At 42.1% G+C, this 65,958-nt stretch overlaps 3 long non-coding RNA genes across 3 annotated transcripts in view; 2 read left to right on the top strand and 1 right to left on the bottom strand.

Annotated features, from left to right (window-relative positions):
* Nucleotides 1–13,123: 13,123 nt before the first annotated feature.
* On the top strand, nt 13,124–20,042 carry LOC135411953 (uncharacterized). Its single transcript, XR_010429399.1, has 3 exons — nt 13,124–13,188; nt 13,417–13,576; nt 18,428–20,042. It is a non-coding gene; the product is annotated as an uncharacterized LOC135411953 (long non-coding RNA).
* A 28,988-nt stretch (nt 20,043–49,030) lies between these two features.
* On the top strand, nt 49,031–51,875 carry LOC135410611 (uncharacterized). Its single transcript, XR_010428781.1, has 2 exons — nt 49,031–50,469; nt 51,699–51,875. It is a non-coding gene; the product is annotated as an uncharacterized LOC135410611 (long non-coding RNA).
* Nucleotides 51,876–58,947: 7,072 nt separating this feature from the next.
* Nucleotides 58,948–65,958, bottom strand: part of LOC135410610 (uncharacterized) — a 12,491-nt gene continuing 5,480 nt past the window's right edge. Inside the window, exon 3 of the long non-coding RNA XR_010428780.1 lies at nt 58,948–59,609. This is a non-coding gene — a long non-coding RNA (uncharacterized LOC135410610). The remainder of the gene's footprint in view (nt 59,610–65,958) is intronic.

Raw genomic sequence — 65,958 nt, 5'->3', positions numbered from 1 at the left:
TTTTTTAATAAGGATGTGGCCAAGCTAAGCAATTTTCTCTAAGTCATTGTGTGCATTTTTTTCTCAAACCATGTCCATGGCAAATTATGTATAATTGGGCTGTAAGGCTCTCTGTGTCCTGCTTAATCTGCTGTTTACTGATGTGGTCTTTATCAACACTGACAATTTTTTTCGAGATGATTTTGTCACCTCCATCCTCTATACAGAATGTAAACAGTGATTATGTAAACAGCTTACACTGCTATTCATCACGTTCAAACACCTTGATTTCTTATCTTTTTAAGGGTGAGGATTGTATATAGAAATGTGGAAGCACTTACCACAGTTTTTTAGGGCTGGATGAAAGCACCATCCCGCATTAGGGATGGGCCACTCCTGCCGTGTTCTGCTGGGGCTTGCATCTAGGGCTGTGACTTCAGATGGTGCTTGGGGCTTATTGTCAGGCAGATCAGTCTCTCCTTCAGAGAACAGGTCTGTACCAGATGTTAGTATGCTAAGGGACTTCTCTGATAAGCACAAGAAGCAGGTTCTAAGTAAAAATATACCCTCATCCAACCTGATGTGCCAGTGTAATGATACCAAGGCTTTCACAGACCTGAAGTCCCAGAGCATGAAAATTAGGTATTTCCACACAATCTTCTTGCCCTGCAGCTTAAAATTCAGTACATATCAGTCAGATACCATATGTAGAAATTTTTTTTTCCTTCCCTGGCAAGACCTTTTTCTTCCTGATGGAACTTTAAGGATCTAGAATTGTCATATTGTTTTAAGGAATATTATTCTTTCAAAAATCCTTGAGCAGTTTTGGCATTTGAAAAGAAAAAAGCATTTCATCCTTTGTGTAAATACAAGGCAAAGTTGTATCTGTCACAACCTTCCTCTCAAATTACACTGTTTGTAATTCTCAAGTAATTCAGTTTAATATAGTTCAGCTATTTGCCCCCAGTTTTCATTTTCACTAAAGATGAGATACATTTTAATTCTCAAATGGCACAGTTTAACATATCACTAGTGTATACTGAAACTGTACTATTTTTTAATCTATTATTTGTTCTTCCATCTTTAGTCCTGCTGCTATTACAAAGAGGAGTGAAACTATTCCACTACTTCACAGAAATCTCTGCAGTGTTTTCAACCAGTGGTGGATAAGTTCATCACGATTCTGTAGCCAGTTATGGACCACTGAACTCCAGACTCATGGACCACCAGGTATCCCAGGACCTCAATATAGATATTTTGAGACCAGGAGCAGCTGCTTAGTCATCTCCTGTTGCAAATTTGGGAGTATACTGCTGCCACCCTCATATTTCATATAACCTGTAAATGGTTCCCTCATTTTCAAGGTAATCGTCAGACTTGAGGACAGAATGAACTCTGAGCAGACAAACTGCACTGGCAACAGCCTGCTCTCAACCACCACCCTCCCCAGACATCTCTGGTCCTTCTCTGATCAGGGAAGATAACATTCACCCACCATAGGAGAGATCTTTCTATGAAACCATGAGCTGGTCAGAGGCTGCCACCCCCAAACAGCTCAGCCAAGACTTGCTGACTTCTGGCTGGCAACAGAGTGGGCAAATTATCCAAGCAATCTATGGATGGCACCCTTGATTTAATCTATCTCCATCCTTGAGATAAAACTGAGCAGATTTACACCATCCTCAGCTGCTCTTAAAAACATTCAGTGTAGAGGATGCTGACAGCCTCTGCAGTAACTGATGCTCAATTGCCCTTTCAATTAAAAGGATAATGCCTAATCTAAATTACCTTTCCTCTCAGCAAATGAGATTACTTTTTTTCCTGCTGATTTTGAAGAAAGATATACTTTGTGCATGTGAAGATTCACTTCATCCTTGTCTTCTTCCTAGAAGACAGCTTCAATTCTTTCAGCCATTCTGAAGAAGTCAGGTGCCTTACCATCCGTGTTGCTCACCTCTGAGCTGTGTGATTCACAGAGCTACATTCTTCTAAAAATACCTATCCCAAAAATGGACACCGTTTTCCAGCTGAGGTCACTAATGCCAAGCTGAGTAAAAGAACTATTTTCTGTATTTTATACCTGTTAATGCATCCCAGAAGGTCATTTGAATGTCTTGCAGCAGCACTATATTTTGCACTTCCAATTACAATCCATTGTCATCTTCTGGACCCTTTTCTGCAGCAGAATAAAACTGATCAGGATAAACTTCTACAGGGCCCTACTTCTTGTTTCATCACATTTAAGGAATGCACTGAATGATAAATTCAAATAGTAATTGTCAATCAGTTGTACATCCACCTCATAATTTTATCTGGATCATTTTTATTCAGCTGGCTTCTGGTAACATCATGTGGGATTGTCAAAAGCTGTAGTACAGTCAATATAAATTCTATCTGTAGTCCCTCATGTCCTTGCTAGGTTTCTATCCATGGATTTTTTTTAGAATGATATCATGTGATATGCTCTGACCAAAACTGTATATTTTCTGTTTTATTGGTTATTAAGTGACCATTCAGTGAGAGCATTTCCAGGTAATGAAGTTAAACTAATCCATCACTGTGTATCCCATAGATTTCTTTCTAGCTTTGCTCTAAAGATAGATTTTGTTTTCCTTTTTGCAGTCCTCTGGGATTCCCTGTCCACCTGCAATTTTCAGAAGTGATCATTAACAGTTCAGAGGTCGCTCAGGATAAATCCTGAAATATTCTTGGAGAAATTTTCTTAGAACCAGGTCATATGAATAGAGCTAGTCTGTCTAGATAATCTATCCTTAGCTCTTCTTGAAATTAATTCCATTATCTATCTAGTCAAAATCAACTTTTTTTGGTCATTAATAATGTAAAAAAAGAACTTCCATGGAATGTGCATCATTCATATTTCTTTTAAAATACTATGTATATTTGGGTAGATTTTTCAGAAAACCCCACCTCAGTGATTTCAAATTCCATCCCATGCTTTCTATGATCAATAAGTTTACTTCAATACTATATCAATTGCTGGCTAGATTATGAGGTAGAGATGGAGTCACAGTCACAAAATCATTCCTTGAGAAGATTGGTCCTTTATAGATCACTCTTTCTTGTAAAGTTTGAATAACTTCTCTTTCTCATAATCCTTTCAAGGATTAAGTATTAAATTATATATATTATTTTAAGAGCTGGGTTTGCTAGTCCTCATAATTCATTGCCTTCACCTCTACCCGTATTTATAGCATACATGAATAAAGTTTGCCCAGGCAGAAAGTAAGATAAAATTACTTTCAAAAACCATTTAATATCTGTGCTTGTATGCATCACATAGCAACGATCATCCTTATTTTTTCGGATTCCTCATGTTCTTGCATTTTTTTGTGAATGATGTCAACTTTACTCTTCAACATATTTTGAATACAGGTTTGTGGAGATTTTTTTAGCACAGCTCCTCTTTCTTATACTGGAGTGTTTTTCTGGTATAGATGTGAAACATCACCTAAAATACTGGGTGTGCTCATCCAGGCTCTTCATACAGGTGCATATTCATCTGTTCACCATGTCAGGTCAGATGTTAAGAGTTGTTTGATTTTCTAAATGAAATTTTTGCTGTTTTGTAGCTTAGTGGCAGTTTTGACACTGACTTTAACAGGGTCAGAGCATCAGCCACTGTTTGTCCAATGATTTCTGTGTAACATTCCTATTGTGTAGTTCATATGACTACAGGGTAAATAAAGGCATTTGTCCTCATCTGTACACTATTTCTTTGCAGGGAACTATTAGTCACAGAGAATGGACCAGGATGAAGGTCTCACAGCAATGGTTGCACATAAAGAAGTTCCAGTCAGAGAGAATTCATAATCTAATTTCAGAGACTATAAGTGACTATAGCAGAGAGGTAGAAAACTAAAAGAAGCATGAGAAGTTTTTAAGCTCTTACAGTAAATGCTAAATAGACTTTTTTGTGTTAAACAGACCTTTTCTCCTCAATAGGGAGCTACATGCTTTTTATACCTTCCAGGTATTGCTGCTCTATTCAGAAATGCAATAAACCAGGCATTTTCATTATTAAAACCTCTTCTTCAACTGCTTATAGCTTCCTGGAAATAAAACTTGTGTAATTTCTTAACATTGCAACTAGGAGAAAAAAAGCAAACAAAAAAGAAGCAGGCACTGAAGTGATATAAGGAACATGTAAAATATTAAATAAGAAAAAACTCCACAAAGAAATGTTGTCTAGTCTCTTGGATTTCAAAAAATAAAGATTAAGTAAAGTAAGTATAGGAAGAGTGATGTTAGTTTTCTGACAGGATCTTTTTTGCAGAAGTTTGCACAATGCTAAATTACGTACATGGTACCCTCTGAATAATCTGAACAGCACTGGCTAAGGTACAGCCCAGAAACCCAGGAGACACAGCTACTTTACCTGCCTCCCCTGATAACCAGCTCTTCCCCAGTTACAAAAAAAAACCCCAAAAAATCAAAGAGCAAAACTCCAAACTTTCCAGGGCTTTGCCCGCTTCTTGCCTCTTGCCTCCTTCAGTGAGCCCTGGCCAAAGGTGTGCTCTTCAGGCACAAGTGAAGTGCTGGTTCCATCTGTGCTGCCTCTTGCTTTGTCACTGTTGGTGACCCAAGAGGTGATGCCTGGCTGCAGAGCATTCAGACACACAGCCCTGCCTAAGGGACACCTTTCCAAGGAGAAGCTTCGTCCTTTGCAATTCCTTGTTCTTGTTTTCCTGAGGTGTCATTATCAAATCTGCTCAAAACAGAGTTGTGTTCAGTGCTCTTGTTTAATGCAGAGCATAAAGAGACAATAGAATTTTATTAACCCCAAATTTTAAATGCCTCTGCACCTAAGCAGGAGCAGTCCTACCAGTCTTACAAAAAAAGAAGCAAATGGGTCCTGGACAAATCCATTTACTTCTTCTCCAGCTTCAGCAGAGGCTGGCAAAGAGCTCCCTCCTCTGTAATACTTCTGTCCCCTGCAGCTCCTCAGAGCTCTATTCTTTCCTTTATCAACTGAGGACTCTCTAAAGTAACTGACAGTCTCCCTGCATCAGCTTGCACAGGGGTTGATCTTACGTGGATTCACTAATCTGTCAATGCAGATACACTTCTACACCTGCACAAGGTTCACTGTGATGCTGGGGCCAAAATAATTCACAGCTCCACCATGTGCCATAGTCAGGCTCAGTCGCTCATCCCAGCCTCACACCAGAATAAGGTCTGGGGGAGAAACCAGGAGGAAGAAAATCAAAGTAAACATCCAGAATAATAGAATTTTCTTACATTATTTTCTCCATGTCTCTATCTTCCCCAAGCCGCTTTTGTCAAGTGCCCTGTCTTACTGGTGCTGCAGGATTGTTTGGCATGAGCGTGGTCTGAAAAACAAACTTCAGCCCCCAGAGAATTTTGCTGGGAAGAATAGATCTGCATGAAAGTCTAAATCAATAGAAGTCTTTCTGAATGCATTTCCAGGAAACCTAGATACATCACCAGTGACTTTGACTAAAATACAAGGTGCCACTGTTTGGAAAGCAATTTATAGTTAAGTAATTTAAATTTCATAGCGAAGAAGGCCATATAGTGAGAACCTCATCCACTGCAGGAGAGGAAAGCCGGAGGTGTTCAGGGACTGCAAATACTTGCATAATTTTGGGAGGAGTTTAGAGGATATATATTTTTTTTTCATGTACAGTTTCTGGATCCCATTCCAATCCCAAAGGAAAACGCTCCTCTTCGTCCCCTGAATCCCAGCATATATACAGCTTTTGCCTACTTTTTTCCCCATGGGTTTATTTTCTATCAGAGGATTATTTTCCCCTTTGTTAAAAGCTTCTTTTAGGCTACTGGGGTAGACATTTAAGGTCTGCATTCTGTCACTTCTTATTTACATGTTTTCAAGTGTTTCTCCTAAAGCTTGACCATAACTGATGGAGAAATAAATGTAGAGGCTATACTACTATACGGTCAGTTGAAATGCACAGTTGATTCTTCCCCTTTTACCATCCTCTATTAGGACTAGCACTTATGAAAGGTCTGATTCTCTTAACCTCAATTTTATGACCCAGTGCCACCCAGAAACCTTTCTTTTCAGCAGCAGCACCATTCCGCAGACACCTGAACGTGATGTGTCCCCATGTGCAAATTCCAGCATTCGACAAACTTCTTTTGCCCTGGCATCTTCTTGACTGAACAGCTCAGCAATTACCTTCAGTCCAAACCCAGGTGGGATGCCTTAAGCCCACATTTGTCACCTTCCAGAAGCATGTCCTCTCTGTGGAGATAAATGCCAGTGATGCCAGAAACGAGGGGAAGAAAGAAATTGTGATTTCTATAGACTGACTGAAGTGATGTCAGTGGATGGGCAGCACTGAGAGCAGGGACCACAGGGCCAGAGAGGGAAAAAAAAGGGTTTTCATATCACCTGGTGCTCTTATCTGGTATGGCAGGAGATATTGCTTGGAGCCCTCCCAGGATGTGGAAGTGCTAACTCTGCATTTCACTCTTTCTCAAAGTGAGGCGTTCACTGATCACAGGGGTGTTAAATAAAATATGGGGTCTGCTTTCTCCAGGCATTTTAGTTTTTTTCCCTCAGTTTATGAACCAATATTTCTAGTGCTTCTCTTGGGAGACAGCCCACGTGTCCATAGTGTGTCTAAAAGGAGGCACCATGACCCTTCACATCCCTGCCCATTCCTCTGTGACCAGCATTTCAAGGGGCTGGGCCGTCCAGGAGCATAGCAGAGGAGAGGGGGGAGCACACCACTAGCTGCAGGGCCCACTGCCGGTACCAGGACCCCCATGGTCAACAGAAGTGGATGGCATCCATGTACCCTGTGAGGGGGCTCAGTTACGTCAGCCCTACAGCAAAGCCCTGTGGTGATCTGAGCCCTAAAAGCTTGGCTTTACCACCACTCTCCTTTAGCAGGGTGTTGACGACTTCAAGTGTTAATTAGACTTCCTATTGTCCAGGTTTGGTTGATACAAACTCATTTGCTTCCAGAGATCTCTTACTGGGGGTCATTGCAGCCTTGAAAACCTTAGAAAGAAACTCAAAGTGTGAAAACCCATTGCAACAGCAGAGAAAACAATTTGCAGGAAAACAGAAGAGCAGCAATAAAGGCAGGCAGGGGAAAGGGATGCAGCTCTCCAAGGCTCCCTCAGGGCACAGTAAGCTAAAATCAAAAGATAAAACAGCATGCAGGACAAAATCCTGAAAGTGGCAAGTCCAACAAACAGCTGGAGCAAAAGGCAGCTCTTGGAATCGAAGCTGCCGCTCACTCTCATCCCCCCTTCATAACTATTCCCTATACAGGAAACAAGATACCATGAAACATTAGACAGTTCTACTCTCATAAATATTTCTCTCTCACTTTTCTCTTGGCTTTGCCTGTGTCCTTTACCCTTGGCAGCCCCCCCACCAGGCCTGCCATGCTGGGGATGGGGTACCAGCGGGGCGTGCAGGGCCATGCTCCCTCAGCAGCTTGGACAGGGATGGAGCTGCAAGCACTGAGGAGGTTACAGCTCCAGCTGGCTTCCCACATCCTTATACTCAGATTTTCTTTCCCTCTTTGGGATCGGAGAGGCAACTGGAAAGAAAGTATTACATATCTGGTGTTCATAGAATGGTTTGAGTTGGAAGGGATCTTCAAAGATCATATAGTCCAACCTCCCTGCCTTGGGAAGGGATACCTTCCACTGAACCAGGTTGCTCAAAGCCCCATCCAGCCTGGCCTTGAACACTTCCAATGATTAATCATTTCACAACTTCTCCAGGTAACCTGTTCTAGTGTCCCACCAGCCATTACATATAAAGTTTCTTCTGCATATCCAATCTAAATATAGCCTCTTTTAGTTTAAAACCATTGCCATTACAGCCCTTGGTAAAAAATCTCTCTCTGTCTTTCTTATAAGCCCCCTTTTTGTTTTGAAAGGCTGTGATACAGTTTCTCTGGAGCCTTCTCTTCTCCAGACTGAACAATTCAAATTCTCTCAGCCTTTCTTTATGGGAGAGGAATTCCAACTCTCTAACCATCTTTGTGGCCCTCCTCTGGACCCTCTTTAACAGATCTTCTTGTATTGCGGACCCCAGAGCTGGACACAGTGCTCCAGGTGTGGTCTCACGAGGGCACAGTAGAAGGGAAGAATGACCTTCCTCAACCTGCTGGAGCATTCCAGGCTGCAAGTGCCCATTGCCAGCTCACATAGAATTTTTCATCCACCAGTATCCCCAGGTCCTTCTCTGCAGGGCTCCTCTCAACCAATTCATCCCCCAGTCTGTACTGATACTGGGGATTGGTCTGACTCAGGTGCAGAACCTTGTACTCGGCCTTGTTGAACTTCATAAATTCAGTGGCATGGACCCACATCTCAAGCCTGTCAAGGCCCCTCAGGATGGCATCCCTTCCCTGCAGTGAGTTAACTGGACCACTCAATTTGGTGTCATCTTCAGACTTGATGAGGATGTACTCAACCCCACTGTCCACGTGTTGAAGTTACCTATTTTCATGTAGAATGCAGTGTTTCATTAATGTATATATATTTACATATATATATTTATAAAAATGGGACCCCTCTTCAAAAATCTTGTGCTAGTTTGGGCTGTGGTACAGTTTATGTTCTTCACAGTAGCCAGGATGGGGCTGTGTTTTGGATTTGTGCTGGAAACAGTGTTGATAACATAGGGATCTTTTCATTACTGCTAAGCAGTGTTTGCACAGAGTGAAGGCCCTTTCTGCTTCTCACCCTACCCCACCAGTGAAGAGGCTGGGGGTACACAGGGATTTGGGAGGGGACACAGCTGGGACAGCTGACCCCAACTACCCAAGGGACATTCATACCCTACATATGGTATATAAAGCAGTGGGAAGAAGAAGGAAGGAGTAGGACCTTTGGAGTGATGCCATTTGTCTTCCTGAGTCACCATCACATGCAACAGAGTTCGCTTTCCCGGGGATGTCTGAACACCTGCCCGCCCAAGGGAAGTGGTGAATGAATTCCTTGATTTGCTTTGCTTGCCTGTGCATCTTTTGCTTTACGTGTTAAACCGTCTTTATCTCAACCTATGAGTTTTCTCACTTTTACTCTTCCAATTGTCTATCCCACCCACTGGGGGAGTGGGGGAAGGGAGGGGGGCAGACTGAGCAGCTATGTGGAACTTAGTTGCTGGCTGGGGTTAAACCACAACAGTCCTTTTCTGGTGCCCAACATAGGGCTCGAAGTGTTCACAATAATGACAGATTTGATTAGAATGTGCTAGATTGAATTTTTAGCTGTTCTTGCCATTTAGCTATTAATGGGCACACTTCTGTGCTTGCCATGAGGCGTGCTTGCCTGACTGTGTATTAGAGCCTAGTGCTCGTTAGTGGCTGCTTTTTGCTTTTGCTGCTTGCTGTGCTGCTTATCATCTTACTCTGCTGTGCTTGGGAACATTTTGATAACAGCCATGGTGATGTGCCTAGGCTGTCAGATGGCCAGGCATCACTGCTGTTTCTGTGCTGCTGTACTGGACAGGCTGGAACTCCATTGTGAGCTTGAGTTGAAGGGACTATGACCTGGGGATGAGTCCATGTGGAAGCACAACACTCTGAAGCATCTGTGGCCTTGGTTTCGTCTGTGCTGCAGTAGCTGTCCCTCTGAAGGGGCTGTGGCCTGAGGATGAGTCCACACTGGAGAAGATACACCTCAGAGCAGCTGTGGCTGTAACCAAGTCCATGCTGCAGCAGGTACACCTCGAAATATCAGTGGCTGTGCATGAGGTCAGGCTAGAGCACCTCAAAGTATGTGGCCATGGAAAAGTCCATGACAGTATTTGCCAACTAAAAGTACAGAATGGTAGAGTAAATAAACATGGAGGCAGTAGGTTTCTACATCTAGAGAGTTCATAGAATGCTAGAATCTCCTTGTCAAAACAGATGCACTTTTCACAGCATGGAACAAAGTTTTAAAAGGGCTTTGAAGATCTCTGGGAATGGTGCACCCAGCCCCAACTCTGTCTTTTCAAGCCTCTCTGGCTTGAAAAAAAAAATAATTGTGAAATTTTGCACCAGTATCCTTATCTTGAGATTTTCTAGTTGGGGAATTACAGCTAAGGATTACAAGCTCCCCATATGAATGCACATTTGAGCGTGTGCTTCTAATATACCCACAGAGGAATACAAGGCAACAACATCTTTTTTGGCAAACCTTGCACTTTTCAAATCAGATGCAGAGGAGTTATTCTAATTATTTAAAGGTCTCTGAGTCTCAGCAAATTGTATTGACAGAGCTTTCGCTTTCAATAAAAAACAAACTCGAAATGCTTTTGTGAAATTTTTATTTCACTGTTATTGCCTTTTATACTGCACAAAAACTATGTGGACAACCACACTTACACACATTCCTAGTCCCCTTCTTCTTCACCACAAGGTTCCTGATTCCTCCAGTCTATTAACATCCCCAGCTCCTGACACACAGTGATCCAGCTGCACAAGGAGCCAAGTGCATTGGGTTGGCTTCTAAGAAAAAGCAGAAGTGGGGGGAGAAAAAGGGTAAGACAAATTAAAGGAGGGGATTTGGAAGTGCAAAGCGTGAAACTAGAAGGACAGGCAGTATGAACAGAGCTGTGAAGCAAGAATCTGATGAGCCAGGATGACTGAAGCAGAGAGGAGCAAAGATTTTGCTACAGATTGTCCTGTCATGAAATTGAAATATGGGGCTTTAAATTGCAAGGTAGGTGAGGCAGAATGAGATAAAAGGAAGCCAAGGGAGTAGTAGTGAGCAATAAGCTGTGCTTGTGATGCACATGCACAGTAAGTGCATAAACTAATTAATGAAAATATTGCATTAGCATCTGCAGCAGGATCATCCCTTCTCTGCACCCAGACAGAACTCTCCTGGACATGGCTGACCAGTTGGATGTTGCTCATGCCCACCCAAATTTTCCATTGAAAGGAGTGGTACTGCTCTAGTTTTAATGAGTTTCCTAATAAAGACATGATGACTGGCAGTGTAATTTCCCTTCTACATTTCATGCTTTCATGACTGGAGTTTATTATTAACCTTACTACTACATTTTCTGTTATTTTACTCTGGTGGTTTAATTGTATTTCCACCTCAGTCATGTGCATTTGCTTTCTAATAGTCTCCCTTCCCAGATTGCTTTCATGTGAGCAGCAGGGTTTTTCAGTTAAGTACTCTGCATTTCTTTCTGGTTTATTCCCTCTTTTTTTCCTCTCTGTCCATGTATTAGTCATCCTTAATGGGGTACAGCACCTTGTGCTCTCTGACATGGAAAACAGGGACAATGTAAGCAAACATCAAGGACAAAGCATAAAAATAACAGAGGCAGTATCCGTAAAAAGGGGAATTAATGACTCAGGCAAGTGGATGCCACATGTAAGTAATTTTAAGGAAAGAAAGCAACAGCCATGCTTAGAAATGCAGATGTATTTATCGCCTTTCAGCCCCCCTATTTAGCTGTTACTAATGGCATATCGAAAGGGAACAAAAGAAATTTCTGAATGCAGAAGCAGGAATGTCTAAGCAGGTGGTCAGGGTAATGGAAATTTAGGGCACAAGCAGCAGACCTGATTCTTATTTTATTAATGCTGACATAAATCAGGCATGTGTATCCACTGAAGGAATGAATGAAGTTATGCCAAGGTAGGGTTGGAGAGAAGTCAGTCAGGTCTCCCACCTCCATTCTAACACGGAGCAGCAGTCCCCTCAGGAACTGCACCTCTGCTCTCACTAAATAAAATAAGATAGAAATAAATCTTTGTACTCCACTATAAAATACTAGGATGAGTGCACAGATGACTCCGGGTATGGGAGTGCCAGTCTAACAATGCAAAGGAGTAGAAGCGCAGTAACCCTAGCAGCAGGAGCAGTGCTTTGGTGTTAAGTCAATAAAAATAATTGAGAGTCAACTCTTATCTACAGTCTGGACCCTTTCCAACACCAACATTTTAGGGATGCTGTACATTGGATCTAAATGTGAAGTAATTTGCTAGAGTTAAAGGTCTTCCATGTGAATGAGAATCAGGACCTTTGATTTTACATCCCAGTGTATGTTTCCATCTGCATGTCACACACAAACACCGTTTGTCTGTAAGAAGTAAGGGTAATAACATTCTGCTGATGGGGTTATGAGAAAGACTGAGAGCTGCTTTGGTTTTGGTTATTAATATCTTCATGAGAAGAAAAATCTTGATGCTGAATAGCTTTTTAAACTACTGGGGAAAGGTATGATAGGAACCCCAGGCAGGTGGATAGAATGTAACAAAATCAAATGGGAAATGAAGTATGTCTGAAATGGTGAAGCAGAATAGTCTGTTGATACAGTAGAAGCGGGTGGTGAACTCTCCATTTCTGGTTATCCATGCTGGATAGCCTGCAAGGAAACATACTTTAGCAAGGCACACATACAGGGTTCGGGAGAGGAGACCCTCAGTAAATTTAAGGCCTCATATCAGATAAGTATTTGATTAGATCATCTAACAGCTTTGCCTATAGCCCCTGTGAACCATCTGCTCTGGCTGGCCATCACATGAATGCCCTGGAGCAGAGCCGATAGGGGAAGGCCGTGAGAGGAGCAGTCCTGCCTGGAGCCTTCAGCCTCCATGTGCCTGGCTGTGTTAGCAGGGGCAGGCTCTCCCCACAGCGATTCTAATGAAATCCTGCCACCGAGATTTAGGCAAAGCGCCGGAGCTCCTCTGGCTTACCCGCCCAAGGAGCTCTCCAGCCTTTAAACACAGGAGCACCCGCCGTGTTCCTCAGAGCCACAGATGCCGGAGCACTTAGCCAGCCAGCATCCTTGCCCGACCGACGGCGCTCTTGCGATGAGAGGGAAGTACCAGCCCTCACTCTGCAGACAGCGCAGTGGGTCCAGAGCCCACATCGCCTCTCTGAGGTGTTCAGCGTTACCCGCCACACCATCTGCTGTCCGTGACCTCCCCGGGAAGCCTGGCTGGGACATGTCCTGCTGCTTCATGGAGTTACTGGGATTACTTTTCACACCCGTGCAGCGAGATGAGACAGATGGGAACACCGATCAAATGCTCCACAACAAACACCCCCCGCCACTGCAGCCCGCGGGCCCCCGGCACAGCTGGCACGGCCGGCACGGGGCTGCCCCGGCCCCGCCGCAGGGGCGCGGCGCCAAGGGCGGGCGGCAGCGCCACCTGGCGGCCGGCGCGGCGCCGGCGGGCCCGGGAAGTGCGCCGGGATGCGTCATTCCTGAGCTCTCTGCGGCTGGTGCGCGGGAAAGGGAGAGAGAAAAGCAGCGAGGGAGGGAGGGAGGAAGGAAGGAGGGAAGGAAGGAAGGAGGAATTTTTCAGTTTTGTCACACTAAGAGCAGAGCTGCAGCCATGTGTGTGGCCTGTGCCGCCTGCTGTAGTGGGGCCAATGTCGCAATTTGGTCAGTGGAAAAATCAGTTATTAATCAGCAAAGAACTATTGATTTTCCAAGTGCTCTTTCCATAGAATAGGATGTCAGCCGTTGCAGCCAGCGAGCGGTGGACTGTGAAGTGCCACTGGGAGCACCTCTGGCCCAAAGGAGCAAGTCGATCCATGGTGGGAGCTATGAGGTATTCTGGGGTCACTGCTCAAATAGAGCAGTTCCCAGTTCACAGGAGATATAGAGGTACCTTTTGTGTCTGTACTTAACAAATTAGGGCAAATTCCCTGTTGCATTGGGAAGCGGAATGGAAGATGTGGCATACTATTCAACTCCACATAAAACCACGTTTTTGGTGGATGTAGGCTGTTTTCCAGTCAATTCATAGTGGCCCTGAGAAATACATAATTTTCCTCCGATGGAATGTAGTCAGCAAAGCAAGCTTTTCTTCTTTTCTCTTCCCCTTTCTTTCTTTTTTCTTTCTTTTTTTTTTTTTAATGCAGTAGAAATATCCATAAGGTGTTCAGCAACATGCAGTCTTCTGATTGTTTTTCTTCTTGTATAGATCAATTGTAATGGTTCACCCAGGCAAACGTGCTGATCTGGACCATACAGATTTCCCTATTTATTTTAGTTAGGTCTATAATGGAGATTTTTATCACCAGCTACTGGAATTTGTTTTTTTTTTTTTTTTTTTTTGAAACCTGTCCAGAAATGGAACATTTTGAGACCTGAAATTCTTCTTTTGTAGTTTTTTTTCCTAAAATCCCTGAGTAATATACTCAAGAACATCATTGAAATGTATCTACAATGCAGAGCTTATGCTGACATTTACCCAGGACAGTATCAGCATCAGCAGTCTATAGTGCTGCATAATAGGAACAGGCCAGTGTTCTTTCATACTTTCTGGTATAAAAATTTTAATTTCATGATCTAAAAGATGCCCTGTTTTGGATCTGAATTTTAACTGTCTAGCCATCAGCAGAGAGTGTGGGTTGGCTTGCATCAATTTTAGGTAGCTTTTCAATATGCACATAGTCAATGTTATTCTGCATTTCACTGCATTTCTCTAACAGATCAAATTGTGGTTGTTTCTTCAGTCATGGTCCAGCAACACAATGACAGTAGCAAAGGCATGAGCTCTCACAGCTGTCATTAAGAATCACAAGTTCATTTACTCACTCCTGAAACTTTTATCTGGAATAATTCAATACTGCACAGCCATTCCAGGCAACTGGAAAGGGAAAAAATGTCTTTTTGAAACCAGAGCTACGAAAGAATTAGTCTGGAGCTTGACACAAAGAGCATAGTGCATAGCTCTATTATGGTGATCACCATCAGGAGAACATTGAAAGGTAGGTAAGATGCTAAAATTGATGCTTGTGGAAGATAGTGTTCCCAGTGTCACTGCTGCCACTATGGAGAACGCAGTCCTAGCTTCATACAGGATCACTGGCACATGCAGCCCTACTGCAAGGAGAAACTGGTCAGCTCATATAGTTTAAGCATATTGAAATTAAAGCAATTTATTGATTTATTAGCAATGCGTATTTAATCTGCTATCAGTGAACTCTATATTCAGGACCAAAATCATCAACACATCAGATAAACCACAGTCCTAGACACTTGCAAAATAAATGGCTGCAGATTTATAAGCATGCTTTTATAGCCCAACATTTAAGAGCAGCGTGCACTGCAGCACCCATGCTTTGTGTGTGGGTGCCGTGCCCATGTGCAGCCCCGCCTGCTGAGAAGTGGGTGCACCCACCGTGTGTGCACCGATGCTGCTGCCGGCACCCCGCTAAGGCACTGCTGAGAGCAGGTGCCTCTCATGGCCCCATGTGCACCCTGAGGAGCGGTGCACTCCCCCCCCTACACTCCCCATGCTGTGGGACACTGGCTGGGAGCTGCTGGGGCTGCTGCGGGGCGATGCCTGGCAGTGTCCCAGCAGGGCCACTGCTCCTCCTTCTGCTCCAAGGCATCTCCCCGGGGAAGGGTAGTCTCTGTCATTCCCTGGTTATTGATTAATCGGGGCGGTCATTTTCCTTGTTAGCGCTGCCAGCATTGGGTAATGCCCTCTCAGGCGGCTTTGGGTGTTCCATAAAGCTACTTAGCTGAGGGATGTGTGGCTGGGGATGTGCTTCTGGGCTTCCATTGCTGCCGCCGCTGTGCGAGCTGGACAAGCTCACAGCCGGCACTGCCCTTGTTTCTGGACGCTGGTCTGCCGGTTTGGTAGCAGACATTCCTCGCTTCCCCGGCGTGCTGCCTCGGCCGGGAAGGGCTCTCGCTGCTGACAGGGGGAGCTGAGCAGTAGCTCTCCCTGCCTGCTCCTGGTCCAGTCCGGGGTCCTCCTCCTGATCCAGTCCGGGGTCCTCCCGGGTGACTTTCTCAGGGCAAAACCTTTACAGACATGAACCTTTTGTTTTGCTCTGTTAAAAGAGTTTGCAATACAGCTGCAAAGGTCCGAGTTTACTGGTGTTTGGTTGTATAGCCCTGGGCCTGCAAGGCTATGTAAAATTCAGATCCTCTCTGAATGCAGCTTCTTAGAAAACCGGGGATTGTTGCAACAGTTTCTCTCTCTCTCCTGTACTGATACTCTTCCTGTCTAGATAGTAGTAATTCGTACTTCTAGATATGCTTATTTGTTTCCAGTCTAATATTTCTGCACCTTTTCTTATTTCTTTTTAGTTTTTCTTTATTTTTCCCTTAACCAAGTTTTTCAGACCATGTTCTTTTATGTGGCTCCTTCTTTTTCTGTGCAGTTTCCCTGAAATCCTTTCTTCCTCTGCGGCTTTCCAATCTGTGTCAGTCTCTCTCCAGATCGATAGTACTTAATTTTTGGGGTTTTTACTTCTTTCTTAGACATTTCAGCTCTTTGGTCCCAGTCACTGTCTAAAAGCAATGGAGAGTGTTCCCAGGGGTACTGGGGTGACATAGAGCTTTGTGCCTTCACCCTCCATATGCTGCCAAGTGAGCATCCTTGAGGCTACACCAGAGCTGATCTCAGCATCTCCTCTTAGTCTATAATAGTGCACAATAATGTTGTGACTCTCAGTTTGCAGCTGTTTGCATTTGACCAGGACATGGAAAAAGAAACAGTAATTTGGGAGCACATTTTTCTCCACTTTTTTTTTCCGTCTGAAAAACAGCAAGTGATCCAAATTTAGCCAGCTGTGGTGTTTCTCTTGATGCTCTGTGGCAGAGCTTGATCAACGGTAAAACAGCAGATTGTAGAGAAAAATAAGTATCAATAGCGATGTTTTCAGATGTGAGAAGGTCCCTATGGCTATAGGGGTTTAGTTTTCTCTAGCTCAAACAGCACTGAATTGTCCTTTAGAGAGAAAAAAAAAAAAACAAACAACTCAAAGAATGGAAAACAAACACTTTTGGGTCTCTTCTTATATTTCACGTGCACTCACATCTCCAGTTTCATAGACCAAACCAAGCAAAATTGAGACTCATGTCAACTTTTTCCACTCTTTGAGAGATGCAAAATGCAAAGGCCAAATAAATCACCAAAAGTTTAGATAAGAGTCATGTTTGCAAAGTTGTACTTACAATGCAACTTTTTTACCTCACTCCCTGCAGCCCTCCTGCTGTTATGTTTATGCACTATGTGGAGCTTTTTAAAGCTGACATTTGGGATTTGTCCCTGAAGGATTATCTTTGAAGCAACATATCCCTTCTTAGTACTTAAGATTTTTTTAACATCCTGCATTCATAATTCTAAGACACAAATAATACTATCAATATTAATGCACTGTAGACAGTTTCTTCTGTACCTGAAGATATGTTACTACCCACAGAGATAAGTAGAATTTCATAAATACATACAAAAATCTTAACTTTTGTTCTCATGACATGTCTTCAGAGCTGTAATTGTAATAACACTTCAGAGCATAGTATTGTTACTAGCTGCCAGAAGCTGCCTCTCAGGAAAAATTGACTCCATTGAATCAAGCATCTCTACTCATGCTGAGAAGATACTGAATACACACACACACATCTATGTATAAATATACATATAAAGATATATATCAGTGTCATTATTCATTCAAGTGAAAATAATTTCCTCTTTTAAAAAATATTTTACTTTCTGTGAATAAGTAATAATAATAATAACAACAATAATGTGATTTAAGAAGAAATAGTTAAATAGTTGTGCAAGGATGTGTTTAGGTTTCAATTGACGTAAAGATTCCCTCTATTTAAAAGGTGCCATTTTCTCCTGTACCTGCAAAAGAGTATTGTCTGTGTTTTGTGTCTAGTCCCCCATAAAAAAGATGGATTGCCACCCAGAATTCTTTGGGTTGAAACAGATCTACTAAAATAACAAGAAAATTTTGAGTGAAGGTAAACCAGTGACATTTAAATCCATTCATGGATAACTGTCATGAAGGAAATAGGTCTAATTTACTTCTTTTCTGTTGTAAATAGTGGTTATGATTCTGTTCTCATTCTTGGATATAAAACTGGAGTTTCTTCACCAACACTGCTGACATAATTCTAGGTTTATAACACATTCTATTAAATAAGAATTGCTAACAGAATTAGGTCACTCATGTTCACTACAGAAGAAAAATATTTTAGAGGGCTAGACACAGTCAGTGGTGATGAACAGTTCTTAGTTACCCCTGTACACCTCTTTCTGTCCAAGAAGGGTGATCTGAAGGAAGAGTTTACAGTTTCTGGGTAACTGCACAGTATTTATGTCTCAAAGCCACAAGCTTATTTTCCTCAAGTACAACAGGGATGTTGCACTATTATTCACATAGATAAAGTGTTGGGTAAGTTGTCCTAATTATTTCTTACCCTTAATGTTGAAGAAAACACTATTGTCCCTTATAGCAGAGTGCTATTTATGCTTCCTTTATATCTCCATAATTTTTGTGCAATGTTTGCTGTGAAGTCCTCAAGACTTTTCTTCAATATAATTGTTAAATAAAAAGTATATTTTTTATTAATTATCTAAGTCTCTTTTAGACATCACACACAAATTAATAAACAAGGGTACTTGCCAGAGATATTTTACATTTTGACTATAAAATAGATAGAAATAATTAATGTACTGATTATTTATTTATATCTTTCAAACAGGCATCAACAGGACTAAAAAGAGCACATTTTCAAGCTTTATTAAAGGCCCTAGGCAACAGATTTCTTTCTGTAATATATTTTAATCTACTAACTGATTTATGGATAATAAAGCTGCATGAGATGTTTTCAATGGAATTGGGGTCACTTAAGATTGGCCATGGTGTCATTACAGAATGAAGGACCCTTCACCCAAACATCACAAGCTATAACCACTAAATCATCTGCGATGGGCTGCTGAGCCTGTACATTCCTATGTGTAAAAGTCTAGAAAGGATTTTTACGTCTTCTAGTCTCCCAGCACACTGGGTCCCAAATCCAATCTGAGACTGCCTTGGCCTCACTTTGTGCCTTTTGCTAGCTCCAGTGGTCAGAAACCACCTCCTGATTTCCAAACTAATTTTTTTTCCTGGCTGGTTGGTGCCTTTTGTTGTTGTTGGGCCAATATTATGTTTTATCTGAAATAGCTGTTCCCTTCTGAGAGTTTACTCACCTGATATAGAAGAGCCTTGTCTTTCCTGAGGGTCTTGCTCAATGAAGCAAACCAAGTTGTCCTAGTCCTCTCTAGTAAATACAGTGAGTAACTCTGTTTATCCTAAAAGCTCTCTCCTGTGTCTAGTCCAGTTAAAATTCAGCTTTCTTGTATGTAAGTGACTAGAACTATATGAGAGCCTAAGGAGTTGTTAAAGTCACCACAACATTTCACTTGCCTTTGTTGTAGCTGCAAATTGTGGAGACATCTGTGAATACACGTGTGCTTTGCGTAATGTCCAAGTGTATATATGTATGTAAGTACACATGTGCACCCCCACACACCACACACATATCCACACATTGCTTTGCGTGTTTGTTGCCAGCTGAGGAACTCTCAGATTACAGTGCACATTTTTAGTACTGTTGCTGAAGTGCATGCCCTTGTGTGTTATGGTACTCTGTTGGGATTCCTCCTGTCCTCATGATCACCTCTCTCTGTGTGAAAGACAGTTTCCTCCATACTGAGGATAGTGTATTTGGCAAATTTAGTTACCACTTGTCCATTTTTTGCACTATCAATATTGCTAAAACTAAACCAGACCCAGTTCTTGAAAAACTTTGCTCATCATCCTCTTCCAGATCTGTACATCCCTTCCAGCCAATCCTGCTGACATTCTCTCTTCAAGCATCCTTATGCTACATGGCTTGCATTTGTTCTGCTGAAAATAAAATTATTTCCTGGGTGACTGTATAGTAGATGTTTTACAGATGTTTAGATAAATGAAATTTTGGTCTTAGTATTGCATAATAATAATAGTTTAAAAATATCAATTACAGTTTCTAAGAAAGATGCTAGATTCATCTGACACATACATTGCATTACTCTTCCTTCCATCTTCACAGGTTTAATTAGTTTTTCTTCAAAAATTATTCCAAGTCCTCTCCTCTTTTGCTTAAGTTTGTTTAAGATCTCTACTCTCAGAGTTGTGACTGTAAGAGCCCAGTCTAGTATGGACTAATTCTCTGGTTCTGACTATGCTTCTGATATTGAGATGACAGCTACTTCCCTCTCTGTGTGTGAGTTATTGTATGCAAGAGCATATCCCTAATGTGATTGTTGCCCATTAAAGAACAAAAAACTCTCTTGATGTGGTCAGAGACTTACATTTGCTTTGGGAGAAGCTGGAAAAAGCCCTGATGAAGGTAACTATTTCTGCGGGCAGGCAATAAAAGCTGGAGGTGATGGGAGGTGGGATGGACCAACCATATTTGTCCAGCTCTGTAACTTCTGTCATTAAGTTTGTCACATTAACACTGGAACAAAAACACCTCTTTCCCAGGGTTCCCATTTCAAAGAAGTTGCCAGGTATCTCTTTTATAATTATGCCTATGGTTGGGGCAGTTGGATGCAACCAGTGTTCTGGCTCTGTCCATCATCCCTGTGCTTCCCAGACATACAGCCTATGCATGCAGCCTGGGAGAAGGATGTAGGTTGGTGTGATGGTGCAGTCAACATGACTACCATTGATGAAGTAGCAAACATTGCTGCTGAAGCAGTGGAAGTTCTTTGACACAGAGCAGGACAAGAGCTGCTGAGACTCTTTGTGGAAGGTCGGGGGAATGCATCTTTCCCCTGTGTCCCTGTTGGACCTGGACTGAAAATCAAGGCCTTTGTTTCTAACAGGCATGGCAGCAGTGAGAAGTGGGATCTTGGTGCCCACCAGGCAGGAAGGGTAACTTCACCTATGGGAAGGTGCAGGGTGCCTCTTTAAGAAAACCTCCATGACAATATCCCAAAAAGGGAAATGAAAATGGATTGAAGAAATTAAAAAGCACACAGAGCTGCTTCAAAAAATTTTATGCCTTTTAGCACATCCCTGTGGAGTCAGTTGTGGCAATAGGTCTGTCTGAACTCTTTCATTTCCCTGTTGCAGTATAATGCTCCCCCACTTAGCTAATTTTTAATCCTTTTTTTGAGCTGGGCATGCCTTTTTAATTTTTTTTAATAATGCTTAATAATCATGTATGTTCAGTTCCCCGGGTGGTATGTTAATTCTTTTCTTTCATCTGCTTAATTAGAAGATTTTGTTCTGCATAAAATACATGAGGCAGCTGGGGCAGGGTCTTATGAACTGGTAAGCATCCAATAACTATATTAAGCAGTTTCTTAAGGCTTTGAAACTGTCTTCAGATGGTAGCTGTTGACAAACCCTGAAGTGAAGCACTACTTGAATATTCACATTAAAACCACCATTGCAGTTAAGTTAGCGATGCATGATTAATTGGCTTAAAAGCAATGGATTCATATGGAGTAAAATGCCTCTATGAAAATCGATAGCATGACAACCATTAGCAAGAGCATTACTTTGAAGATATTAAGGGACACAAATCAAATTTGTCAGCTGAAGAGTAACAGTGCCTACATATACAAACAAACAGCAGTTCTGTCTGCAACACAGCATGAGGGGTTAATGGGTCTTCTCTTAATAATCACAGCGATGGGATAGCACATAATTACTCCCAGCAAATAACAGAGCCAAAGGTGCTACTTTGCTTCCACCCACCAGGTTTGGCTGGAACCTCTTGGTTCCTGGCAGGTGCAGATGTTCAGTACTCGATGCTGTCACCCAAGACTGGCTCCCCTCTCTTTACCAGCTGCATTCACACCCATTTTAGCTGGTGCTGGCAGCCTGGGCCAGCCCCAAAACTGACAGATGGGCAACCCCAGAGTTTCAGAGGGGTCTTGCTCCTCTACCTCTAAAAATTCAAAGGCTTTTTTTGCACTGTAGAAGCATTATAAATACTGCTCCTCTCTTCTTGCATCCCCACAAACTCCCTTTTGTGCTGTTGCATAAAAGCCTCTCCAGGGCTGAGAGTCACTTCAATCCATAGACAGATGAAATACTGTATTGTGGTCATGTTTACAGCAGTACACAGGGAAATGGTACAGATTTCAGAGTTCTCCTAGGATATGTGCCCTGAATTAAAAAAAAAAACAAAACAAAACCAACAAACCAACACGCCACTTGGGTGCATTTTTATGTCTTTCACTCACACAAATATGCTGAGTGGCTGATTCTGTGCATCACTGCAAAAAGTAGAAAGCTGTCTGTCCGCTGGGGCACTAGTCCTCTTGGCTCAAAGCTGATATAAATGATGATAAGAATTTTAACTTGGAAAAGAAGGAAGATGGAAGGGGCTTCTTTAATCTCCATGCCTGGAGATCTAACGCAAAAAAAGAGAAAAATCAAATAAACAACAACATGACAATCTGTAATGGAAGTACAGAAGATGAGAGGCTGGACAGCACAGAGAATGAAAGAGATAATACTAAGGAGTACGGGGGGGCTAAGCAACTGTTGTACTGACCCAAATATAAATTAACCTCAGACATAAGGCAATTGTCACTCTTTAAGGAACAGAATAAAATATTGATGTTCTTCTTTAAAAAATCAGAAAGTATTTAATTAAGTAAATTATCAACTAACATGGCAAAACATATGTACTATAGGAATATTAAGTTGGGATAGAGGTTCATGAATGGTCCTTAAAACTATTAGTAAGAGGATCCTTCTGAAATTTGTGGGTGAGATGATGGTGGGAGGCATCATTGACATGGCAGAAGATGAGGATATTTGCAGAAAAAAAGACTGTCCCAAAGAGGCAAACAATGTGACAAACTTCAGTAGAATGAAAGGCAAGATCATTTAAAGACTAATGTGGAGATTTTGCACTAAAAAAAATGGGAATTTATCAGCTGGAAGTGGAAATGAGTAGCAAGCACTGGGTCACTGAGCCAGTCGGGATGAATACTGTCATCCATGTGATCCAACCATGAAGGGCAAATCCAGGCTGAGGATATCCCTGATGACTTGTTTCCAGTGGAGCGAAAGCAGCATTCAGGCGGTTTTGTAGAAGGCTGTGCAGAGACCTTATCTGGAGTATTGTGCACACCGGTGGCATCCCCACTCATGAAGGATGGATGAGCTACAGAGGACAGCCTGTGGGATGAATGTGTGAGGGAAAAGCAAGGGCTGCGCTCAGCCTTCCTGAAGCCGAAAAGAGATATAATTATTCCCTGCAAGCACATCATGATGCTAAATTATGGAGAAACAGGAGAAGAAAAGGTATTTAAGCCAAAGAATATAATTCACATAGAAACAACTGGAAATATATTTAGGCAGGATTTCATAAAATATTTTTCATTATCAGTGTACTGAGGATTTGGAAAAGGGTAGTTGTGGTGTAAAACCTGATCACCATTAAAACAAAGTTTTGTCAGCTCATGTGACCAGTGTATTTGGCAAATGACTGGCATTAAAAACTCAGGACCTCCTTTCAAGATTCACATTCCTCTGACTGGTACTGCTTAAAGCTAAGAATAGATACAGAGTCTCATATCCCAGAAGAGTCGATGCTGTGGTCTGTAACACTAAGTCCAGGCTCCTTGTTGCTCAAAACTCAGCCATCCTGGTCTTCTTCCTTAGAGCTGTGCTTGCTGTGGGAATTGAAGGAGAAGCAAAATTGGTTTAATCTCATTTATCCACAGCCCAGCTGCTGTTTATCACTGTGAGACAAGTGCCCAGCACCCCTCCTCCTGTGCTGCATTAATCTGGTACCTCTATCTTCTGCTGTGTCCCCATGCAGCAAGCAGAAAGCATGCTTTCTGTGGAGCACGTGCTGTGCAAAGAATCCCATCATTTCAGACATCCCAGAACAAGTCCAATAAAATTATCCTGATGCTAGGTGCAAGATTCAGATCTGGAATCTCCTCTCCCTCACTGCTGGACGTCCCCAACCCAGAGTCAGATCCTTTGGCAACCCTAGAGTTTGGTTTGCTCTAGAGTCAACTGCAGGAGGAAGGAGGAAGAGATCATAGACCTCTGTGTGCTGTATGTATGTGCCTGGCCTTTTCTCCGCAAGGCAGAATCACCTCAGACTGCCATAACTCGTGTTTGGCTTCTTGAAGCTTGGGAGTGCAGTGACAGAAAGGTTGCACTGTGCTCCAGACATCCTTTCTGCCTCCCCAAGCCAAACTGGGAGGCACTCCTCCCTTCAGCCCCAGCCCATGCCACTGTCAGTGGCTAACAAAACCTGCCCCACTATTTAGTTCTCCTGGTTTCCATGACATTAGAGAAACGGGAGACAGATTTCATATTAGGGAGGGGTGTTTTTTAGCCTCTTCTAAGTGAATAACTGCACCACAGGACACAGGAGGTGCAGTCATCAGGCTGGCAGAGATGCCATAGCATTGCGTTTATGAGCACCTTTTTTTAAAAAAATTCAGTCATTATTGAATTGTGGGGAGGTGGGGGAGACAGATTTAATATTTTTTTTATCTCCTAAAGAAGTGTGATTTGTTATCTGAAGGCAATAATTCTAACTGGTGTTATTGGTATGCGGCATGCAGGGATCTTAGCACTAGCACATCTTTATTAATGTTGTTATAAAAGCTTCTACTGGGATCCTAGTTATCAAATGACTCTGACATCAATTCATCCACAAAGCCCTGTGTTTTAATTTCTCACTATCTGAAAAGAAATGGGCTGGGTGGGTGGAAAGAATTTTATTTTCAGCTGCTTTGTCCTTTGCTTTAAAGCCTGGCACATTGCAAGTGTAAAGGAGGAACATGTAGGATTATAGCAGGAGGAATATATCTTTGAAAAATAAATATCCTGCCATAAAAAGCATGTTACAAAGTGACAGGTACCATCCATTGATATAATGGAGTCTTTGATTCCCATAGTACTGGCCATTATAAGAAGTACACAAGGATGTGAGCCAGAGTCTTGAAAACTCCTTTGAATAGCAGCAGAGCCACAAATAGCAACAAGGGATTTAATGGTAAAACACTTTACAAAGATTTTGCTGTATGCACTGTAAAACAATAGAGAGTGAATGAATTACTGGAGCTAGCAAATGTCTCCTTTGATATGAATCAGGGACTGAGCAGGGAAGCAGCTAATTTCTACGACTTTTCCCTCTTCAGCCCATTCTTTAGTCATGGTTATAAATGATTGCACAGGAGGCCCAGACCCAGCAGAATTTGCGAGCAAAAATGATCAGCTAATCCAAGTAAGCAAAAAAAAAAAAAGCAAACATTTTTTTAACAATTTATCATGGCCAGGCTCAAAACTTTTCCAGTTCCATGATATTACAGTACAGTATCATGTGAATGTAGTAAAGTGAGTACTGAGTGAATGATACACGAGCTGAAAGTAGAAATGGGGAACGGTGGTGGTGGTTCTCAAAAAACATAGGCACATGCATGTGTGAACTTCCCCTCCTCAGCTCATTACTTAGCATTTGTCCAGGCAAATCTGTCCTTGCATGTCTCTTATCAAACCCTGGAAGGACAATGGATTTTCTAGATTATAGCTTTGGGGGTCAAGTATCTCCCATATAGATCTTCTTTTATGGTTGGAAAATGTGATTTCAGCAACACTGTGGTGTGATGGCCCTTGTTTCTGAAGAAGATGAATTATTGCTTGCCTGGAGAACCTGCATCCTGGGAGAATAATTCCCTTTCACTAAAGACGCGGGACAGTGCAATCTTTCAAATGTCCATTCACCTATTTAGAAATGGAGGAAGGAGGTAGGAAGGTGTGAGCTGGCTCTTCTTGAATGACCAACACATAACAAAAACCTGCAAGGATGTCTTTTCCAGGCAGAATTTTTTTCCTCACACTGTCCTGTCCCCAGACTTCTTCCTTTGCAAAATGGTATCAAATCCTTCAAGCTTTTTCTGATGCAAATGCAAAGTCTTTTAAATTATATTCTAATGAATGATGGGGTTTTTTGTGCCTTTGGCTTGATAAGAACAAGGTATAAGTCTCAAGACTGAGACCAGGCTAGGGCTCTGTCACAGTGTTTGTTGCTAATGTACTTCTGTCTGTGCCAGCGTTTTGCCACTTAGATCAGGAGGTCTTCCACTAGCCATTGTGCTAGTGCTAGGAGGCAGATTTTTAATCCAGGAACTTTTACAGTTTAACCCTGTAAACAGGCTTGCCAAAGGTGCTTCAGGATTCTACACAAACAAACCAAGCCATTTTGGAGTCGCTGTTTGGTTGTCCCATGTGTTTTCTGCTTTTACTTAGCTCAGTGTGAAACCAAGGTTTCTGCTGTGGTTCAGCACTGAGGTTTCTGCCTGGTGTGGCAGGGAACTGGAGCATCCGCAGGGTCCTTGCCTAGGTACGGGGAGGTGCAGGATCCCCTCTGGCCCTCCTCTTCCTGCTGGCTACCCAAGCGATCTGCTCCTCTCCTAGATCATTTCACAGAATCACACAACGGGTAAGGTTGGAAGGGACCACAGAGGGTCATCTGGTCCAACCTCCCTGCTCAAGCAGAGTCATCCTAGAGCACATGGCACAGGATTGCATCCAGACAGTTCTTGAATATCTCCATTGAGGAGACTCCACAACCTCCTCCACAGCCAGCCCTCTCTGGGCAATCTGTTCCAGTGCACAGTCACCCACACAGTAAAGAAGTTCTTCCTCATATTCAGGTGGAACTTCCTGTGCATCAGTTTCTGCCCATTGCCTCTTGTCCTACTACTTGACACCACCGAGAAGAGCCTGACTCCATCTTCTTGACACTCTCCCTTCAGATACTCAGACATTGATGAGGTCCCCTCTCAGTTGTCTCTTCTCAAGGACAGACACAGCTTCCTTGGCCTATCCTCATGGAAATTATGGGCCAGTCCAATCTTCTTTGTTGTTCTCCACTGGATCTGCTCCAGGAGCTCCATGTCTCTCTGAGAAGCCCAGAACTGGGCACAGCGCTCCAGATTTGCCTCACTAGGGCTGAGTAGAGGGGCAGGATGGCCTCCCTCAATCTGCTGACAATGTTCTTCCTAATGCACCCTGGGATACCATTGGCCTTCTTGGCCACAAAGGCACACTGCTGGATCATGGACAGCTTGTTGTCCACCAGAACCCCCAAGTACAGCTCTGCAGAGGAAATAAAACTTCAATAGAACTTCATAATGAACAGGGCTTCCCTTCAGCCCAAGACAATCATAGGGGGATTGAGAAGCCACTGGGTGCAAGGGTTTGTGCTCAGGGTGAGACGAGCCCTGGTGACCATGGTGGTGCAGAGTCTGGAGAGTGGAGATCCTTGGAGGACGATTTTGTCTTGGAGGGCTATGGCTCAGGTGTCCTGCATAACACTAAGCATATTTCTGGTATTTAACAACCTAGGAAATAATTACTAGCTGTCTGCAAACCACCAACAACTCTAAATGGCTGAGGAAGTAAATAAGGACCAAGGGGCAGTAACACTGCGACAGTTTTGTTCAACAGCTCTCTGCAATTAAATCCCCCTGTACAAAGGGAAAGCAAGACAACTGGAAATGAGATAGCAAGTGTTTTAGAAATCACAGACAGTCAGTGACTGTGGAAACCTTATATTATCCTAACAGGAATAAATAATTAAGGAAAGACACATCTTAAAGACTGAATTTCTCCCCGGGCTCAGACAGATGGACTTCTTCCCTTAGGTAGATAATTTCTGTCTCATTTAACAACGTGCAACTCCATCCAGCATTTCAGCAAAAGGTAATGCAAGACCCATAGAGCTTTCTGACTTTTCAGCAGCCAATGCTTCATCTATACAAAATAAAGATAATATTGAATTAACCTCATCTGTAGTAGAGCACATGTGAGCAAGCATGCTTTAGCTGCCTAGCTAGACAAAAATGATGGCTTTTTTTTTTCAAGATAAAATGTATTTAGTAAAACAAGTGCACTGGCTTGTGCCTTGCTGTCGGCTACATAGTATCCCAGCTGAAGTCCTCCTGCCATCGCCGCTGCCTCCAGCTTAATTTGAGATGGATGAGGATGAGTGTGGAGGTGTTTCTGAGTGTCTATGTGCCTGCACAGCTCCCCTTGCTGGACCCAGGGGTGCTAAAGGGTAGTAGTAATAGGGAAGGGGAGGAAAGGCTGCTGTTCTCAGGGGGAATACGTTTCATCCCTTGTGGCACAGCTGATATCCAAGGACACAGGCCTACCTCATGCTGTCACTAAGGGATGACACAGCACACACCAGCAGTGTGTGGTTTCTTTCCCAAAGTTTGTATCTCTTTACACAATAGACTTACAAGCTCATTTTCTGCAGCTGAATTGTTTTTCCTGGATTACAAGCATTAGTAGCTGCAGCATGTGCTGCCAAATGAAGAGACTGGGGGAAAAAATCAGTGAATGCCAAGCAATCCATTTTGAAAAGCCACCTGCATGTAGGAAAGAAAGGATCCAGGAGTGCCTGAAAGTTAAATTTTACCAAAGGAGAAGGCAACATGTAGAGTTTCAGCAGGCTCTTCCCTCTGCCCTGGTTATCTTCTTTTACTCTTTACTTGAATTGCCTTTTATATCCCTTTCCACCTGCCCTTTCCTATAATTTTTGTTCTTCCCTTCACATTAGCATTCTTAAAATAACAACCATAGTAACAATAAAAGTGAGAACAAGAGGAAGAGAGAAGTAGTTCTGAAAGGAAAGTAGCATTTGCCTCCTCCTATGACTCACTGGCATATTCAGCACTGGTCTGGGCTTCTCCAGCTGGATGCTTGCTGGGACAGGACACTGGTAGCACTGGCCAGCTGCACAGCATGATCCCATTTTCTAGGTTTTTAGGCACTGCTGCAGTAAGAGCAGAGGTTGTTTTTTATGTATTATCTCCTTCCCAGTTCCAATATACCCATCCCAAAGTTCCTTCTTCCATTCCTCTGGGAAGTCAAATCCTGCATTGTCTCCTGTCATCCACAATGATCATCATCCGATGATGAGTAGAAGCCGCAGGGTTACTCAGTCTCCTGGGAAAGCAAGAAAGGGAGCACTGTGGGCTAAGTGAATAGCATGAATGCAATGGAAATGCATACAGAGGAAGGTTTTTTGGCCTTGGAGACTGGTTTCTGCAGACTATTTTGAGGTGCAGATCTCAGGCTGCTTGAATGGAAGCAGCTTTCAGATGTTTCCTCATCACAGAGGTTTGCCTGCAATGTTGGACTGAACTCCTTGATTAGAAAGTCCATTGCTGTGAAGGGACTATCCGTGGGAGCTTACATCGTGTTTTTATTAGTCGCAAATAGCTGTTAAAATATTTCCTCCTGCAATTCTAATTTATTCAAAATTTTCAGTATTCTCTCTTGAAGTAGATTAAACTGCATATAGCGTCCTTAAAAATCAAATGTTGGGTAGTTTCCAAAGAGCCATAAAGCTAAGGTTGCAGGATGATAGCAGTCATTTGTAAAAGTAAATATGATAAAATGACAGCTGCTTGCATGAAGTAGCACCACAGACTTTCTAATTACTAGATCAGTTCATTTGGGGTTTCAAAATAATTTGAGTTCTGTTTGTCTGAGTGCTGTTAATTGATCAGAAAGTAAAGCTGATCACTGCTTGTTTTTCCCATGACATATATGCTTTAATAAATTATTGCTTGCAACTCTTGCGGTGTTACTCATTATTGACTTCAGATACATCAGCTGAATAGATGGATAGGACTGTTTACCAGAACCATTAAGATCATACTGGGGTTTTCTGAGGTTCTCTGCAGGATCTCTGACCTCTGACAAACTCCCATCAACAACCCAGTGTTTTTCAGAAAACTGTCGAACTGTTTTTCTCAATAATATGTTCAAGTGAGCACTTCCTACTGGTAGAATTTTCATGTGCTAAACATATTTAGTTGGCCATAGGTAACTAATAAATGTATATCCTGGGATTTCAGCTGATGATAAAAGGTTCATTACATTCTTTAGAATAAGGCACATTTGTATGCAACATTGCTGAGTCTGAAATCATAAATTAGTGCTTTCTGGACTTTATTAGTAAGTCTTGCTCTTGTGGCAGTCTCCAGAGAAAAGGCACTTGTCTTGGGAAATGGTATCTCCTTTGAAAACAGTCTCACAGAAGTTTGGAAAACATGTTTGAAAACTTGCAGAAAACATATTTTTCTAAACTTGTATGACACTCAAGAAAATACTAGATGGGAGACTGGGGGAGGATGGAATGAAAAAGGGGCAAGGAGAAAGGAAAAAGAGAAAGAGGCACTTAAATAGAGAGGAAGGGGGAAAAACTGCTGAAAAGGAAATGAGATAAGAAAATATGAAAGGGAAGCAGAAGAAGATGAAAAAATAAGTAGCACATATGTTTATTTTATAGGAAGTTGGCTGACAGGCTAAATTTCTTCTCTGGTCAGGGAATCAAAATTATGGTGGGCTCTGGATGAAAAGGGAATAGCAAATATCTTAAATTAAGAACTCAAGAGACTGAAATCTGTTTGTAAAACTCTCTTGGAACAACAAAACACCATATTTTAAGACTGAAGTTTGCTGGTGAATAATTTGCAAGCAAAAAACAGGCTAATTGTCTTGCATAAGAAAGCACTAGAAAATACTTGCTCATAACCACTGAAGAAGTGAAAGATCATATTCTGCTATCAACTTTCCTTATTTTGAATTTCATTTGAAATAACGAGATAGATAACTTTTGCCATTAACAATAATATTAGATTTTCCTCTCCTGCAAGCAACTGTCCAGGTCTCTTTGTGGCTGATTTACATAATCCTTGTAAGCTTCTTGCATGACATTTCTCAGGGGTGAATTCAGCTCCACTTGTGATGGGAAAGTGAAGGTAGGGAAATAAGAGGAAGGACTGTGTGGAAATGAGAGCTGGTGTCTGGGGGTCTTGGCAGTACAGCTGGGAGGCTCACTGACCTTATTCTCACTGGAAACATGACATCTTAAAGACACCATACAACTACTGCAACATTTATTCAGGAGATATGGTCTTCCCAAAATACATCAGCAGAACTATTATGATTTTCCAGTAAGAGGAAATGCTTGAAAAGAGGATGAGCATTTTATTTATTTGATAGCAGTGCCGATCCCAAAACAAGTAATTGACTGATGTAATCATCCTGGCAAAGATTTCTCTGTGCATGAAAAGCAACAATCTTTCAGAATCTTGACAAACAAAAGAAATACTGGTTGTAAAATTGGCTATTTTTGTTATTTAAAATTCTTTTTTTTTTTTAATAGAGGTGGAGCTAAAGATGCTGAAAATGAGAGAATCTGTCAGGATGATGAATGCACTCACTGATGTGTTTGTGGTGGGGCGGCTGGTCCTGCAGGGAGTTGGGGCTGTGGAGCTGCTGATGTTTGGACCAAGCCACCAATGGGGACTGAGCCATGAGGCCAGACAGTCCTGTGCCCGGGTGCAGCCCAGTCATGGTGATGTGGGGCAGCTCAACCTATTAGTGCATTACAGTATTTGAGTTTACGAGGGATAAAAACTACCCCATTGATCTCATCCAAAAAGATACCACAACCCTTATACCTCAGAAACTCTTATCTGTTCTTTATGTACTGTTTATCTATTGTCTCTTATCTCTTACCTGATCCACTGCTGGAGATGTGTAATGGTAAGAAAGTGCTAGGTTTTCCTACTCTGGTTATAAGATTCAAATTTTCACCCTAAAATTAATCTGGGATAATTCCTATGCCTCTTTAATTGAAAATCTCTTTCACTGATTTTAGCCATTTTTAGTCTATCACTACAAAGGAGATGCACGGTCCTGATTGACATCACTGGCACTAGAGCAGAAACACACCCCTCATTTCTAACAGAATGGTCTCTATATTTCATCATAAAATCTTTTTCTAGGAAACTGATCACTTGCATGGTAGCACTCTGAATTATAAAATCTGTGAGAAGGGGTATCTGTCAGAATATATCTGTGCTTTTTTTTTCTAATCTATAAATCAAGCAAAGCAGTGAGGAGGTGAGGAAAAGCTTTAATTCAGTATTACATTTCCATGGACATAGAAAAATTCAACACTTAAAACACAAACTGATCTAGTATGTGCAGTTTGCCACAATGTGGCAATGTGCTTTGCACATGGTGGGTTAGATTTCCTATATGTCTCTGGATCAAGTTGGAGGCACATAACCACTTTGCCACATTTCAGAGAAGTTTAACATGTCAATGGAGAGAAGGTAGCTAAAATAACAGCAATCTCTGCTTTAGAGACAGGTCTGCGCTACCATCCAAATCAAAGGTGTATGCAAAGCAAATGGCAGTGGAGGTGTTTAACTGGGTACATTTTGTGAAGGTCACCACGTCTTTGAGAGAAGCTGTAGTAAGAGCAGAGGCACTCAGAGAGAAGGCAGCAGTATTGCCCCAGCAAGGGAAGCTCTGATACAAAAATCACAGGAAAATAAGAGACGAAGCATCAAGGGGTGATCATTAATTGCCAGGGCATTCCTTGCATTACTTAAGAACTCACAAAAACAGAACTTAGCTAGGTCTTCATGAGGAAAAAAAGTAGCATTAAAACCATCTGGCACTATCACAGTATTTTCTCTTTGATGAAGTTAAACTAGTCTAGAGTATGGTCAACAGTTTGGTTGAGAGAGTGGCAAGAACTCTAAAGACCAAAAGTATAAAGAGAGTGCAAAGTGAAGAAGTAATAAGAATCAGATATCTTGGATTCTCACCATAAGCAGAATATTGCAGTTCATGGATGGTTAAAAGCACTGTTGGATTCACAGAAACACAGAATGGTTGAAGTTGGAAGGGATCTCTGATGGTCATCTGGTCCAACCCTCTTCTCATGCAGGACTACCTTATCCCAGTTTACCAGGAGTGTGGCAGACAGCTTTTGAGTATCTCCAAGGATGGAGACTCTTCAGCCTCTCTGGGAAACCTGTGCCAGTGCTCGATCGCCCTCACAGTGAAAGTGTTCCCTGACATTCAGGTGGAATCTCCTGTGTTTCAGTTTGTGCCCTTTGCCTCACTGAACACCACCGAAGAGAACCTGCCTCTGACCTCTTTGCACCCTTCCTTCAGGTATTCATACACATTGATGAGAAACTCCCTGAGCTCTCTTCTCCAGGCTGAACAGACCCAGCTGTCTCAGCCCTGTCTCAGCTGTCTCTATTACAAGAACGTAATAGAGATGCTTCAGTCCCTTAATGATTTTAGTGACCCTTTGTTGGACTCTCTCCAGTTTGTCCATGTTTCTCATGTACTGGGCAGCCCAGAACTGGACACAGCACTCCAGGTGGGGCCTTACCAGTGCTGAGCAGAGGGGAAGGATCACCTCCCTTGACCTCCTAATGCAGCCCAGGATAGACTTCTTTGCAGGAAGGGAATGCTGCTGTTCAGCTGTCCACCACATGCTCCAGGTCCCTTTTTTTTCTTCAAAGCTGACTTTATCCTAAAACATGGCAAAGATAGCGCTGAGTGGCTAAGACTGTGATAGTGATGGCCACGAACTGCATGCAGAAACACAAGCGTTGCAGGATGGGCTGACATGGACAAGATGCCATCTGCTATATTGCAAGATAGGGACCTAAATTTAATGTGTCTGAAAAATTAATTATAGTTCAAGAGCTACAAGTCACAGTAGCGTAACAGTGTGCACCGGTAAAAATTTCCTTTGTGCCTCTTACAGTCATTAATTTCATATATGGAAATTGTGTGCCAGCCAGAACTGGAGAAGAGCTGGAACTATGATTCAGCCAAAGCTTGTGCTCTATTATTATCATATGCTCCATTATTACCTAAATACAGAGCCTGCTGTGGAATCAAAAGTGTTCTGTGCATCTGGATGGAGAGAAATAATCAGGGGAGAAAAAGTACCTATATAGCTATTTTTTAAGTTCTGTGAACGCTGATTTTTCAGAAAGAATTCTTAAACTAGTAACATCTTATATTCATGAAAAGATTATGATCAGCATGTAAATATATATATAAAGATATTATATATATTATGTATTTTATATATATAAAATATATATAAAGATTTAAGAGATATAAAATCTTAATCACTCTATCATTTATAAATACAATTTGAGATTTCAATGTAATTACATTACAAGAAATTCCATAAAATAAAGGTGAATAATTTATCACTTATGTGATGCATACAGAAATGAAGACTTCAAAGTGGATAGTAAAATCTAATTTTATTTGGACTTTTTAAACAACAAGAAATAAAATTTTAATATATGATCCTGATAAGTTCTTCCTAATATTCTAAAACATAGACAAACTCAGTATGAGTAATTGGTTAGAGACATACTAAAGGTGAGAGAGGAAAGGGGAAATACAAATACTGGCCTCAAAGCAGTGTTAGGGTGTTCAGAGTAGTGTTCAGAGAACTATGAAGGCTAGAGCTCCAGGGACACTGGGGGCTGGAAAAGGCATGTCAAGGAGAGCACAGCACTGAACAAACATTGATCTCCACATCTATCTAACCTGGGCCGCCCATGGTTCCTGGGGCTTCAGCCTCAATGTCAAGCTGCAAATTAGGGTTAGGGTTAGGGTTCAAAGAACCACAAAACCTGCATCTCCACGGACACTGGGCCTGGAAAGGGCATGCCATGGAGAGCATGGTACTGCACCAACATTTATCTCCAATCTCTCCACACCTTTCTAGGTCACCCATGGAACCTGGGATCTCAGCCTCTGTCCAAAGCTGTCATGAGCGTTAAGGTTCAGAGAATCCCACAGGCTACAGCTCCAGGAACAACAACAACAACAACAACACAACAACAAAAAAACCCAAACCAAACCAACAAACAAAACCCAAACAAATAAAACAAAACCAAAAAAACAAAAATGCCCAACAACCAACCAAAAAATCACCTGAAAACCAACCAAACAAAAAACACCAAAACCTCACAATCTCCATTCTTTTTTGTATGCAGAGGAGAACATTGCCACTGAGGATGAGGAAAAGGTTGAGTTATTTTATGCCTTTTTTCCTCAGTGTATAACAGGAAAACCCATTATATTCAGGGTACCCAGCCCTCTGAGCTGAAAGACAGGGACAGGGGAGCAGAATAAATCCCCCGTAACCAGGAAGATTAGTTAGTGATCTACTGTGCCACTTAGACACTCAAAAGTCTATAGGGTCCAATAGGATTCGCCCAAGGGTACTGAGAAAATTGGCAAAAGAGCTTGCAAATTACTCTCCATCATTTATCATTAGTCCTGGTTAACTGAGGAGATCCTAAACAGATAGCAAATGTGACACCTATGTACAAGAAGGGTTGGAAGGAGGACCCTGGGAACTACAGGCCTGTCAGCCTGACCTCAGTGCCAGAGAATGTTATGGAACAGATTGTCTTGAGTGCCATCATGCAGCATGTACAGGGCAACCAGGGTATCAGGCCCAGCCAGTAGGGCTTTAGGAAAGACAGATGCTGCTTAACCAACCTGATCTCCTTTAATGACCAGGTGAGCTGCCTAGTGGATGAGGGAAAGGCTGTGAATATTGTCTACCTACACTTCAGCAAAGCCTTTGACACTGTCTCCCACAGCATTCTCTTGGAGAAACTGCAAGACCATGGCTTAGACAGGTGTACTCTGGGTAAACATCTGGATGGCTGGCTGAGCCCAAAGAGTGGTGGTGAGCCGTGTTAAATTCAGTTGCTGGCTGGTCACTAGTGGGATTCCCTAGGGCTCAGTATTGAGGCCAGTCCAGTTTAAAATATTCATCAGTGATCTGGACAAGGGGATCAGGTACACCCTCAGTCAGTTTGCAGATGACACTAAGTTGAGTGGGAGTGTTGAAAGCTAGAGGGCAGGAAGGGCAGGAAGGCTCTGCACAGGGATCTGAACAGACTGGATTGATGGGCCAAGACCAACAGTTCAATAAGACCAGGTGCCAGACTCCGTACTTGGGTCACAATAGCCCCATGCAGCACTACAGGCTGGGGGCAGAGTGGCTGGAAAGCGGCCCGGCAGAAAAGGTCCTGGGGATGCTGGTCGACAGCCACTGAACATGAGCCAGCAGAGTGCCCAAGTGGCCAAGAAAGCCAACGGCATCCTGACCCATATCAAAAACAGTGTGGCCAGCAGGTTCAGGGCAGAGATTGTCCCCCTGTACTCAGCACTGGTGAGGCCGCACTTCGAGTACTGTGTCCAGTTCTGTGCCTCTCACCACAAGAACAATGTTGAGGTGCTGGAGCAGGTCCAGAGATGGGTAACAAAGCTGGGTAAGGGTCTGGAACATTAAGTCTTACAAGGAGTGGCTGAGGGTACAAGGGCTGGTAAGTCTGGAGAAAAGAGGAGACCTTATTGCCCTCTAAAAGGAAGTTGTGGCGAGGTGGAGGTTGGCCTCTTCTCCCAGACAATTAGTCACAACCTGAGGAGGTTCAGTTCAGATATTGGGAAAAATTTCTTCACTGAAAGGGTGGTCATGCACTGGAACAGGCTTACCAGGAAGCAGTGGAATCACCATCCCAGTCTTCAAAAAACTAATGGATGTGGCACTTTGTCATGTGGTTCAGTGGGCATGGTGATATTTGGTTGAAGGTTGGACCTGATGATCTTGGTGACCTTTTTCAACCTTAGGGATTCTATGATTCTGTATGCAACAACATATGGATAATAAAGAACATATGCTTATTATAATAAAGCTCATGGAGATGTAAGGATGAAGAGAGCAGCCCGTACATGGAATAACTGCAAGAGGGACCAATCCGTCTAGTAAAGGCTGTCTCTTAATTGTGTGAACTTCTATGACTGGACATTGGCAGCTTTGATTTGTCACTGGGAACAGACAGACCTTCTACCAACTTACAGCAGTGATCTGCAGAATATCAAACAGAAGAGACAACCAAATGGCTTTCCTTCACTTTATCAAAGTCTTTGGTCTGATCTGGTTAGGCTTACAGGAAATGGAATGTACATTAGATACTAATGAATTTTTTCTTGATAGCATGTGCAATACAAACAAGGAGCATATAACACAGCTGGCTTTTAAATCATTACTGGTCTGAGTAGAACTTGATTACCAAAAGAAAGCTTTGACCTAAAAGACAAGGAGGCAGCTTTGCCATGGCCCTCTGTTTTGTAAAAGTATGATTGTAGTTTGTTTGCCCAGATTTTTAATCTGATCAATATATTTCTTGTTAAAGTTGATCACCCATGAAGAAAGTTGCTCACAGACTGTAGTTCAATGGAGCAATGCCATGAGAGAGCACTTGCAGCATCATCAATAATTTCTATATGTCTATAAATGTTTTCTGCTTCTGACTTCCGAAATAAATCCATCCAACGGGCTTTATATAAACCTGCAGGAAGGCAATTTGAATCTTCTACAAAAGATATGCTGTTTATTTCAGTTGCCCACAGAGTCGTGTTGTCATTTGGTTGGGTCAGTGACTTCCTTCAGCTCTGCATTGACTCTCTTTTAAGTTCAATGGAAAAACTTCAGCATGGGTGACAGCATCTCTCTGAATATCTAGCAATATTAAAAGGATTGTTGATCTGAGGGAGATGTGTGAAAATGGCAGAGAGAGTACAGACACAAAATGAGCCAAGGGTTAACGTTAGATGGGCAACCAATATGCAGCCATAGATGTGCAGCCTATTTGCTCTCTGGGGCATTTGCTCTAGGAGACCCCAAGCAAATTCCTTCAAAGAAACAAGGGAAGAGGAGCGAGGGCAGCAGGTGCTGCTCCAGACCATGGTGGGACTCCTCACTAGCCCCTGCTGAAAGGGGAGGTGACTTTCTTATGAAGTCTTCATCTCCTGTCAAGGCAGGAAACAAAGCAGTGACTATTGGACCACTGAGAAGTTTTTAGGTGGAAGTTGACTCTGGTTGAAGACCAGTGAGGCTGAACCGCAGGAGTCATTGATAGTACCATGGATATTTATCTCCTATCTCATATGCATTATTCCCCTAGGTGCTATGCCTCCTTGAATTTTGCTTTCAATACTGTAGATCACATTTCTGTGTCTTTGGGAAAGTCTATGACCTGTGTCCTCTGGGACACAGGGACTGTTTGATTTGTGACCTGATCTTGCATGCTGCTTCTTATGAAGAGGAAGGATCTCAAAGTGGTGTGCTCTGAAAATAGTCCTTGAGTTTTCACATTTCATAGGGATTTGACAACTTAAAATACCTGGAAGGGTTTGGTTGGCCGCATTTGCTGCAGCCCCCAAGTCTGAGGTGGAGGTGAGACCTCTCATCTTAGTGAGTACCCAAGGTACTGCAGAGTGAGAAGGGGAATCCTTCTGAGAAGAGGCAAACCAAGTCTGTCTGTGTGAACAGTTTTTAATCTGCTTCTCTTAGGTCCTTACAGCATGAAAGTAAATGCTCATTTAGACATATAGTATGTGTAGGAAGATTGCAAAATCTAATAGTTTCTGTGCTATATTAGGGTGGAGTATACACAGGACCAAAGTAAGTGCAGTGTCAAGTTTTTTTCTGGTTTTTTTTTTTTTTTATATTTATCAAATTCTTGATTTGTCTGTTTATTTAGGTTTCTTGAATGTTCACTGAGTGTGTTAGTGAGCTGTATGAAATGTAACTGAAAACATCCATCTTGGACAAAATGGTATATTGTTTCATAGCTTCCACCTTTACTGGAGTTGAGTCATCTCTTGTTTTCTTTGCAAAGTAATTTCAGAATAAGTAACACTCCCAACTTGACAGTGTATGAGGTAGGACTGCTGCTGCCTTTTCAGCCTGTCTGCTGCCCAGCTCCTGTCTTCTCCTCTGTTCCACCTTCCCCCCAGGAACTTTTCCCAGTTATGGAGGCTCAGATGCTGCCAGGGGCCTCCTCTGCAGTGCTTGCCTCCCTGTATCCAGCAGTGTGTTGGACCAGGACTGCAGCAGTCCCACAGGCAGAGTGTGAAGCAGCATGTCAAACAAGGAGTAGGCATATGGGAGCAATCCCGCCCAGCGCGGTGTCCCAGCTGCCCACTGTTGGGATAGAAGGACACTGAGCTCCCACCTTACAAGGCAAGATATTGCCGATGAGTTACTTTTTTGTGATTTACTATTGCCTAAAGTGCCTCTCTGAAGCCATGAGAATGCCACATCAGGGCCATTCATGCATGGGGATGTCCTTGTTCATGTACTGTTTCTGAGGGGGTGAGGTCTTCTGTGATTACCCTTTGCAGCATCCAGCACTTCCTTACTTCTAGGGGAGAGGGGCCACTGCTTGCCATCCCACAAATATGTTTCTGAAATCACAGCTGTTATAATGAAACATACATCTAAACAAATCTTAACAGACCCCCACAAATATCCCCCACTGCCCTTCTCACGTATTCATATCAATCATATCAACTGATCCTGGGGCAACTAGTTCACCTGTGGACACCTTCCCTGTATCCACAGGGATACAGGGATTAGAGGAGCTTCAGATTCCCATTTGACTCCATGCCATTAGCAGCCTGGTCCAGCATTGCTGGGAAGTTCACAGGAGCAATGCACCCTAATATACAAGTTTCCAAAACAAGCATAGTGAGGCTAGGACCTGCTGGAACTGCTAATGGTGCTTGCACCATAAGTGACTAAGCGACTTCATTTTGTGCTGCTTGACCTTTGATGGCAGATTTGTGAGAGAGGAATGCATGACTTTTTCAGAAGCCCAGATTCTCACAGGAGCCATGATTGACACAGACAATGAAGAGGTTATTCCTGACACAGTCCATCACTGTACGTTGCAAGCATCCCTTTGGCAACACCTCAGGCTGCAAAAAAAGGGAGCAGCTCATGAGTCCCTCACCTCTTTCCTCTCTCTGCAAGATCAGTGGTCCTGAGACCAGCCTTATTAATGGAGAAGGTCAAATTTCAGCTAGCTCAGGTATGACTGCTCTTCAGTAATTCTGCATGTAGTAGTACCAAAAGTCCCTCTCTGGGACTAGAACATCCTTGAGATATTTCCTCTGGAAGCACAAAGGAAGAGACTGTTCCTGCCCTGAAATGTCCCCCAGCCTAACGAGTTAGAAACCCAGAAATCTGCTCAGCATCTTGGTGGGTAATGTCCATTTGCATTGGGTAAATACCATCTCAAAACATTTTCCTCGGTATGATTTGTCCATGTTTGCAGTGAATTCAGTCATCATGTGCAGGATTTTCCCTAAGGTATGATTAGGCACGTAAAGAAGCAAGCATGAACTGGAGGGTCGCATTAAAAACTTAATGAACATTGTGGTATTGAAAGTAATTAATAAAATATTTAGAAATTGGGAAGACCCTTAATATCTACTGTTAGGATGTAATCTGAGTTGGCAGGAGGTCTTTCTTTAAAGAAGAAACAGTGATGAACTGCATCTCTATCAAATGCTATTATTACGTTTCCACACTGAGATGCCACTTTTTGTCCCGGTAACGACTTATTTAAAAAATGTGGGATTTATTTGTGTCTCCAATTTGGAAACAAATCAATTCTGTTTCATTCTATTTTCAGCTTCTATTTGTGGTCTTGTTACTTAAAAGGAGGTGAATGGATTAAACTTGGCACTGAGTTCCCATTTATCATGCCTCCTGTTCTGAGGAACACTATTTCCCTGTGGTTTTGAAAACACTCTATTCAACCTAATGGGAGACCATTTTGTTTCTTTAACTGCAGTTTCCACTGACTCCTTTTTTCTTGTGATGTGCTGAAGGTAGTCAGCGTTTTGTAGGAGGAGATCAGCATTTCATGTAATTAGACACCATCTTGGCTCATCAAGAAGGTGGAGGTCCTAACCCTTTGTGCTTACAGTGAGAAATTTTGGAGTATTTGGCTAATTTTGGTTGTGAATTTTGTGTATAATCCTTACTATATGAATAATAAGAATTACACAGAGAATCTGAACCTAAATATTAGCTCTTACTTCTTTTAGGCAGGCTTAATCGATTGCTAGTATTTGACATCTCTTTCTTCCTCTCCTCCCTGTGGCTTTCATAATTAGAAGCATTTTTAAAAGTGAAATGTGCACTTTCAGACAATGTTTCTTAAATTATGTATGTACTGATGTTGCTTATGTTCTCCTTTCCTGTTTGCTTCTGAATATTCAACTTAACTGCAAGTTTCCTTTTTCTCCTGTGCTTATGTTGGTTTTGCCCCCCAATCCCTATTGTAAATTACGTACTTCAGAAAACCCTTTTTTATAGTATGCACTGACATAAGGATCACAGATTGATGGAATTTATAGATGGGCCTCTACCTAAAAACTTTAGAGATGTTCATCAGTTTTCCTTCATCTGGGACATTTAAGTAAGTATTCTGAAATTCTGAATAACCCATATGACTTTGGGTAAATACCCTGAGGATGCATGTCCAAATAGCTCTGCTTTTGCTTATGCTGCCTTGGAACAAGTCACAGGAAGAATCTTAATACTAATAACAAACCAAAATTAGAAATCACAGGGTCAGACCTCAGTGAGACCTTGCTTGTGCAGTGAAGCCCTGCCATGAATTTCCTGAGAGCATCTCCTCTGCAACAGTGGGCCGAGTATGGCAGCACCAGCTTTGGAGGATGTGAGGGATGGGCCACTAAGCTGAAGACTGCTTTGCAGTAAAGGCATGGGGTGACCTGACTGGCATCTCCTGCATGCTGGGGCTGATGCTCTGTCACCAGGTTTGGGCTCTGGCTCTAGCACAGCTGCCTCTGCCCCCTGGGTGGTTTGCTACAGGCAGTGCTCACCCCTTTGCACAGCAAGACCCTAATATGAGTTAGTGCTTTCCTATCCTGGGTCAGGCTGCCTGGCGGGGCAGGCAGAAGGGAGCTCAGGTCAGCCTTTCCATGGGGCACCCTGCACAAGCTTTCCACAGACACCAGCACTGAGAGCATCTCTAGATGCCTGCCATGGCACTGAGGGGCCCTGTGAATACCAGGTGTCTCACAAACGCTATGGCCATGAGCATCTGCAGGATTAAGCTGGAGGTGGGAAGTTCCACCGTCGTTCCCTTTTGCTAAGTATGGATGCTGAGGCTGTGCTCTTTTAAATACTTTCTGCTTTGCCCTGGATCAGCAGGTGTCCTAGATGCGTGCAGCCAGCAGCTCTCATCAGCAATGGAACACTACTCGCAAACTGTGACCTTCTCCTTGGTGTCCAGTGCCTCTGTTTAGGTGTCCATCTTGAAAGTCCTCATCAAAAGGGCAGTATTTGCATGCTTTAGTATGCTACTCTTGAAAATCAGACCCGTTTATGAAATCCCAAATTGATCACATAGACAAACATTGCATCCAAACCAATGCCCACTGTATGTTTAATTCATCCAGACTCACTTTATGTATAATTTCTCTGGATAGACTGCTTCTTCCATGTAGAATACTTTTTGATGGATAAGTGCAATGGACATCTTACCAGTAGTGTGTCTATTACCATAGACTTTATAGTGTGCTGAGCCTCTTCCTAGTTTTGAAAGGAACCCAAACAGCAACTTTTAATCATTTCCCTTTTCACCCTTCTCCTTATCAGCTCTCTCACACATCAATCCCCCCTGAACTTTTGTCCTGTATTTTTATCACATACAATATTTTTCTTGACTTATATAGACTGCAGGCTCTCCCAGGAAGGGAATGTGCTTTATCTGCTTGGAAGAAATGGCCATGGAAATGTATGGCACTATATAAATTCTCTGTAATACTCATAACACAAAATGTGTGTGAAGTTTGTGTGGTTCATGGTTAGCAGATTTTATCGTGACTAAGTTCTTTCTATCACTTGAGATGATAAACACCCTTTTTAATGCTCCCAAAGCATTTCAAACCTCTTCTTCTGCTTCTTGTATTATCGTAGACAGATAAGGCAATGCATCTTTTTTATTTTTCTTTTTTTTTTATGTGGGAGGTCTGGGGGAGGAAGGAGTGTTGCATCTGAGTTGAATGTATCAGCAGAAATCACCCAATAGCATTTTTAAGTGTTAATGATGAAGGAGGTAGAAATCACTAGACAGAAGGCCTGAGGTCATGTTTTATTTATCCCACTGTAAATCCAGAGTCAATTTTCTAGTGAAAAATTGTCCAGCATAAAGTGGTATCAGACTTTGGCCCATAAATGCCTGAGCTGTAGGCAAAGGTTGCAAGGGGCAATGAGAGAGAGTGGGGAATTGTAGGATAAAGACAAGAAATATGAAATATTTCTTACCATAAACAGTGCTGGAAATGTATATAATAAGACTAATGAATTGGAACCACATCTGTTACAGGATGGGTACTGTATCTTTGGCATTGCCAGAGCAACAGAACTTACAGAAAGGGTAGAGCAGGTGACATGGAAGTAGCTTTAACCAAAGAAAAATTTTATGTTTGATGAAAGAATATTGGAGCTGTATATGCCACAGAAGACACTGACCAAAGCTGTGATAAAAAGGAGGGCCACATTAAACTTAGTTTCAATTGGTTCTTAATAGAAACTTATGTGAAATTATCACACCTCCCCAAGCTCTTGACAAATCACTGCCACAGGTCATTCTTCAGTTATTTTTCTGCATAATAATTTCTTCATAATGCAATAGTAATTGAAGGATGTTCCCTTTGCTGACTGAAGTTTCCTTGGTATCATGTGTTTTTCACAATTAAAAGACAGGCTGCCCATGCCAATAGGCAGATGTCCTTCATAATCAGTTTAGGATTACTTAGAGACCCCTGCACAAAGCTGATAATATAGAGCCAGTAACTTGGATGAACACCTCTTTCAGAAGATATCTTCTCTATGCCTCAATATTAAGAGCTTATTTTTCTGGTATTTTGTGCTAAAATTCATCAACCTGATGTTTAAAACAGTGATGAGTTTAAATTTTATGTCTTAAAATCCCCAGTGATTAGTTCTTGCAATATCCTTAGTTTTACTAGTAATTGTCCAAAAGCTCTGACTGACAGCACTAGAAATGTCAACTGCACATTTAAAATCACATTTACAACAGATAGAAAATATGAAAATTTGCCTCTTAATCTATTTCACACCTATCGAGGCAAGTGTTTCTCCAAGAAGGTGCAGTTTTAATTTTCCATTCATTGAGCCTTTGGCCTTTTCTTAGAGTCAGCAAACAACAGGGCCTATGTGAAACACTAGACTGAAACAGTAATCTAATTTTGCAACAGACAGTAGCGATCTTTGCTATTTTTCAGTCTGGCGTTCTCAGAATCAGTGACTCTCTGGCAGAGACACTAAGCTCAAAATACAGTCTTATTATCAGTCCCCTGAGCCAGCCACTTCACTAACAGTTTTTATTTATTTATCTCTGCATTATGCTACTCCTCCTAATTATAGGGTCTACAAATTGTGGTTTTATTATCACTTTGTCCCTTCTACTACCTGCAATTTTCAGCCTGTCCATAACTTTTCCTGCTCCTATTCTAAACCCTCTTTAACATGAGACTCTTTTCTTTTTGCATACGGACTCAAATTCTCCAGTTGTATAGGCAAAACTTATTGGGCGTTTTTCTGGTGTCAGATTTATTTGCCTGTAGCACCTGACACATCAAAATGCAGAGGAGGATTTACATGAACACTTACCTTTGCATGCTTCCAATTAGTGTTTACAAACTGGGATTTTGCAAGGCTAATTAGATATGGAATAAGACATACAGGCACTTGAAACCAAGGATAAGATTCATACTGCATGAATTGTCTGTGACTTCTTTTGGACCATGACTTTGAGGGATCATCATCCAAGGTGATGCTTAAGAGTAAACAGAGAGTGTAGTTCCAAGCAGCCAAATCTCTGTCTGTAGTAATTGAACAGATACTCTCAGTTTCTCTAAATATGCACTCCATAGATAGACGCCCACCACGGCTCAAATAAATCAAGGGAAAGTAGAAAGCTGACAGGCCATCAGAAAACAAGCATCAGTCTTCCAAGGGGTGTATTTGTAATCAGCCTTTACCTCAGGTGCTCCTGTCTATTGGGAAAGTAAATTGAGAATTCTGTTCATTCACTGCCAGCACAGAGGAGAACTTATCTTAATCTTTGGAAAGGTGTTTGTATATACCAGTCTAATCCATTGTTGTCTCTCTGGTCCTACAGTGCAGCTTGTATCAATAGATCATGAAGGATTTTTCCTCCTACAGCTCTGAAAGCAAACTCCTGTGCACAGTGCACATTGAAATGAGGCGAATGACTGTTCCAGCAGGTTACAACATTTTAAAAGGTTTTGGACTTCCATTGAGAGTAGTGGCAAAATGGTCTTTGATCCCTGGAGAGTTAAGGCAAAGCCCAAAATTTCTGTCAAAGAAGTTAACAATGTAGAAATTAACTGCATCATTAACTGTAAAGTTTCCTCCAGTGATAATTTTGTGGGGCAATGAAACACTATGTCTGGCTCATTCTTACATATGTTTTAGACGAACAGAAATGGTCCACTGTCTTTCTCCAAATTATGCAAACAGGTATCAGTACACTTAGCAGTCTTATTCCAAAAGGGGTGAATTATGGCACTGTGGTAGAAGGAGAGTTGGGGAGGAGTGAGGGGTTGGGAGGTTTAGCATAATTGCTACAATCAGATTTCCCCTAGCCCTGAGCAGCTTGCACGTATACATGTACTCCGACCTAATGTCACCCATGGGTTTTGGTGATGACCCTCTGCTGTTGCTTTCTCCCCTGTTTTGGCTACTCCTGTTTCCCCTTGCAGAGCCCCATTTCCTGCTCCTTGAGGCTGCAGCTGGCAGCAGTGACACCACACTTCTCTGCTGCTCTGGCATGGCAGTTCAAAGTCATTGCAGAGGAACCAGACTCTGTGCTGCACGGCCCTAATTCTTATCATTCTGTCACAGCACAATGTTCTCAAAGCAGGGATTTTCTGTGCCTAGCAAAAAAGGTACAAACTGTGGTCATTAGCTCTATCAATACACCAAAGCAAGCAAAACAGCACAGAACTACAAAGAGTGTTTGTTTTTCCTGTGTTGGAGCATTATGATAAAATATGCATCCTCACTTATTAGATAGCTCATGAATAAATATAATATTATGCTGGGCATCGCACGCTTACTGTGTTAAACACAGTCTTCAAGTTATTGTTCTTAAGACCATGAGTTTCAAGTTAAGCGATGGTGTTATGCAGAATCAGCTTAGAGGGAGAGGGAATTGCATGAGCAGCAAAACAGTTTGCTCTCTGCCGGAGGTGCTGATTTGCATCAGTCCCTAAAGCAAAGTTGACCCCTGGGAAAGAGGGATTTTCCCTTTGGTACAATTCCGGCAAGAAGAATTGCCTTGCATGCCTTCTGGCGACTTCTTCTCAAGATCAGCGATACGTGTAAATAAAGCGAGTCAAACTATATCTACAGTGCAGTTTGCATTGTAATGTAGAGATACTTCAGTAAGCCTTAAAAAAAACTAGCTCAGCTCCTGAAAGCTGTCTGCTGCAGTTTAATCTGGTTTTCAGCTCTGTAGAGGTCTGCTGTGGGTAACAAACAGAGCTGGCCTGGAGCTGAAATGCAAATTAAGCCAGGGCAGGAGGGAATGCTTCCAGGACTTGGGGTAGCATCGTGGTGCTTATCCTCTGCATCCCTGGCATCTTCTCTTCTGGGAGGTCGCCTGCATTGTGATCCTGCTCAGGAACAAAGACATAATGCCTCAGCACAAAACCTGAGACTCAGGGAGAGATAGCTGCATGTTTAGGTTCAGCTCTGTTAATTGTGCCTTCCTCCTTTTAGGATGAGGAGCACTGGCACATTGAAATGAGAGGAGGCAAAGTATATGTAAATAAAGTAGGACAAACTGATTAACACAGAGAGAAGGAATTTATGTGCAATCAAAACAACAACAAAAATAAAAAACCCACGTGAAGCAGATTGTAATAAGCAATATGGCTTACATACTCAGTTTCCCTTCTATAGGAGGAAGAATATCCAACACCACCTTAGGAGTACCTTTAATCAGTGTTCACCTTTATCCATTTTTTAACATATGATATTATAGTTTCTCCTATGCTTTTAGAGGAATTGCAAAATTATGTTGTCGTCTTTCCTGAAGTCCTGTTTAAAAATACTCCTTTGCCTCTCTGTGGTATCAGGGCAGCAATTGGTATTACTATTTTCTTGGATTGACTTATATGTTTGCTGTCTGTACTTGCCTGAAGAGGCTTTGTGAGTTATTTGCAACACAATGTGTAATTTCATACCTCTTAATTCTTTCCCTTTGGGGCTGGAGTAAGGTAACAACCATTTCTCCTGTGAGACCAGCAGCCTCATAAGTGATGGGGAGGCTGCTGCCGCCTGTGATCCCTAGTTCCCACAGAGGCTCTGCACAGCTTCGTTCTGACGAAGAGATGGGCTTTTCTAGGATTTGGAGTCATGCCCACACTTTTCTTTTGCATTGTATTTCTTCAGGTTCCTTGTGGCCCTGACATTGGTTTCCAACTGGCACACATCCTTGTTTTCAATTTTCTGTTGACTGAAACACCAAGAGAGAACGACTTGCCCTTCCCTGCTGCTGCTCAGAAGCATAGTCATAAGCAGGCTTTGGATTCTGACTGTGCTCTGTTCCCTGAGGCTACTCTATGGGAAAGTCTCTGTGCCCAGCCTGAATGAGTGGCAGTTTTTTTGCTCACTTTCCCTTGAATCAACAGATAACAGAGGGATAACTTGATATTTCTAAAAATTACAGTTAATTTGGGTTTACTGTCTCTAACCTGTGGCTTAAGCAGGTAGTACTGGCCCTAGCAGAAACAGAGGGAAGCAGTTCTTGGACAGCTGGGCTGTATTTTTCCAAATGCACAAGCAAATGTACTTCACACAAAGAACTGGATTTTTTTTTCTGGTGTTACCAGTTCAGGATTTAACACATGCCTTGACCTCTTGTCTTTGGCACATGCAATAAACTTAAGCAACCCCTTCAACACTGCTGTTCACCTAAGGCCAATATAAAATGTGGCAATAACGACTTCCACATTTTCCTTAAAAAATTATTTTTTAATACCTTAAAATTTGCATCTCTGTTGCCTTCAAATTCTGTCTCCTTTTGAAGGCTGCCTTTTACATTGACAAAAAGCCTGGAAATATGCCATCCCAGACACCTGCTAGGAGCCTTCATCACCCTCTGCAGTGTCATCCTACAACAGCTTTGGCAGCCAGCAATCCATGTTTTAGCTGAGACCAGACAGGTTTGGGGATTTTTTTTTGGAAATCAGATTGACTTGGATATTGTTTGGCTTGAGTTTTGGCTCCACTGCATTTCTGTCAAGTGCTTTACAAGTGTGTCTGCCTCCCCCAAATTCTGCCTAATTTATATTCTATTTGTGTTAGAATTCGCCTATCCTAGGAAGTCAGAGCAGCCACCAGCCAGCCTACCCTCCTGCCTCCAGCAGCACATTTTGCCAAAGTGTTCAGGGATGCTGCAGACTTTTTCACAGTGTGAATTGGAGGGCCCCTCACTGTACATATTTCAGTGACATGAAGAATATCTTAACATAGATGAATGTATAGAAGTGTGATTTCTCCAGAGTCTGGCTGCACTCTTCCCCTCACCCTCTTGATGTTCATACCCTTTTTAAAGCCCTATGCAGTCAACCATACAGAGAAACAAAAAGATACAACCTGTACCTGTCAACCCTGGAGCTATTTTTATGGTCCTATATTTTCATGCCTTTAGGAAAGCATCACTGAACACCTCCAAGAGGCAGTGGTGCTGTCAGACATGCTCCATTCAGCACTCTCCTACTGTCACTTGCCACTGAACCTCTGACCCGAACTGATACACCTGGGCTTTATTATTCTCCAAATCAATGAGATCTCACTGTTTTCAGGCTAGACATTAGCTCATCTTCCATGGCAACTCAGTGAGGACAATGACATACAGCAGTTGCAAAGAGAAATGGTAGCAGGGAGGTGTGTTCCTTCCCCTTGGCATGTCCACCCAGTTTCTAACAGCTGGCACCTTAGCAGCATCCTGGGCTATAGCTTTATTAATATAATAAATAATAAACCCACACAGACCAGCCTGGTTGGGGGTCCCACAACCAAACCCGTTTATTCAAATGAGACAACAGCTGCTATGTGGGTTCGAATAGTGACACGTCACACCACGTGACCTTAACAACCGATCACACCGAGGCACTTCCCTGCACGTGCGATGGAGTACTTGGGAAACTACATCTCCTGTAACACCATCCCCACACTGGGCTGGAGCTTGCGTCTGAATTATGAGGTTTAATAGGCAACAGTAGGCCTGTGTTATCAAATCTGTCTAATCCTTTATTAAACAAATTTTAATTTTTGGCTTCTAATATAGACTGTAAGGTTTAGTTCCACAGTTACATTGCGTGGTTTCTGAAAAGGAGCTTCCTTCTGCTTGCATTAATGCAGCTGCATGACCACTGCAATGGTGCCATCTTATTGAGTGTGATAATGGATACAGCACTCTTTAACCAAGAGTTAGCCAGCAGGTCGAAGAGGGTGATCCTCCCCCTCTACTCAGCACTGGCAATGCCACACCTGAAATGCTGTGTCCGGTTCTGGGCTCCATGGTACAAGGGAGACATGGACAAACTAAAGAGAGTCCAACGAAGGGTCACTAAGATGGTTAAGGGACATCTGTGACATGAAAAAGGAATGTCAGAGCTGGGGCTGTGCAACCTGGAGAAGAGAAGGCTCGGAGGGAAACTCATCAAACCTAATGGAAGGGTAGAGAAGGCAGAGACAGAATCTTCTGGAGAGTTCATGATAATGAATCAGGAGGCAATGGGTACAAGCTGGAACATGGGGTGTTCATCATGAGAGTGGTCAAACACTGGACCACATTGCACAGCAAAGTTGTGGAATCTCCAACATTAGAGACTTTGACAGTTAGCTGGGAAACTCCCTGAGCAAGGTTGTCTGTTTGGACCTGCTTTAATGAAGGGGTTGGACTTGATGACCTTTAGAAACCCTAAACTATTCTGATTCTATGAGTGATCACTTTCTCCCTAAGTCCTCAGCCGTATTCATGATTCCAGGAGTTCTAGGTTATTTAAGCGCCCCTCCTGTGGAAGTTACTCAGTAACTTTCTGCCGATCTTTGTATGATTTCTCATTCTCCTTCTTTAGTTGGGGTGACATGCAGCCACCAGTAGCTTAGCCCTGGAAAAAAATGAATTTCTGTTTCCTCAGAGCTTGAGCTGGTGTTGGTCTCTTTTTGGCACTGGCAGTAACTGTTTATGATCTGTTTCAGCGATGCGTGCTTCCCATAAACAAAGACATGAAAACTTACAGTCACAGAACAAATTCAAGTCCTCCTTCTCTTCATGAGTATGCCAACAGCCTAGTTTTGGCAGAAGTCACAGCACAGCAACCACCAGTCTTTGGTTTCGACCTCACAACTGCAAGAGGATGCACAAATACTCTGCGTGGAGGCATCCCCGTGCAACTCTTGTGCTTTCCAACCCTGAATGCTTCCACCATCTTCTTTCACTTTTCATGAGAAGCTGCACATCAGAACCATCACACATCTGCACACTTGTAATGACTTAAAGAGCACTCTCAAGGCCACAGAAGGAACTTGCCGTAAGATAAGCCACCACAGTGGGAACTTGAGAATAGCAAAGAAGGGAGGAATTTGTGAGAGCAAGGCAATAATCCCAGGCCTGGCAGAGGTGAGGTCTGGTTGCAAATCCTGATTAATGTGTTCAGACAAAAATTCCCACTGTGGCAAACTGGGAGAGGAAGCAGCTACTCATACACATAGCACCACTCAAAGAAAGATCACATTAAGTTATGGGAATGACTTGTGTGACCACCCCATGGATACTTGGAACTTGGACTGTATAAAGGTGGTAACACCAGAAGAACAAGTCCAGGACCCCACCACTGAGAAGACCAGGGTGAAGAAGGACCAATGGGACACTTCTGGATCCACAGGTGGCAACTATCTTCTGCTTGATATCTCTCTCTCCTCTTTTTTCTATTTCCTTCTCTTTCTCTACCTCACATTTACTGTTAAATAAAATCTGTATTGTTGACTTTGGCATATAGTCTCATCTGCACCTTAATTCAGGCAGAGGCATCTCTCACTAATTGGATCTTAACAACACTGGGCGTCATAAGGTGCTGAATTAGGCTTGGAGGAACCATGCCACTTGCTCTGTCCTGTAAAGATATACTACTAGACATGGTCTTAAACATCCTATGAGCTCCCCATACACCTTACCATGTTTCCTTTTCTCCCACACATTATATAGGATACCAAGGACAGAATGTAACTCAAGGCTACAACATCGAAGTGCAGATGTCTGCATGAATGTTTTCACAGGCAAAGTAAATGTCTAAGTACCCAGTGGGATTGAAGGGATTGGTACAGTGGCCTGCACATGAGTGTTAAATGCCATTTGGGATCTCCTAGCGTAGCTGACTTTGTATGCAGAAGCTGCTTCACTGAAGTGAGATGTCACCATAAAGCCTGTGTTATTTTGACCAGCCTTATGCAAATGGATCAGATGCCCTGAGGCGTCTCAGATATTACTCAGTCCTTGTCTTAGCTACTGTCTATAGTTTTCTGGCTCCACTGACCACTTTTACTAGTGGCTTGTTCAGTTTTTCCACAGACAGACACCAAGGGATGCTGGAGACCCATCAGCTTTGACTGCCAGTCCAGTGAGGATGCCTAGTGAGAAAATGCCACTGTCCTGATACATGAAGCATAGACAAACACCAGCCATTTCTTCCAGCTGTTCAAGCACTATAGCTGGAGGAAAAGTTTTGTTAACATACTGATTTAAATCCTTGTGAAACCGTCAGATGAAGAATCATCCTTTTACATATATTCAACACTACAATTTTGATTCTTCAGCTCTAAGGTCACCAGAGTAATGAAACCATCCTTTTTTCTTACTTTTGCCTTATGTAAGAATAACATTCTTAAAGACAGGAATTTCATGGCAAGTGTTCTTTTTAGCTTTGTCCTGTACTGTGCTGGCAGATCCCTTCTGCCCTGGATTACATCCCCACAACCTCTCTTTGTATCTCTGGTTCCCAGCTTCTCAAATGAGTGCACACTTTTAATGAGACCAAGGGACAGACATATTTCCATCAAAGGAATGCAGACATTTCCCCTGTGTCTAAGCCTTTTTCTACCTTTTTTTTATCTGCAGCTTCCATCCCACTTCAGAGATGCCAGTCTTCTCAACCTCCATCCTGAACTTTAGCCATTTGCCTTTTATTCCCTGAATTTCTTTTAGCAATAGTATCACTGCTTTAAACACCATGTTGGTTTATTCACCTTTTTCCAGTTAAATATGAATAAAAACTCCATTTGTTTTCAGGCTCCATCTCGCTTCATGGTGTCCATTTTAAAAAGTTTTCAGTGAAATTGATGGTGTGTTTTTGTCCATACAGTGTGTGCATCCTTATAGAGGCTCTCTGTGAACTCTCACTGAGCAATATACTCCACCATAATTCTAGCATTACTTTCCAAAGGTCAGACCTTGTCATAGCTTGTGGTATTAGCCAAAGGACATCTAGTTTCTAACACTGATTTTTGAAGACTGCAGATTCAAATTTTGCTTCCTTTTTATTAACTTATGTAATACTTGGCTGTCAAAGAGTTAGGCACATTTTGGAGGCTTCATAGCAGACTGGATTTCAATTTTACTTAAAAAAATCTGTTTGTTCTATTGAGGATTAATCCTAGGTCTTGCAGGAACTTTGCTTTGAAACTTTTGACCCAGTTCCCAGTCCTGCTGGGACTGGGATTTATATTTCTGCTCATAAATATAAATTGCTAAAATTATAAAATATGATCAACAATCACAAACCTGAAACAAAGTCTATTTAGTACTATGGAAGCACATCTAACGCGTCATTTCACCACTATTCCTCTTTTTGTTTTAATGCAGTAGCACAACTTCATTATCAGTCTGAGTTAATTGCAAGCTCTTAAAAACAGAAAATGCTTCAGAACCAGCAAAAGCCACAACGATAGCCTTTTAGTCTTTTAGCCTCTGTAGTCTTATTTTGCATAAGACACCAAATCAAACCTTGTCCAGTTGTTTTCCACATTTCTGGAGAATTTACTAATAATTTTGGTTGGTTGGTTGGTTGGTTTTTGTTTGTTTGTTTGTTTGAATGTGCTCCACTCTTCTTCTGGGAAATCTTCTTAGTTAATTTTATTTTTGTAGTCACACAGTACCCATTTGGCTTTAAGCTGCAGAACACAGCAGAACAGCTTTGGCTGCTCCTGACCAGCACTTGCCAGCATCTGCTGAGGTCCAGCTACACAGCCTTCCACCCTGCTGCTCCAAGAAAGGTGATAATAACAGATGGATACAACCACGCATGTTTAGGAGGCAGCAGGAAGACAATTTACAGACTTAATATGTTACCCTAGGATTACAGGGCATCACACATCCACTTTATTGCTGCAAACATTACTCCTGTCCTGCCTAAATGTAATGGATCTTTTGTGCTAAATGAGTCCATCAGTTTATGCCCTGAGACAAATGCCTTTCTTACCCTATGCCTGTGAGTGCTGTGAAGCCCAAAAACTGGTACAAAGCAAGAATTCGGCAGTGTATAGGGAAAGGTAAATAAGGTATTTGTATGGCATTAAATGATGGGCAGCCTCCTTCACAGAATTCAGGCTGTAGGGTTAGTTGTAGTGGGGAAATGAAAAGGATAATCTTTGAATTGGAGTGAAACCCACCATTTCTTCTTCGGTTATATGTTTAGTTTAATGTATCCCTGTTGGTGACCAAGTCAAGGAGCAAAAGTATGACTCGCTCTCACTTCAAGCTGCAGACCTATTATCCTACCAGTGGGAAATAAGGCTTTTGCAGCCTATTATGGGAAGTAAAATTGTTTCATCCTCAGGAATCAAAGTATTTCATGAGCTAGCAATAGGGAGCCCATACAAAGCTATAATTTGCAATCTGAATCTAATTTCAAACTTCATCTCACCAAAAATGAAAATTAATATATGAAGGGATGCCTTGTATCACAAGTACTCTCTTTCTGAATTCTATTACTTTCTGAGTTAACTCATAATTTAGCTTTTTTAAACAAATCAAATTGAAATTGATGGATGTTTAATTTCTTTGTGTACTGTATCTTAACAAATTACAGTCAGTTTCAGATAAAACCAAGTGTACATAATACGAAATAATCTTGTCAGGAAGCCTACTTGCTTAGGCTGCAGAGTTTTCAAATCTTCTTGGCATAAATGAGAACTTTTAATAGACCATATCCTAATGTGTTGTGACCATGTGGTCCTGCACATCTCCTGGAAATAGATGGTAAGGACGAATAATCACCACCCTAGACAAGGCTTAAACCTCTAATTCAATGCATACATAATATATATACTTCTGATCTGAAGAATACTACACTGGAGAAGACAGGCTAGTCACAGCTTGTCTTAACGGGAGTGACAAGAAGGATTTTGAGGCACCAGAAAGACAATGCTTCCAAGTTAAGGTAGGACAGACAGCTACATTTTTATGCAGATAGGGTCTCTTGAATGATGTATTTACAAAAGACTTAAAGACTAGATTGACTTGATAGGTACAATGAACCCAGGCACCGGGGGTTTCTGTTACCAGCAGGAGCCTGCGTGGGCTGTGCAGGGAGCCCCTGGCACATCAGGCCTGCAGCCTGGGGTCACCTCACTTGCAACCTGGAAACAGATCCAAGCAGAGGAAAGGGTTGCATGTCAACACATATTGGCAATGAATGAAAGCATGTCCTGCTGTAACAGGAACCCCAAGCCCTCTCTGATTACCAAAGGACCTTATCTGCTTGCAAATCAGCCATGACATTTTCCATGTTAAACAGTAGCCCCACTCTACCTTTTTGTCTTTTTTTAAAAAAAGATACACTTCAACTATTCCAAGAGTAAACTCATGCAGAAGTTAAGGGAAGTAAATAAATTATCCTAACTAGCTCCTTGATAAGGTCTTTCACGTTTTCTACGGGACACTTGTGGTTTGGCATCTGATCACACTCATGCTGGGGATATGCACTTTTCTGTCCCTGTGAAAGCTTCCTTGAATGTGGACCATGTGTCAGACACCATTGAAAGCTCTGCACACGGGTGCTCAGGGAAGATTTATCAGTCAAACACCTCTGGAGAGCCTGCTGGGAGGGGGCAGAGTGTGCTGCCTCCACACTGTTGTGCCCTGCCTGCCAGGGGCTGCTGTGGAACTGGCTGAGGGCTGGAAGGCACTTACAGCATCTATGGTTCCCACCAGTACACTCCCTGGGGATGCTTATATCTGAGATAAACAGGGAAGGCAAAAATGCAAAGAAACACTCAGGTTAAAATTGTCCAATACCCTTAATTCAGTCCCTGACACATACATATTCTTATATTTCCATAGGAATTGTTTAGTGAGCACTGATTTTCTCAGGTTTGCTTTGTGTTGCTTTTACTTAGGTGCTTTCACTTTTCAGGTAGGAAATCTCTAAAAACAGTCTGACTGACATGGGTTAAGGAGTTTATGTCTCTGTGAAGGAAGAATAGTCATATGAAACACCAGTGCTTGCTTTTGTTATTGCTTCCAAGGGTCAGGTGGTACTTTTTTTTCTGACTTGCATTATCAGTTGCTTCAACTCAACTTGTAAGGACTGAAGAGCTCAAGGAGTTCAATACCGCATACTCACTCTTCATGTATTCCCATAGCTGAGCTCTCAGCCCTTTGCCAGCAGAGTAACAACATGATCCAGTATAAACCAGTGTAGACAAATGCAAACTATGTATATAAATCATGGTACATGCTAATGGTAAAGAAACTGTTTATTGAGGAGTTAATCAAACTGACTTAAGTAATTTTCCAGAAACATTTAACACTGTGATGTGCTTAAATACAGAGGAGAAGCCCAAGTGAGAAAACAGCAGGAATTTATAAGACAAAAATTTTCTCTTGGAAAGCCATGGAAACTCCAATTTCCATGACGTCTACTGGGGCCTTTAAATGTCATTTATTTAGAATGATTTATTTAGATCCTAAGCAAGGTGGATCTACTATTTTGCATATCATATTTTTATGTGAATGTGTAGAAAATTGTGTAGTAGATTAGCCTTGCCTACTTTCATGAGCAACATTTTTATTATACCACTAACAAATATTTTTCAGAAGCAAAAGAAAGAATACACAAACATACCTGCTGGACTTTTTTATTTATGCACAAGTATTATTGCTAAATAATGTATGTTATTTGGCAATAGAAAGATATTCTTGTGCCTATTGACATTAGTATTGCTGTTTCTGCAAACAGTTAGATTTTTCATACATATTCATTACCTCGCTTTCCTTGACCCAGACCCAGGTAAGCAATCATCATTCAGTATCTCATTGTGCGAAATGGCAATAAGGAGTCTTGCAGCACCCACTGCTTTTACAGCCTCGGGCACAGTCCTTTAAACACTGCAGTTTTAAACATTGTTTCCCAGGGGCAGAGAGGCTGGAGAAAGCAGGTCCAGGAGCAGAAGTTCAGCTCCAGAGCTGGGGGTGAAGTGGTACAGGTCACTCGGAGCCCATCTATACATGTTCCTTCTTTCCCCTGGGGGGCAGCAGAATATTGCTGTTAAGGTCAACTCACTTGATGCTAAACTCTTGAGACTAATACAGCACAGCTTCCTTAGCTATGCTGAATTTTCCTGCCACGTATTCCTGCCATGCTGGAAATAATCTGTGGTGCTGCTGGATGGGAAGAACTTTACCAGGTGAGGAGACTAGGTTGAAATGTAATACCTCTAGTATTAAGTATAGAGACGAATTTCTAACCTGTAGGTACCTTCAGGTTGTAATTTGCCTCTCGCTTCTCTTAAATTCCACATCATCTCTAGTAAGGCTCATGTCTGGGATGCTGAATTGGCTCACTGGAGGTGTTACATTGGCAGGGATGGAAAATAAGTTCTACCTTGTCACAAAGGTGGGACCTGTAGGCACAGACCTACACATGGTCCACAAAGTCTCTGCATTCTCTTTGTGCTACAGAATTAGTTTGTCCTTTCATGAGCAGGAGCAATGCAGGTTGTGTTGCTTATCCCAGGACCACCAAAGCACCAGATCCTCCATCTGTTTTTTTGGTGTTTTGGGAGCAGCATGAATGTCATTCTCACAGAGCACCTACGGCTCAAGCTGTTCAGCACAGCTTTTGCACACTGCTTTGCCAATGTCTTTCAGCATTCACCTGAGCTACAATCATTCTTTAAAGAAAAGTGTCTTCATGCTTTTATCCTTCCATATTATGTGGAAATTATAAAAAACAATGTCAGTCTCCTAAAGTAGTAACACTGCCTGACAAACCACTAAAATTTTGAAAATGCTGTACATTTGAAAATTTTTTTACTGTTCATCTTTTCTGGGACCATATTTTCATCTGTTCTGGTTATAATAATGAGCCAACCAAAACAGAGGATACTTTCATAGACACTGTCACAAGCCCTACAGCAATTTGCAAATCTTGCCCTTCTCATCTTCACCTGCTGCCCCTTGCTCAGGCTGCAGCATAACTCAGCCCACTGCAGTGGCAACACTTCTGCAGTAAACAATAGGCCTTAGGAAAATGAAGGTGCTTAGAAGCACATTTCACATAGTTTTTCCAGTCACAGTGACCTCAGGATTGTTGGTGGCAGTTGGAAATAAAAGACGCCATATCCCATTATCAGTCTCACCACATCGTTATTTTCAAGTACTGTTTGAAGAAGCCCAAGGCAATTGAGTAGATATTGAATCACTTCTGCTAAAGCTGGACTTCCTAAAGCTGACTGTGGTTTATTAAAAAAAACTAGCACTGGAAGAGATTTAAAGAAAGCATAAATTGTATTACCTTGGAAAGTACTAGAAAGAGAGTGTTGAGATCCAGCAGGGGCATACAGGGTAATGTATTAAATATGGTATCCTACCACAAGCAGGACTTCCTTTGGCTGTAGGAGATATGATGAAAAATAGGGCTAAAAGAAGGTTAAGAGTCTCTGGATTCTCAATTACTTTGTAACAAAAGTGTCTTGGCGTGATTTATGAGAGATTCAGGACTTTTATTTCTTCTGGGAAATGATTTTTTTCTTTTATGGAAAGCTATTCAGAATGCCATAAACCCCTATTTTTTTCTGACAGTACCTCCAGGTATTGTATAGCAAAAAAAAAAAAAAAAAAAAGGTCAGATGAAAAGCCTCATTTCTATTGGATAAAGTGTCTGCAGGAGAGGCCTCTGCCCCTGGGAAACAATGTGTGGTGGATCAGGAAGGCAGGTGGCCTGCATGTCCAAAGCCTGCAGTACCTGCCTAACTCCCCACAGCAGCAGAGCCTCTCCACACAAGAGCAGGTTGCTCTCCATACAGTGGATCCCAGGATGAAGACAACTATTCACAACGGCCACGTGCCATAGCCAAAGAGAATGATATAATATGAGAATCACTAGCCTCTATACAGTTCCTGTAGGAACTGTATACAATACCATCCTCTCCCACATACACAGCCCATATATGAGGGTCATCAGTGCCCCCTGGAGTGGTAAAACTACAATTTTTTTTCTAAGTTTCATTCCTGTTATCCCAAAACAGCCAGCATTAGGATGGGATATTAACTGGATGCTTTTCATTGTGAAACATCATCATCTGAGTCATTTACTAAATCCTAACATTTTTGCATCTGGGCTGCAGGAAAACAGATATACACAAGTGACTCTGAGGACTGAAATTACTCACAGTGCTTTATCACTAGTGATGGCATGCGAGAAGGAAAGATGGCAGCTTGAACTGCAGAGCCCAGCCTGAGCCCACAGGGCTGGTAACTGGAATATTTTTTATTTGTAAATACACGTAAGAGTACTTCTCTTAGGGAAGCTGCTGAATGATGGTAAACTCTAATGCTGTGTGCTGCTTTCTTAGAGAGGCATTTCACCCTATGTAAGGGCATTGTAAAAGCAATATAATTTCTCAGACGTGCAGCATGGCTCCTGACTCTAATATTGTATTTTCTGTATATCAACGGGAGTTCTCAGCATATAAAAAAACAGTACGAGAGGCAAAATGTCATTTGCAGGTTGGGAGTATAAATTTTGCCCTAGGTCTGATTAGAAATGAAATTTAGAAGATCCAGAGATTTACTGGTTCAGCCTACAGTCGAACTGCTCAATGCTGTAATGCCAAAGAGAGTCAACTACTATCAGCCATTTGCTTATTCTCTTAAAGCACCAAAATCAATTCCTGAATTTAAGTAAACATAGCTGCATTGATCTGGTAATGACCTAATTTTTGAAAGTCACCAAGAGACTGTAATGGTATTTTCATAAAATACAGCATTTGTTGGAGTGTTGACATTCAGGCAGCAGGAGAGTTAAGAGGCTGCTCTGATCAGTCTCAGAGCTGGAGAGCAAATGGTAGCAGGAATAGTCCCCAGACTGCAGACAAGAGACAAGAAAATCATTAAAAAAAGTCCAAGTGCTGCTCAATTAAATGTGACAGTCTTGATAGCGGGGTGATTTTCCTGAATAACTTTGGCATCAGAACAAAAAGATGCATTGCTCTCCACTTCTTGAGGAAAGCTTAAAGAAACAGTACCCTCCTTGTTTGGACAGCCTATTAATTTGCCCTTGGCAGCTCTGTTGAGCTGAGACTCACAGATCCAGATGCAGACAAACCTACCTCAAGTGACCCTGTTGGATATGCTCCATACGGTGTGTGTATGACCAACTGTTGTACTGTACTTCCATACCCCATAGCCCTGTGGGTTTTTGTTTTACATACTCTAACTGCTTGTTGCAATCAGCAGTACATTTTCAGCCTCACCAGACACCTTCTCTGCCCTTTCCTTTTCCCGGCATTACTGTAGTCAAGGCTAGCAGGGATATGGGGAAGGCAAGGGACAGCAAAGCCTCTCTACAGGGTCTGCTTTATGAGAGGTGTGAGATTGACTTCAACAGATAGCCCACAGTCTTAGCTTTTGCCTGAGTGTCCTTGGTGCCCCTGCCCACCCCGTTTGTCTTGATGGGCAGAGGAACTCCTGGGTGCCGACAGCTGCACTTGTGGACAGGACAGTACCTCTGGCTCTTCAAACCTGCAACTGAAGTGTAAAATCCCGGTTCAATCATTGTTTTAAGGTGGGCATGTTCTGTCAGCTTGAAGAACAACATTGTTTCATGTAAATGGAATTGTGCTACTAACACTTTCTTCTTTCCCTAGCTGTCCTGGTTATATTAAAGATTCATCTTAGTTGTTAGTTGTTACTTGCAAGTATCTGATTTCTCACTACCACCTTACAGTGCAAAAGGGCTGTGATCCTGTTCCTATTATAAAGAATTCCCTCTAGAGTGTCACCCTTCAGGTGAGGGAAGTCTTATATGCCATTTTCCTGCCTAACACAAGCTTTAGTGCATGCTTAGGAACTTCAGAGTGGTACAAGGAGATACTCCTCTGATACTCCCTGGGGCAATTTTCCCTATTACCTCCTATCCGGGTTTATACAGTCTGCTCCCCTGGAATGTGTACAGTCTAGTGCTTTAGGTCTATACCGACAAAGTAGAAGAGATGTACCAGATCAGACTATATCTGTTGCCAGCCAAATGTATGTCCTAAAATTGTCCATGTGGCTGCTACCTAAACCCAGTGATGTCCAATGCCTTTTGCTGGTGAAGGGTGGGATTCAGCTTCAGAGACACCTGCATACACTTACAGTGAGGCCCCTACATGAACACAAGGGCTGGTGTCACCTCTCAAAAGTCACTGGAGATGGGATACAGGATTTGGTGGCCTGAGACCCCCCGAATATCCTCAGGACATCCCTGCCTAAGCACAGGATTTACAGGAGGTCTAAAGCAGCAGGGGAGGGAAAGCTCAAGGCACTCCTATGGTGCTAGATGTTTATCTCAAGCAACAGAAGTAATCAGTAACCAGTCTTTCTTCTGTAGAGGACCCACAATTTCCTTGGTTTCTCTTTTATGACCGACATACCTATAGAAACTTTTTTTTGTTGCCCTTGATGTTCTTGCCAGATTTAATGCTGTGAGGGCTTTACCTTTCCTAACCAATCCCTGTCTGCTCAGGCAATCTCTCTGTATTCCTCCCAGGCCATCTGTCCTTGTTTCCACCCTCTGGAGGCTTCCTTTTTATATTTGTGTTTGCCCAGAAGCTCCTTTGTTCATCTATGAAGACCTCCCAGGGTTTTTGCCTGATTTCCTCTTGGTTGGGATGCGTAACTCCTGGGCTTGGAGGAGGTGACCATGAATACTGATGAGCTTTCTTGGGCCCCTCCTACCTCCAGGGCTTTATCCCATGGTACTCTACCAAGCAGATCCCTGAAGAGAGCGAAGTCTGCTCTTGAGAAGCCCAGGGTAATGAGCTTGCTGTTTACAGTTCTCCCTGCCCTAAGGATCTTGAACTCCCTTTCATGGTCACTGTAGCCAAAGCTGCCCTTTTGATCTTTGCATTCCCCACCAGCCTCTCCTTGTTGTTGAGAACAAGTTCCAGCATAGCACCTCTCCTTGTTGGCTCCTCTATCATTTGGAGAAGGAAATTATCATCAATACGCTCCAGAATCCTCCCGCTTTGCTTATGCCCAGCTGTGTTGTCCCTCCAACAGATATCAGTGCAGTTGAAGTTCCTCATGAGGCCCAGGGCTTTTGCATGTGAGGCTACTCCTCTCTGTCCTCAAAGGGCTTCATCTGCTCGGTCTTCCTGGTCAGCTGGCCTGTAGCAGGCTCCCACTACAATGTTACCTGTTTCTGCCTTTCCTCAAATCCCCAGGCAGAGCTCCGTGCACTCTGGCTGGACACTGGCATAGACACTGCCTCCTCAACTACCCTGCCTGTCCTCTATCCCAGTACTCCAGTCATAGGACACATCCCTCCATGTTTCCATGACACCAATAACACGGTAGCCCTGCAGGTGTGAGCACATCTCTAACTCCTCCTGTTCACTCCCCAGGCTGTGTGCATTTGCACAGAGGCACTGAAGTTGTGTCCCTGGAGAATCTGACTTACTGACTGGAGTGTCTGGGAGTCCTTTTGCTGCTCTTCAGGTGCTCCTGCTGACCTGCGATCCCACTCCAGGCTCTGGGTATCTATGGCTGGCTCTGGCATCAAACTGGTAGGACTGAGGTTGCCCTATATTATAGGGAAATATTAGGCCATATTTCTGCTGAAGTAAGATGGATTCAGAGAGAGCATTTTTCTCTCCACTGGATACCTCATTTAACTTAAAAGTAATTAGAGTCTAGGAAGACACATATTATAAGCAAAAGAGTGAGTAAATTTCAATAAATTACATTTGAAGTAGAAAATATGTTATTGGAAATTTTTGTAGCCTACTTTTTTATTGATTATAATACATTGTATTCCTACATTTATAGTTATTTACCTCGGCTTTTAGTTTAATCTTAGTGAATAAAACTGAAAGATATAAAAAGTACATTAATGTGGTTGCAATTTCTGGGAAATAACTTGTGGTAAAAAATACTGGACCATCCTAATAATTTTATAGAATAACATGAAAGCCACACCCACAGTTGTTTACTCTAACTCTTTTACTCAAATGGGGGTGAGTGGATGAAAATAGGTATGAAATCCCCATATGCACTTTGTGGATGCACCTCTAAGCATGCACACCTCCTATAAAAACACAGCAGATCAGTGTTGAATAGTCTGCCAGACAGAGGTTACTCTAGCATGTAGCGCTTCTACTTAATATAAATATTTTGGAATGATGTGATTTTTGTCATGTACAAGACAAAACTGTTTCCAATTTGTATGCAGGCTGAAGCAATGTCCTCATTCAAAATCCCAGGACGCAGTGCTGTAACCTCACTGATACACTCCTATCTGCTCACCTGCACAGCCTGCACCTTCATGGAACTGATCCTGCAAGAAGCTGAGCAATCTGCTGTGAGCAATAACACTCTAAAATACAAGCTTAACCATGCAAATTATTCCTCTGAGCCTCAGCACAGTTTAAGTGCTCAAAGCTAAGCCAAGGATGTGGTGAGTCCAGAATGGAGTTCCTACCCCCTGGCAGTAGCAAGCTCACTCTGCAGTGGTACTCCCAAACATGGTGGTAGATGTGTGCAGGGTTGGATCCTATATTTACTTGACAATTGATCATGTCATTCATCATGATAAGAGTCCACTCGACAAAAGAGCAGGTTGGCTGCATAGGACACAAACGTATTTTGGGAGCATTTTTGGAAGGTAAAAATTCTTCAAAATATGTAGGCAAACAGCCAAATGAATAACTGAGCTCATTAAATGAGCTGCTTTTCAGCTGGCACAGCCAGCCAGTGCCTGGTACATCATCTTCCAGGCACATGCCCTAGTTTGCACTAGTTTGGATTATTGTCGTGCAGTTAATAACATTTGATGATAGTCCAGAAAATCTTTGTGCCTGTAAGACCATTGTGAGATGGTGGCAGAAAAGGCTACTGAGAGCATCAACTTGGTGCAGGAAGATCTGTATTCTGGAGACAATAATCTTGTCGATATGAACAAAAGCTGTTTGGGGTGGAGCATGCTGGATTTTGGGTACTACTGACATATCCAGGTCAAAATAAAAACATATTCTTTTGAGATTTGTTTTTTTCCCCGCACCAAAGAACTTGTAAATAAAACGTCAAGATTGCAGTGGACCAGTGGGCTCTGGAGACAGCTGTGGGAAATGAAGTGCACAGAGCTTTACTGTCTTAATGCTGTCTTACTGAGTGCAGGAGAGTTAACACATGCAGCTTTTGAAGCAAGAACAAGACAAATGAGCAAGCACTGGGAAGTTTACATTTGAAATCAACATTTGTTTTCTACTTTGAAAATACATGTTTGCTTCCAAAGGAGGAATAGTTCTGCTGGGTATCTGTTCTCTTCTGGTTAAGTAGGAATTGTAACAGTAAATAGTTTTATTGTAGAAAGTAACATTTCTTAGCAGTCAATTATCTAATATAGTCAACATTAAGGGGAAAAGGATCCTGGTTTTAGCTGACCAAGGCAGTAGGTGGTCACCAATACAGAAAATGTTGATATTCTACCCTTCACAGATAGGCTATGTCTATCTATCAGTGAATTTCTAAGTGCCTAATCATTGTCACGTCTCCCTGGGTACTTTACAAAATCAGATAAACCATGGCAACTGAATAATAATGTGGTTTGAAAGGAAAAGCCATTAACAAAAGAAATGCATTCTCCCTCTTTAGTTCCGTAATTTAAAATTCACACCAGGCTCCAGCAATCTGAATATTTGAAAAAAATTTCAAAGAGAATATGCAATGACTAAGTGGTTATATATTCCTATCCCCTCCCAGAAGAATAAATGACAAGTGTGCTTGGTAGAAACCTGAGGAGTTGCACTATACCCAATCAGACCAATTGTATCCAGGTTTTTTTCCTCCAGTCACGGTCAGCAGCAAACTAGTTTGGCACAGCATGTTTGGTTTTAAGCTTTGTCGCTCCAAAAAGGAGGCTAGGCAACTGTGGTTCCTCACTGCAAACTAAGGGAAACAGGAAGGCATGTATACCTCATGCATTTTTCATCCTGGCCAACACAGGAACAGTTAATTTCCTTAAGCTGCTGGCAGCTGTGATGTGTCAGGGATGTGGTATAACTGCAGAGCTCTTTCCCATCATGTGACAGTGCATCAGAGAGTGATAAAGCCCACTTGCTGTCTTCCTCACAAAAGCGTCCAACTATTGCTAAGCTTTCAAGAGTGGTTCATGGTGGTGAATTCCTCGTGACAGTTGTATAATGCACGGACAAGAATTATCTTTGAGCAATTTCTGATTTCTACAAGCATGGTTGCTTTTCTTAAGTTCAAAAATATCAGTTGTAGACTTCAGTTTCTACCTTATTTTCTGCATTACATGCTTGTTCATTTGCCTGTCTTAACATTTAGAAGATTCCCTCATATGGAAGAATGCATTTCCATGCATATTCTTTTCTCTGGTTTCAGCTATAATGTTTTTAGCTGGAGTATTTGAAACCATGTGCCCTAGACATCTCATTCTAAGTTAGTGAATGGGGCTTCAGTGACTTGTAGAAGCATTTAGTCTTCTTTTGATTCAGTACTATTCTTTGTCACCTTCTTACTACAGCTTAACATTTATTTGATCTGCTTTCTTATTTCCTGTTGAAACTTTTTCAATGAGATATCCATGATGATGTTCGTGTTCTTTCTTATGATTTATTTGATTTAGAGTACTGCAGTGCTGAGGTAGATACAACTGCCTTCTGCCTTGCATTTCTATCAGTTAATTTAACAGCAACTCTCTGTCCCACATTCAATTTCATCTTTCATTATGTGACGTTTTGGCAATGTTGTGATATTATTTGGAAATTCTACAGCCTTTTGTTTTCCTATTATGAACTTTTGTCATCCTGAAATGATGTCACTTCATTCACTTCCATTGAGACTCTCTTCTGGATAATATAACCCATATCCATGGATATTTCTTTGCTTACAGCCTTTCTTTATATCAGTTATATAGGCTCTTTCTCTGCTGATAACATTTCAGGTTGTTATTAAACCAGAACTCCACATCAAACTGTGATTCTGTCAGTGATGGCAGAATATTTCAAGAATTTGGATGAATAAATACTGTTATTGCATTTTTGTTGTATTTTAAAGGAAGAGTAATTGTAAACATGGAATTGGACTAAGGTCACATTCATTCTGAAATATATATTGAAATATATACAATTGATACACTGTCATATAATAACCATATGTAATCAAAATAATTGTCATCCATAAGAATCACAGTTCTCTTCTAGTTGCAGAGCACAAAGTAACAGAGGGACAGCTTCTTTGCTGGACTATACAATGTGCCATCAAGTAGGAAGCTAACAAAGCAGGCTTGGTATATTCTAAATAATTACAGCGATTAGTACGACTACCTGTGTATCAGGAGAAGCAAACATTAGATTAAGGGTAAAAAAATGATTTTTCTTAATAGCCTTAGCCCTCCAGAGATAAACTAATCCTGCATGTCAAGTACACACTATAAACTCATTCACTAACAGTGTCAGCCATCTGCTAAAAAATATAAAGCAAGTCATTCATTTACAAGAACTTGCTAAGGCTGATAAATCCTCAAATGCTAATGAAGTAAAGGGCTCTGAACAGGGATTTAGCTAGGTCTGTATCCATGAAAAGGATGTTCTTGTGCCATACATCCTCCCCTCTGAGCAGTTTACAGAAGACTTTTAACATTTCAGGAAGCAGATGGACACACAGACACCTCGTGTTGGTTCTTGTCTCAGGTTGCCCATGTACCAATGCCACCAACAAACCTCGTGGGGCTGCCCATAAAGCAACAGGCCCAACAAGCTTCTGCAGGCTTTTCTGAATGCTGACACATGAATAAAGAAAAAGGGCTGTAGAGCCTTGTGTTTCTGTTGAACTGACAAACACAGACAGATACGATTTTCCAAAACACTGA

The sequence above is a fragment of the Pseudopipra pipra genome, chromosome 3 (genome assembly GCF_036250125.1).
Source record: "Pseudopipra pipra isolate bDixPip1 chromosome 3, bDixPip1.hap1, whole genome shotgun sequence".
Taxonomy (NCBI): Eukaryota; Metazoa; Chordata; class Aves; order Passeriformes; family Pipridae; genus Pseudopipra; species Pseudopipra pipra.
The sequence above is the reverse complement of the archived record's forward strand: the minus strand, read 5'-3'. Positions and strand labels throughout refer to the sequence as shown.